We start from the raw sequence: 70533 nt of genomic DNA on the forward strand, positions 1-70533 counted from the left end.
ACTGCTTGGAGGGTGGCGAAGAGGTTTTTCGCAGAGTTCTTCGGTTTCCTCTTCGATAACATATCGGTGTGTTATCTTGTGTTTGCATCCTTTTTCCCTACTCTTTTATATTCCATTATACTGCTGTGTTGCTTAGATTATGGATTAGAGTAGCTTATTTGTTTATCCGCTCGCATTTACACTATTCCGCACTTAGTATTAAGTTAGTGTAAAATCTATCGAGCCGTAATTTTTGTTTGGGGGTCTAAACAGCTCTTATGTTTTTAATACATTTTCGAGCTTTCAATTGATATCAGAGTGGGTACACTCGCTATAGTTTAAATACCTGAGTGTGATCCTTGGCTCCTTTTGAGATGGATAGGTCTCAATCTCTCAATGTTCCACCTTTCTTTGATGGTAACAATTATGCTTTCTGGAAAGTCAGAATGAGAGCATTTTTATGCTCTATTGATGATACCGTTTGGGATGCAGTTGAAGTTGGCTGGATTAGGCCAGAGGCTCCTAAATCCACTTGGGATAAGGCAGCTTTTGCGGCAGCCAGTGCTAATAGTAAAGCTTTAAATGCTATTTTCTGTGGTGTGTCTCAAGATGAATTCCACAGGATCTCTCACATGACAGTAGCCAAAGAAGCTTGGGAGATTTTGGAAACTACTTATGAGGGTACAAAGAAAGTTAAGGACACAAAACTTCTGATGCTTACCACCAAATTTGAAGAGCTCAAGATGGGGGATGATGAACCATTTGATTCATTTTATGGGAAGCTCAACGAAATTGTAATTGCTAAACTCAATCTTGGTGAGAAGATTGAAGATACTAAGGTGGTGAGAAAAATACTAAGGTCCTTACCTGAAAGTTTTAGAGCAAAAGTTACAGCCATAGAAGAAAGCAAAGACTTGGATGAGATTAAAATCCAAGAGCTGATAACGTCTCTCCAAACATATGAGCTGGGACTTCCTTCTCATAAGTTGAGTAAATCCCTCGCACTTAAAACCATCGCCGAAAGAATGGATGATTCTTCTGAAGAAGATGGTGTGGAGAAAAAGGTTGTATTTCTTGCGAAAAACTTTCAAAAATTCCTGAGATTGAAGAACAATGGAAGACAATTCAGTAGAGGGAAGTACTCATCCTCAAAAAGTGATAGAAAAGAGCATAAGAAGAAAGAAGAGAAGGAGTCTCATTTGCCCCAAGGCATTGTGTGCTATGAGTGCAATGGCCATGGACATCTAAAGAAGGAGTGTCCCAATTTTCTGAGAGGAAAAGGCAAGGCTTATGCCACAACGCTCAGTGATTCAGACTCTTCTAATTCTGACTCGGAAGAGAGCTGTGGCGGAGAGGGAAACTGCTCCGCCTTTATGGCCATTGAACATGTTGAATCCTCCGAGGACTTGCATAAACTTGTACAAGAACTTGGAGAGCGCAGCGATGAAGAATCCATGGGGATTGTGGAAGAATCAAATCCTGAAGAGGATGAGGATACAACTGGTCTTCAAGAGAATTACACCTTACTCCTTGAGAAGTCAGGAGAGTATGCAAGGGTGGCGAAGGCGGCTGTGAGGAAAATGAAGAAAGCAGAGGAAGATTACCGGAATCTCTTGGTTAGACATAAGGAGGCCAAATGCGAAATAGAAAAGTTGAATGGTGAACTATCTGAAGCATATACGAAAGTGAGATTTCTTGAACAAGAGGTAGTGCAAGCACATGCCAAGATAGAAAGGGTCTCTTCCAAGAAGCTGGAAGATGCCATTTCATCTCAAAAACACTTCTCAGATAAGTCCGATTTGGGTTATACCGGAGGGAATAGTTCATCGGCCAATGTCACCAAAGAAGTGAAATTTGTAAAGGCCAAAGAGACGGTTGTGGAAAAGCCTATTCCTGAGAAAGTTAAGGCTGAGAATAAGAAGAAGGTGGGTGATCAACGGGTGTTTAATAGGTCTCGTAATCAATCAGAAGCCAGATTTGAAGCTAGAGGAAGATCTCTTCCAAGATCACAACGGGTTCCTAGAACGAATCATGTTTGTCACCATTGCAGACTGTAAGGACATACTAGACCCAACTGTTATAAGCTAAGAGCATTGAACAATGCAAGCACTCCTCGATCACGAGGAAGAAGAAATGACAAGAGGTCTTGGGGTGGTGAGCAACCAAGAAGTCAAAATGGTGATCCTGGAATGATGGACGTAATGAAGATGATTGGCGCCTTCACAAATTGCTTGGAAAGCTTCACAAGAAGGTTTGAAAGTCCTAACTCTCGTACTCAATCCGTCAAGGATAACACCCCAAACGCACGTGACGTGTGGGTGACGAAGGGTACTCATGCATAAGCATTACAGTTTTAGCATGTTTCTTTTACTTGTTTTGGTTTGAACTAGTTTTTGTTGATCTTACTTTTCTTGTTCTGTTTTGGGTGTGTTCAAAAATTTCAAAAACCCATAAAAATTTGAAAAATCTCAAAAAGTTTGATCGCTTGTTTTGTGTATGTCACATGTGAGTTTGGCCTAGTACATTCGTACTAATGGCGTAGTGCATTTACGATCTTGGCTTGTTATGTATGCATTCATTTCTATGTGGAAGAAATCTTGAAAACTATGTGTGACTGTTGTAAATAGATCTTCAAGCTTGTCATGAATGATTGGTCAATAGTCTTGTTGGTCTTGATACTTGCATAGACTTGTGTCTATATCTCTTCCCATTTTATTTTTATGTTTTTGCAAAAAGAGCTCACCAAATGTAAATCTCCAAATGAAAAGAGATATTGAGCTGCAAAAGCCTGTCGCATATACTAGTATTCGACTAGGAAAAAGGGAAAGCGACTCTTTTAATGTAAATTGTATGGTGCTCAAAAAGCCAAAGGCTAATCATCAATGTTGAAATATCAAAAATTTCAAGCACCAATCTCAAAAAGAGATGTATTGTCCAAAAATGGATCAATTGTTATGCTTTATGCAGAAGCCAAATGAAAAGCTTCTAAGATATGTAATTATTCTCTTGTGGGAGGTCTATAATGGAGATAGTCCACCTGATTTCGTATCAGTTGTGTATGACTCGATTGAATTGATCATTGAAGTTTTACTCTGGTCTAAGGACTATTTCACATTTGATACTCACACACAACACACAAGACTTTGATTCAATTAATGCTTATCTCATTTGTGTGATTGTATATTTCCAAATGTGATGTGTATGCCCAAGTACTTGTTGATCAAACCCAAAAATATTTTTGAGTGTTTTATATGTTTTTGAAAGTGATTTTATACTTTAGTGTGTTTAGTTTTTGGTCAAAATGCATTTTTGTGTTTTTCATCAAAATCTGGTTTAGAGGTGTTCTCGCAAAAAGCTCACGACTTAGAGCTTCCCGCGAAATGAGCTTGAGGGAATTAATTTTTTCATAGAAACTCTCGTGACTGTCTCGCGACTGTTTCGCGACCAACAGCTTCTCGCGAAAGGCTGTTTGGCAAAAACTGGATTTTTCCAAAATTCAGACAGAAGGTATCGTGATTGTCTCGCGACTTAAAGCTTCTCGCGAAGATGTTTGTGCTTCAGTGGCCATTCTCGCGACTGGCTTGCTACTATCTCGCTACTCTCTAACCTACGAAAAATGCATGTTTTCAGTTTTTATGTAGCAGATGTGACAGTTTTTCAAAACATACTCATTTCCCTTGCTCAACCTTTCTCGAACCCTTTTCAACCCAAATTCAATTTCTTTCTCATCATTTTCAAGAAAAATCTCTGCAAAATCCTTTCAAGGTATGTGTTTCTAACATTGTTTTCATCTTTTATTTTCGGATTATGCAAAATCTGTGCTTAGGGTTTTGAAAATTGGGGATTTTCGAAATTATGAGTGTTTTTCTATGTTTTGTGAAAAATTTTCAAATCTTTTGATTGGGCTGAGTCCCATTTGGTGTTTGTGCATCTGTGTTGGCCCCTTGTAGCGTTTTAACATGTATTGAGGCAAGATTTCACCATGTTCATGCATTATTCATATTAGATTTACTGTTTTGCATGCTTGGTGTTTGACAAAATGTCCAAGGGACATTTTTGTGTTAAATTGGATCCAAGTGAATTCCAATTTATGGGTTTACACTTGTTTGACCTTGTCTAGCTTGTTTTGGTCAATGTTCATGTGTTTCACACAATTTGCCCATGTTGCACACACCTAGGCACCCCTCATGCATCAGCACATGCACACACATGCACAATTACTTGTTTTCATGCATTGTGTTTATGTTTATTGTTTTCTGTGTTCAAGCAGGTTGTTTTGAGTTGGTTATGCTCTGTCTTAGGTTACTTTACCTTTGTTTTGAACTAGTGTGTATCTAATCATGTTTTTGTGTTTTTGCACATGTTTTCTTTCTGCTCTGTGTAATTTTGCAGATGTCTCCCACCAAGTATGCAGCTAAGAAGAAATCATCCTCAAAGCGTGCACGCACTGATTCTGAGCATTTCAAGTCAACAGAAGCTGATATGAAGTACAATGACTATTATAAGCACAGAACAATCATCATGGAAAGGGTGGTTCAATTGCAATCTCTGGAGGGCACCTTCATACCTGATATTTACAAAGAAAGGACGTGGACCAAGCTGTTGACCCCAAGTGGGGTGGTCTACTCAGAAATAATCAGAGAATTCTTCTCAAACGCTACTGCAGAAGATGATCACATCAACTGCTGGGTGAGAAGGAAAGAGTTTGTCATTACTAAGGATAGCATTCAAGACTTTCTTGAAGTTCGTCCTCCATCTCAGCCCATCACTACCCAATATGAGGAGAAATTGGGTTCTATTACAGAGATGGTGAGGATACTTGATGGGACACTGAATAAAAATGCCATGAGCACAATACCATTTTCACCAGAGATGAGGACTTAAGCCTATGTGATGATTCACAACCTGTACCCAGTGACAAACTTAACTACACTGTCTGCTCCGAGGACCTTCTTCCTATATGATCTCTTCACTCACAAAGAGATTGATATCTGTGGGCACATCTTCCATTTATTGAAGAAGAGCATTTGTAAGCAGAACTCCAGGACTATCATGCCCTTTCCCACTCTCATTATGGGCCTTATTGCAAAGGAGAGGCTCAAACTTCCAAGTGGCCTTACTATGGTTCAGAGGGACTATTCCATTGGTGCTCATACCTTGACTAGGAGCACAGCCCACATCAGAGGCTCCAGGACTGGTGTGCATATCATACCACAACCACGTGTTGAGCAAGATGAGGGTGGAGATATAGAGGAGGAGATTGATAGATTCACTTCTGCTCTAACCTAATCTACTCGATGTACCTAAGCCCTCCAAGCTCCTACTCCAACAAGGCTTCTCGAAACCGTGTCTTGTCTAGCACCCCGGATCCCACAACAAGCTCTATGTTGCATCTGCCATTCCAGGCTTCTTCCAATGCTTCCCAGCAGCACCAAAACATCACTCAACACTCTCAAGGGATGTGGTAAGTGTTTAGGCTATCAACCTCTCAATGGTATGGAAATGGAGAGGAAAGGGTTGAGGAGGTACCACAAGCAAGTGTATAGAGAAAGGTGGGGATGACAATCTCTAATTCCCAATGTGTTTGGCTAGGGTTTTCTCTCTGAAGCATTCCTCAACATTTGTGGGTAACGAGGGTATATATAGGATAGGTGCAAAATGTGTGAGTTAGTCAGTACAGGCTGGCAGAACAGCTTGTCTCGCGGGTGTCTCGCGGGAAGGCCTTACCCGCGAGATACTCGCGAGAAACAGCTGTCTCCACCTAGCCTGACTCTTCGCATTCCAGCACGTGTAGGGCACATGCTTCACTTCGCGGGAAGCTAGGTCGCGACATACCCGCGAGAATCCTTCAGCCTCCAAATGCTTGAGTCTTCACACACTCTCTCTATCACACAACCCTTACAACAAATCCCACAACGAATACAGGGTATAAACGATTGATAATAATTACAATCAAATTTAGCACGGAATAAAAGCCAACAAAATACATAGTTGTAAATAACAATTTTACAATCTCCCCCTTTGGCTATTCCGTGACAAAACTCTAAAACAGATTCTAGACTTAAACGTGAGTTTGGGAACAAAGGCAAAACTCACTCACACTTAATTCTAGATTCTGATAAGCTCTTGAAACATATGAACAAGTAACTCCTGAAACACAACAACAAAATAATATCATTGTATGCAGAAAATTTGAAAAGCATATGGAGCAATAATAGCATGATCAAGCAAAATGAAATAGAAACACTAGATCATGGCAAGATCAAACAAGTAATCACTATACACAAGCAATTACTATGCTCATTCACACAAGGAATGAACATCCGGATATGCAAGATGATAAGCTCATTTGAAGAGTATCATTTGCAAATCCAACACTCAACCAATGCTAAATACACGAAGTATTTGCATCTAGGAACAATCCTACTAGGGCACAAGAGTGTTCAACACTCAACCAATGCATAGAATGTATATGCATCTAGGAACAATCCTACAAGGGCACAAGAGTGATGTACTGAAGTAAAATGTATGACATTAAACTTCAAGAACACAAGTATAAAGGCTGCATAAACAAAGTATTGCATATGCATGGTACAAACCATAAAAGCCTACAAATAAAGCAATGAAACAAACCCTTAAAGCTTACAAAAGCAACATGGGTACATGCAAGATATGCTACAGAGCATAGAGAATATCACAAAAGAAACTTCTGAAATTATACTTAAATAAAAACAGAGTAGTATCAAAGCTTTAAACCAAAAGCAGTAAAACAGTTATAAAAACCGAAAGACACTGAAAAGAAACTGAATTAAACCGTCTGTAAAACCAATAACCAATGTTACTATATTTCTAAGCTATGCTCCCCCTAACGCTGTGCAAGCTCTTCTCTAGCTCCCCCTCAAAAATTTCTCCCCCTTTTTGACCGGAATGGCCAAAGAAGCTAGATCTGATCTGACTCTGAATCTGAGCCATGAGTGGAAGACAAGTCCTGACCCTGCGATGCTAATGCGGTGATCTGTCCTTGAAGGTATGCGAACTAATCTGCTGTGTACTACACACGGGAGTCAAGCACTGTAGACATCTAATCCATCTTAGCAAGCAACTGATCAAGTTTGCTTAAGCCTTGTAGTGGAGCCGAAGATGATGGCTATATAGAAGGCTCTGGAGCCGAGGTGAACCTGTCAATCTCTTCCTCTGTATCTTCACCTTCATCCTGCTGAACGCGGGGCTATGGGATGGTATGCACACCAGTCTTGGAACCCTTGATGTGTGCAGTGCTCCTAGTCAGTGTATGACCACCAATGGGGTAGTCCCTCTGAACAACTGTGAGGCCACTGGGTAGCTTAAGCTTTGCCTTGGCAATCAATCCCATGATCAAGGAGGGGAACGACATCACAGTCCGTGAATTCTGCTTTGTGATGCTCTTCTTCAGGACATGCATGATATGGCCACAAATGTCAATCTCCTTATGAGTAAAGAGATCATACAGGAATCTTGTTCTCGGAGCAGATAGAGTGGTGAGATTGGTGACCGGATACAGATTGTGAATCATCACATAGTTTAGTGTCCTCATTTCTGGAGAGAACTTGATGGTGTTAATGGATGATTTCTTCGGTTCACCACCAAAGAGTGTAATCATCTCAGCAGTAGAACCTAATCTGTCCTCATATGCAACTGTGATTAGCTGAGATGGAGGACGAGTTTCCAAAAAGTCTTGGATGCTCTCTCTTGTAATCACAAACTCCTTGTGTCTTACCCAGCACTCAATACAGTCTCCGTTGACAGTGGCATTAGAGAAGAACTCTCTGATAATCTTTGAATAAACCACTCCAGTCGAGTTTAGCAGCTTGGTCCAAGTTCTATCTTTGAACACTTCAGGGATGAAAGTGTCCTCAAGAGTTTCTGGTTGAACTACTCTCTCCATGATGATCGTCCTGTTCTTATAGCAGTCATTGTACTTCATATCTACTTCCGCGGACTTGAAATGATCAGAATCAGTGCGTGCACGCTTTGAAGTAGGTTTCTTCTTAGCTGCATGCTTGGGAGACATCTGCACAATTTCACAAAACAGAAAAGAAAAACAAATTGCACAAACACAAACCACAAGACAAAACTTGATTAGATTCAAGTTAGTTCCAAATCAAAGTTAAACTAACTGAAAACAGAGCAAGGTTAACACTTAACAACATGCTTAAAGAAACAAACCTGTAAAGCATAAGCACAATGCATAAAACTAAGAGACTGTGCAAGTGTGTGTGTCTGTGTGCATGTGCTGATGAGTGTGTGTAGCAAGAGATGCATGAGGGGTGCCTAAGTGTGCCTAGTAGAGTGTCAAGAGTGTGCAACATGAGCACAATGTATGAAACACACGATCAATGACCAAACCAAGTAAAATAAGGTCAAACACGTGAAAGTTCATAGATTGAAATCACTTGATTCCAATTTGGCACAAAAATGTCACTCGGACATTTTGACAAACACCTAGCATGCACAAATGCAAATATAACATGAATAATGCATGAACATGGGAAAATCTACCCTCAATACATGATAAAATGCCACAAGGGGCCAACACAGATGCAGAAACAACAAATGGGACACAACCCAATCAAAAGATTTGAGAAATAATCACCCAATTTAGAAAACTAACCTAAATTTTCGAAAATCCCCAATTATCAAAACCCTAGCAAAAATTCTGCATAATCTAAGCAAAAACTTAAAAAGAATTGATTATAAAACATACCTTGAAGAAGAAAATGCAAAAAAAAAAAAAAAAAATGCTTGGATTGATGGGGTTTGAATGGAATAGTGATTTGGGTTGAAAAGGTTTGAGAGAGTTTATGCGAGGGAAGTGTTTGTGATTTGAAAAACTGTCACATCAGCAATATAAAACTGAAAACACGCGTTTTTCGCAGGTTAGAGAGTAGCAACACAGTCGCGAGACAACCGCGAAAATGGCCACTGAAGCATAAAATTTTTGCGAGAAGCATTAGGTCGCGAAACAGTCGAGAGACAGCGCGGTAACTTATGTCTGAAATTGGAAAAATCCAATTTTTAGCCAAAACAGCATTTCGCGAGAAGCTTTTGGTCGCGAGACAGTTGCGATACAGTCGCGAAAGTTTCTGTGTGACAGTATGAAAAAATATTTCCCTCAAGCCCTTTTCGCGGGAAGCTCTAAGTCGCGAACTTCTCGCGAAACAACCCCTGAACCAGTTTTTTGAAGAAAAACACAAAAATGCATTTTAACCAAAAACACAAGACAAGAAAGTATAAAATCACTTTCAAAAACAAATAAAACACTCAAAAATCTTTTTGGGTTTGATCAACAAGTTCATGAGCATACACATCACATTTGAACATCTACAATCACACAAATGAGATAGGCATTGATTGAATCAAAGTCTTGTGTGTTGTGTGTGAGTATCAAATGTGAAATAGTCCTTAGACCAGAGCGAAGCTTCAATGATCAATTCAAATGAGTCATACACAACTGATACGAAATCAAGTGGACTATCTCCATTATAGAAATGAGTATATATGACCTCCCGCACATTGAATACATAACTTCAGAAGCTTTTTATTTGGCTTCTGCAAAAAGCATAACAATTGGTCCATTTTATCTTTTGATTGGACAAGAAAAACAACATCTCATTTAGAGATTGGTGCTTGAAATTTATGATATTTCAACATTGATGATTAGCTTTTGGCTTTTTGAGCACCATACAAAAACACATTAAGAAGAGTCGCTTTCCCTTTTTCCTAGTCGAATACTAGTGTGTGCGACAGGCTTTTGCAGCTTAATATCTCTTTTCATTTGGAGATTTACATTTGATGATCTTTTTTTGCAAAAACATAAAAATAAAGTGGGAAGAGATATAGACACAAGTCTATGCAAGTATCAAGACCAACAAGACTATTGACCAATCATTCATGACAAGCTTGAAGATCTATTTACAACAGTCACACATAGTGTTCAAAATTTCCTCCACACAGAAAAGAGTGCATACATAACAAGCCAATATCGTAAATGCACTACGCCATAAGTACGAAGGTACTAGGCCAAACTCACATGTGACATGCACAAAACACGTGATCAAACTTTTGAGATTTTTCAATTTTTATGGGTTTTTGAATTTTTGAACACACCCAAAACAAAACAAGAAAAGAAAGCTCAACAGAAACAGCTGGTACAAACCAACCAGACAAAATAACAAAAAAAAAATGCATGAAAGGATGTAACAACAAATGTCCCTAAACATTGAAAGAATTTATGCATGGACAATTTATAATGCTTATGCATGAGTATCCCTCTTCACCCACACATCACGTGCGTTTGGGGTGATATCCTTGACGGATTGGGTATGAGAATTTGGACTGTCAAACCTTCTGGTGAAACTCTCCAAGCAAGTGGTGAAGGCACCGATCATTTTCATCACGTCCATCATACCGGGATCACGATTTTGACTTCTCGGTTACTCACCACCCCAAGACCTCATTTCATTTCTCCTTCCTCGTGACCGAGGTGCGCTTGCATTATTGTCTGATCTTAGCTTTTGACAGTTGGGTCTGGTATGTCCTTGCAGTCCGCAGTAATGACACACATAATCCGTTCTAGGACCCCGTTGTGATCTTCAGAGAGATCTTCCTCTGGTTTCATGTGTAACCACAGATTGATTTCGGGGCTTATTCACCATTCGTTGCTCAACCACATTCTTCTTCTTTACATCCTCAACTTTCTCAAGAATGGGCTCTTCTACAAACGTCTCGTTTGCCTTCACAAACTTTACTTCTTTGGTGACTTTGGCTGATGAGCAGCTTCCTCCGGTGTATCCCAACCCGGACTTGTCTGAAGAAGGTTTTTAAGATGATATAACATCTTCTAGCTTCTGAGAGGAGACTCTCTCTATCTTAGCATGAGCTTGCACAACCTCTTGCTCAAGAAACCTCACCTTCATATAGGCTTCAGACAGCTTGCCATTTAGTGCCTCAATCTCACACTTGGCCTCTTTATATCTGATCAAGAGACTTCTGTAATCTTCCTCAGCTTTCTTCATTTTTCTTACAGCTGCCTTGGCTACTCTGGAATACTCTCCCGACTTCTCAAGTAGTAAGGAATAATTTTCTTGAAGATTAGCTGTATTCTCTTCTTCTTCAGCATCTAATTCTTCCACAATCTCAATAGACTCTGAATCAGAATGCTCACCAAGCTCCTTCACAAGTGCACCCAAATCATCCGATGACTCCACATAAGCAATGGTCATGAAGGCGGAGTAGTTTCCCTCTCCGTCACAACTCTCTTCCGAGGCAGAATCAGAAGAGTCTGAATCACTGAGCGTCATGGCATAAGCCTTGCCTTTTTCCCCTCAGAAAATTTGGACACTCCTTCTTTAGATGTCCATGGCCATTGCACTCATAGCATACAATGTCTGAAGAAGGTTAAGACTCCCTCCCTTCCTTCCTCGTAAACTCTTTCCTATCACCTTTTGAAGATGAAAATTTTCCTCTGTTGAATGGTTTTTCACTGTTCTTTATCTTCAAAAATTTTCGGAAGTTTTTCGCAAGGTATACTACTTCCTTCTCCACTTCATCTTCTTCGGAAGGATCATCCATTCTTTCGGTGATGGTTTTAAGGGCAAGCGATTTACTCGTCTTGTGGGAAGGCAATCCAAGCTCATACGTTTGGAGTGATCCAATGAGCTCTTGGATCTTAATTTCATTCAAATCCTTGTTTTCCTCTATGGCTGTGACTTTTACCCGAAAGCTCTCCGGTAAAGACCTCAAAATTTTTCTCACCACCTTAGTGTCTTCAATCTTCTCCCCAAGATTAAATTTAGCAATTACAATTTCATTAAGCTTCCCATAGAATGAATCAAATGGTTCATCATCCCCCATCTTGAGCTCTCCAAATTTGGTGGTAAGCATCTGAAGCTTTGTGTCCTTAACTTTCTTTGTACCCTCATATGTTGTCTCCAAAATCTTCCAAGCTTCCTTGGCTACCGTCATATGAGAGATCCTGTGGAATTCATCAGGAGACACACCACAGAAAATAGCATTTAAAGCTCTACTATTAGCATTGGCGGCTACGAGAGTTGCCTTATCCCAAGTGGACTTAGGATCCTGTGGCTTAGTCCACCCTATCTCAAACGCATCCCACACGGTATCATCCATAGAACATAAAAATGCTCTCATTCTGACTTTCCAGAATGCATAATTGTTCCCATAAAAAAATGGTGGAACATTGAGCGATTGAGACCGGTCCATCTCAAATAGGGTCAAGGATCACACTTAGGTATTTAAACCACAGCAAGTGTACCCACTCTGATACCAATTGAAAGCTCGAAAATGTGTTGAAAACACAAGAGCTTTTTAGACCCCCCAATTAAAATTACGGCTCGATAGATTTTACACAACTTTAATACAAAGTGCGGAATATTGTAAAAGCGAGCGGATGAACAAGTAAGCTACTCTAATCCATAAACTAAGCAACACAGCAGTATAATGGAATTAAACAAGCGTAGGGAAGAAGGATGCAAACACAGAAAACACCGAGACGTGTTCTCAAAGAGGAAACCGAAGAACTCGGTGAAAAACCTCTCCACCGCCCTCCAAGCAGAAATTGATCCACTAGACAATCAGTTGGGATACATGGGTTAGCAAGAGACCCTCCAAGTCTAATCTACCCGATGTACCTAAGCCCTCCAAGCTCCTACTCCAACAAGGCTTCTCGGAACCGTGTCTTGTCTAGCACTCCGGATCCCGCAACAAGCTCCATGTTGCATCTGCCATTCCAGGCTTCTTCCAATGCTTCCCAGTAGCACCAAAACGTCACTCAACACTCTCAAGGGATGTGGTAAGTGTTTGGGCTATCAACCTCTCAATGGTATGGAAATGGAGAGGGAAGGGTTGAGGAGATACCACAAGCAAGTGTATAGAGAAAGGTGAGGATGACAATCTCTAATTCCCAATGTGTTTGGCTAGGGTTTTCTCTCTAAAGCATTCCTCAACATTTGTGGGTAATGAGGGTATATATAGGATAGGTGCAAAATGTGTGAGTCAGTCAATACAGGCTGGCAGAACAGCTTGTCTCGCGGGTGTCTCGCGGGAAGGCCTTACCCGCGAGATACTCGCGAGAGACAGCTGTCTCCACTTGGCCTGACTCTTCACATTCCAGCACGTGCAAGACACATGCTTCACTTCGCGGGAAGCTAGGTCGCGACATACCCGCGAGAATCCTTCAGCCTCCAAATGCTTGAGTCTTCACACACTCTCTCTATCACACAACCCTTACAACAAATCCCACAACGAATACAGGGTATAAACGATTGATAATAATTACAATCAAATTTGGTACGGAATAAAAGCCAACAAAATACATAGTTGTAAATAACAACTTTACATAATTGATAGAAAACATGTTTTGGGTGTGTTTAGACTTCAGAGTTTCAAATTTTATGAGAGATTTATATTATTATTATTATTATAATTTCTTATTTTGGTATAATAGCCAAGAGCTTTATAGCTCTACTTACTGATATCTTTTTGTGTTTCCGATAAAAATATTTAGTATTCAAATTTCTCATTACTTGTTGTAACTATCCAATTAGCAAAAACCTATTAAGTATAATATAATTAAGATTAGAAAATTTCTAATAGGTTAATGATTGAAAACATTTAGATAAACAATCATTCTATGCATAAAAAATATAACGAAGTAACCAATCAAACATTAAATTATTTTATAAATTATATATCTTTATCAAATTAAGAATGATTTATTATATTTTATATGTCATGTAGAATGTATCAAAAATATTTGAGATGAGTTATTATAATTTACAAGATATTTAAAAAAAAAAAAAATTGGGAGGGTTTAGGACAAAACCTTTGGTCCCAATGTGGCTCTGTAGTAGTAGATGTGTGTATTAAGGATGTTTTTGTTTGTCACGTCACATCACATCAGTTTAATGAAGACACGTGAGCAATGAAATGTGTGTATTTCTTTTAGGTGGACCTTATGTTACTCGTACATGCATGCACCCATGCGTGTACTAAAGATGCTTTGGTTTGCTTTTTTAAAATTGATGAAAGCTACCTTCACATGATGTTAGGTACGTAAGCAAAAAGAGTAGAGTAGAAGATGCTTTGTGAAGAGGGTAAAAATATGGATGACGGATCCATTTTAATAAAGCTTAACAGCTCTAGATTAGTGAATTGATGGTGGACGGATCCAAAGTGCACAGACACAAGGTGGACAGGTCCAGAAGGCCACGTGGCATCCACCTAATTTAAGTAGTTTCCAAGGAATCTTAAATGGAAGCAACTTGCACCTCATGGTTAATCCTAACTTATAGAGTCTCAATATGAATGGAATTCTAACATAAGGAAGATTTCGGAATATACGCTCACTAATGATGATCTTCCCTATAAGGAAATGCCTTCTTACGCAAGAAACGGAAGTCGGTTCTACACTACTATAAAAACCCCAAGACCCCTACAAACTAAGGTACGCATAATTTACCCCAGCTCTAGCACTCTAGAGTTGTGAAAAAGTTCTCTAACTTAACCTTCGGAGGGTCTTTGGTCGGTACCACACCGGTACTCTCTTAGGGTTTTTCTTTGTTGTTGTTTCGCAAGTCTTGTTTCAAGCACGTGAGCATCGTGTGGCTTATTGACGATTTTTGTCATCATCAGTTGGCACTGTCTGTGGGGACGCATTGTGATTTGTAAGCCATACTATCGCCTCTTGGACAAAAAAGTTGCATGGTGTTCACTCGCTGGATGGCAACCACCAATGATGTTCAAGGAGACGAACCACGCACGACTTCCATCGATAGACAGGTTCAAACTCTCACTACCGTCGTGGAATGCCTCACCAAAAAAAACCACGACTTGGAAGAACAGTTGTGCCAAAAGAATGTAGACCTTAATACTTAGGAGGAAGACCAAGAAGGCACCAGCGCTAAGCAAAGGAACCGTGAGGGGCCGGAAGGAAGCAACACCCCAAGTAGGCCAGAACGACAAGACACAAGCTAGCCCTCCATCACTGATACGGTCCTATCTTACATAGTTGCCAAGATGCAGATGATGAAGGAACAAATGGACCTTATAATGAACGCCCTCAGAGGACAGGTGTCTAGCGACCTCAATGACTTGGTCTATCAAACGGACTCGCCATTCACAGCATCCGTCACTTCATTCCCCTTCCCACCGAAGTTTCGAATGCCGTAGGTAGAGAATTACAACGGATTTAAGGACCCCTTAGATCACCTAGAATCTTTCAAGACCCTGATGCATCTACAAGGAGTACCAGACGAGATCATGTACAGGGCCTTCCCCACCATGCTAAAGGGATCCGCAAGGATCTGGTTCAGTAGGCTGACGCCCAACTCCATTGGCACCTTCAAAGAATTAAGTGCCCAATTCACCTCACACTTCACCGGGGGACACAGATATAAGAAGTCCACCGCATGCCTGATGAACATTAAGCAGCGGGAGGACGAGATGCTGAGGTCCTACATCACCCGCTTTAACAAAGAGGCTCTTTTGATTGACAAAGCTGACGATAAGATACTCATGGTTGCCTTCACAAACGGACTATGAAAGGGTAAGTTCCTATTTTCCTTATACAAGAACGACCCAAAAACTATGTCAGATGTGCTATACAGGGCAACCAAATACATGAATGCAGAAGATGCATTACTGGCCTGGGAAGAGAGGCCTAAGAAGAGGGAAAGATAGGAAGACGTACGACAGGATAAGGGGCCAAAGATGGCTAGGACCGGAGAACGCTAGGAGGACAGGCGCCCGAAGCCCCCCACGGGAAAATTCACAAGTTTCAGTCTGCTGATTGCCCCGATTGACCAAGTCTTAATGCAAATTAAGGACAAAGGAGCCTTGACCTTTCCCGACAAGCTGAAGGGAGATCCTAATAAGAGGTCTAGAGACAAGTACTGCCACTTCCAATGTGATCACGGCCATGACACAACTGAATTCTACGACTTGAAGTAGCAGATTGAAGCCTTTATCCGACAAGGGAAGCTGCAAAGGTTCGTCAGCAAGGAGAGGACGAACCCACCCCAAGTGCAGGCTCCCCGACGGGAGAGTGGGCATCCCAGACTACCCATAGAAGATATAAGAATGATTGTAGGGGGCATGATGGTTACTGGGTCGTTTAGAAAAGCCCGAAAGACTTACCTCAGGATGGTTTAGAACGTCCAGCTGATAGGATCAGTATCGAAGATGGCGCAGATAGACAACCCCGTTATCGAGTTCTCGGAAGAAGATGTCCAACGTCTCTACCCTCCCCATGACGATGCACTGGTCGTCAGCATACGAGTAGAAGATTATAACATGCACTAGGTTTTAGTCGACAATGGCAGCTCGGCTGACATCCTTTACTACCCAGCATTCCAACAGATGAGGATTGATAAAGAGCGACTAGTTCCAACAAATGCTCCACTCGTCGATTTTGGAGGAACAAGGGTGTTCTCTCTCGATGCCGTCACCTTATCCGTAACGGTGGGCGACTACCCCCAACAGATCACTAAGGACGTAAAATTCCTTGTGGTCGACTGCTCCTCTACTTACAATGCCATCCTTGGACGACCTACCCTCAATTTATGGAAGGCTATAACTTCGACCTATCACCTAATGATCAAGTTCCCAATAGACTATGGGGTAGAGGAGCTGCGTGGAAATCAGGTGGCTGCGCGCGAATGCTACATAGCAATGATGGAGATGGACGACCACCTCCAGGCCATGAACATTAAAGAACACCGAACGGTGACGGAGCCCGTGGAAAGGCTCGAAGAGATACTTCTCGACGACTCGAAGAATGATCGAACAACAAGGATTGGTACCTTCGCTGGCCCTACAGTCCGCTAAGCACTAACAGCGTTTCTCAAAGATAACCAGGATGTCTTTGCTTGGAGCCATGAAGACATGCTGGGAATAGACCCTTCGGTCATGGTGCACAGACTAAACTCCTTTACACCTGTCTGTCAGAAGAAGTGGGAATTTGCCCTTGAACGAGATCGAGCTATAGCGGAAGAAGTCCACAAACTGCAAGAGGCGAACTTCATTAGGGAAGTTTACTACCCGGACTAGCTGGTAAACGTGGTAATGGTTAAGAAAGCAAGTGGGAAATGGAGGATGTGTGTAGACTTCACCGACCTAAACAAGGCATGCCCCAAAGATAGTTACCCCCTCTCGCGAGTAGATGTTTTGGTAGACTCTATGGCTTAACATTAGTTACTAAGCTTCATGGACGCTTTTTTGGGCTACAACCAGATCAGGAGAAGACTTTGTTCATTACCAGCTAGGGTCTCTTTTGTTATAAAGTCATGCCATTTGGCCAAAAAAATGCGGGTGCAACGTATCAGAGGCTTATGAACAAGATGTTCACATAGCAGATTGAGAGAAATGTCCAAGTCTACGTTGACGATATGCTGGTGAAAAGCCGAAGGGAGGAAGATCACTTGGACGACCTCTGAGAAACATTTGATACCCTTCGTGCCTATAAAATGAAGCTCAATCCAGACAAGTGTGCCTTCGAGGTAATGACGGGAAAGTTCCTGGGATTCATGGTGTTTTAGAGGGGCATCAAGGCTAATCCAGAAAAAATTCAGGCCATAATAGAGATGGAACCCCCGAAGAATGTGAGAGAAGTACAAAACCTAAATGGCAAGATAGCAGTACTGAATAGGGTCGTGTCAAGGGCAACGAACAAGTGTTTGCCTTTCTTCCGCACGTTGAAGAAATCCTTTGAATGGATGACTGAGTGTCAGCAGGCATTCGAGGACCTGAAGACTTACCTCTCATCCCTTCCGTTCCTAAGTCCTTCCTAGCTCGGGAAAGAGCTATTCCTTTACTTAGCAGTATCCTCGGCAGCTATTAGCGCAGCCTTAATCAGGGAAGAAGATAGGGTACAGAAGCCCGTGTACCACACGAGTCGGGCACTCTGGGGCACAGAGGAAAGATACTCACCAATGGAGAAACTAGCCTTCGCTTTAGTTACTGTAGCTCGTAAGCTCAAGCCATACTTCCAGGCTCACACGGTGATCATTCTAACAGATAAATCCTTACGGCGGGCAATGAATAATCCCGAAGCCGCTAGACGAATGGCATTGTGGGCAATAGAGTTGAGTAAGTTTGACATACAATACCGCCCGCACATGACCATTAAAGGATAAGTGGTCGCTGGAGTTCACTAATGTAGAAGGTTAAGGGGCAGAAGAGGTCCCACAATGGAGCATCCACACAGACGGATCCTCCAATAAGCAAGCAGGCGGAGCTAGTGTGATACTCCATAGCCCGGAAGGAGATAAGATCGAATGCATGGTCTGTCTGGATTTCCCTACGACCAATAATGAAGCAAAGTACAAAGCCTTGATAGCAGGACTGGACCTCGCCAAGGCCGCGAGAGCTAAAAATTTGGTCATCTACTGTAATTTCCAAGTAGTGACAAGTCAAGTTAACGGAGAATACGATTGCAAGAATGAATGGATGAAGAAGTACCTGGAACAGGTGAAGGATCAGATTAGCCACCTCCAAGTGAAGTTTGTTCAAATCCCGAGGGAGGAGAACGAGCACGCCAATTGACTTGCTAAGGCCGCGTCAGCAGTGCACATGGTCATCCACAGCCAGGTACTGCCCTTCGTTCAAATTTCACCACTAATAGATAGCATTAGTGTGGAGGAGGTAGGATCAGAAAACCATTGGACAACACCAATAACTTCCTACCTGAAGGATGGAGTGCTGCCAGACGGTAAGGAGGCTACCAGAAAATTGAAGGTTCAAGCTGCCTGCTTCGTCCTGACTAAATGGAAACAACTTGCGCCTCACAGTTAACCCTAGCTTATAGAGTCTCAATATGAATGGAATTCTAACGTAAGGAGGATTCTAGAATATATGCTCATTAATGATGATCTTCCCTATAAGGAAACGTCTTCCTACGTAAGAAACGAAGGTCGATTCTACACTACTATAAAAACTCTAAGACCCCCAGCATAATTTACCCCAGCTCTAGCACTCTAGAGTTATGAAAAAGTTCTCTAACTTAACCTTTGGAGGGTCTTTGGCTGGTACCACATCGGTACTCTCTTAGGGTTTTTTTTTGTTGTTGTTTCGCAGGTCTTGTTTCGAGCACATGAGCATCGTGAGGCTTATTGACGATTTTCGTCATCATCGCCATTAGCCCTTTTTTACCCTTCCTCCTCTTCTTGATGTAATGCATAACCTCAAAAGCTACCAGGACATTGTCTGTGATCTACCTTCTTGGTACAAATGCGCTTTGAGCATCACTAACAACTTCTGGGAGGACTCCTTTCAACCTGTTGGCAAAGTACTTTGGATACAATTTTATATATCACATTACATAAGCTAATTGGGCGATATTCTGTGATTTTTTGGGGCATTTTACTTTGGGAATCAGGCAGATGTATGTATCATTTAGTCCATTTGGCATAATACCTGTTCTAAGTATATGAAGAACACACTTAACTACCTGAGGACCCACCACATCCCAATACCTTTGATAAAATATAGGGGACATACCATCCGGGATTGGAGATTTTTTTGGATGCATTTGCATGAGGGCTCACCACACTTCCTCTTCTTTGAATTCCTTTAGGAGTTTGGCATTCATTTCTTCTTAAACTCTACTGCCCACTGCCCCTATACTAGCTTCAAATTTTGTTGGAAAGGTTGTATTATAAATCTCTGTGAAATACTTCAAGATAATGTCTTCAACCTCGTCTCTGCCTTCTCTCCACCTGCCATCCAAGTCACTAATTCCCTCAATTATGTTTTTCCTTTGTCTGTTATTGGCTGTAGCATGAAAAAACTTTGTATTCCAGTCCCCACATTTGATCCATAGAGCCCTTGATCTTTGATTTCACATCATTTCCTCCCTAAGCATCACTTCATTTATTTCCCTTTTCAAACCTTGTATTTCCTCCGCCAATTCATGTAGCAAATTCATCGCTTCCAATTACTGTAGGCGACTTTGTTCCTGCTTCAAAACTTTGTTTACATTTCCAAACTCTTTACGATTCCAAGTCTGAAGTTGGGCTTGGCAACTTTTTAATCTTTCCTGAATCGACAGCTCTGGGTTATTATTCAATGGATCCCATGCCATTTCTATCACTTCTCTACAGCCTTCCTCCCTGATCCACATCTCTTCAAACATAAATCTCTTCTTGACTACCTTTTTCGCCCCCCTCATTCTAAGAGACAAAGACAGTAAACAATGATCAGAAGCCGCCATTGCTCTGTGAAACACCTTTGCTTTAGGGAATAGATTTCTCCACTCCTCATTTGCTACCATCCTATCTAACCTAGCAAGAGTTCATTGTTCCCTAATTTTGCCATTACACCAAGTAAACCACTGCCCCACAAAGCCCATGTCAATCAAACCACAATTACCCAAACACTCTCTAAATCCTTCCATTTGCCTAGCATCTTTTTCCAACCATCCTAATTTTTCATCAGAATTGAGTATCTCATTAAAGTCCCCAAACACAACCCATGGCAAGTGACACTGTCTTTTTAAAGATTCAAGTAAATTCCAGGACATTGGTCTCACACTTGCATCGGGGTGTCCATAGAACCCCGTTGATCGCCACAGCTGTGCTCCCTTCCCTTCGCACACTACAACATCAATATGCGTGTTTGAGCAACTCTTGAAGTGTACATCAACTCCTTCCTTCCAAAGCATAGCCAAACCCCCACTTCGACCATCACACGACACCATTATTCCCTGTGTTAAACTGAGCTTTCTCTGTAGCCCCTTGATTCTGTTCTGATTGGCTTTGGTCTCCGCTAGAAAGACCAACATCAGATCGCATTCTTTCACCTCATCGGTGAGAGCACGAACCGCCGAAGTTGATCCCATTCCTTGGCAATTCCACGCTAAAATGGTCATTGGGCTCGACGGTGTTGCCTCACAGCAACTGCCACACTGCCATCCTTGACAATTCCTTTCCTTGCATTTTCCTTACCCTACACCTCGCCCTTCTTGCACATAGCTTCTTTGATGTTCTGGTCAAGTTTGTTAAGTGGAGTTGGACCCTCTCTTTTCCTCGAAAATAGGCCTGTCTCTTCTCTATTTTCATTACCTGGGCGAGCCCGAGCCCTCCTCTTCCAATGGCCACTATTTGGGCCTAGCTTATCCGTAACCCAACCCACTTCCAATTCATAAGTCATGGCCGTTGGGCCTTCCCCATTCTCTACTAAGTCCAGGCCCTCTTGACAGTCACGTGTTGGGGCTTTTGGCGTTGATGTGAATTCAAATTTTGGGATTCCTTCTTGTTGTGTCCTTGTCACCTCTTGCACGCTTCCCCCATTCCCGCACATAATTTTCTCCCTTTCCCAGTTTTCTTTCCCCAAATTAGCCAAAGCTTCTTTTGGGTTTCACTGAGGTTGTTGACCATACCATTTTCCTGATTATCCTCTATGTTCATCTCTCTCACATCAACCTACAGCGTTTGCTGCCCCAATGTGCTACCCCTAAGGCATAACAATTCAGTCATTTGTTCATCACGCACCACCACCCCACTCGGCTCTACTTGGTCTTTCAACCCCCCCTCCCATGTCATCCTTTGTTCTGTTTCTTGCTTCGCCACCCTATTTCTTCTTTGCGAAGCCATACTCCTATCCTATCCTTCTTACTGGGTCCCCTCTCAGCCAAGCCCCATATTGGAGATCTCCCCTCTCATCAGACTTGTCATCTCCTAAGCTTTCTGGGCAATCCTTCAAGTCATGTTCTAACAGTCCACACCTATAGCAAAAATTCAGAAGGCGCTCATATTTGAAGTGCACCCACCTTGCTTCCCCCTCCTCAATATTAATCTTTCTACCTCTAATTAGCTTCCGTGTGACATCTATTCTATCACGGACTCGAAGACATTTTCCCCACTGCACTCCGGTGTCTACCGCATCTAAATCAATAACCTTCCCCAGACTAGCACCAATGGCCCTCCCCATTTTCCTTGTTTGACTCTTAAGGGGTAGATTGTATATTTGCACCCAGAATGGCGACCATTTTAGCACAATGTCCTTTATTCGGTTTCCATAGCATCCTTATATTTTTCCTCAGTGCATCTAACATAATACCTCTTCTTGACAGCACCTTTATAACTAGGCAATTCTTTCCTCTCTCATTCGCTGCTCTCGTACACTCACCCCCTAGCGAAATGCTCACCTCTTCCTCTTCAGTAACTTTAAGTTTCCGCCATAGCGTTTCAAGCTCCTCTGCCATTATTTTCCTATCTACGTCCTTGACCTCACCACCAGAAAATCCCCTTTATAAGCCCCTTTATAAGTTAAAGTTTTTAATTCAACCACCAACAAAAAGCTCCACTTATTTTGATCCGGTGGTGTAACTATCAAAATATTTTTTTCTTTTAAAATGTTTGAGTCGTGGATTTCAAACTTGGATTTGAGAGCATTTCAATTACTCTTTTAAGCTATTTATTTAAGCATTTAATTGTTTTTATACTATTTTTTTTAACACATCAACTGCTGGAGGTGTGAGATTCGAACCTTAAATATATCTATTGAAAATATTAAAATGTGTTAATTGAGCTATAAGGCTATTAGCTAAATAGTTTTAATTTGATTGATTTTGTTAGGTTCTAAAGATTTAGGAATTTATGTATTTAGAACTCTAATTTGTATTGTTGGCAAACCATGATCAAAACAGGTTGTTTAGTCTTGTTTAGGCTTGCTCAAAGTATGTTTATTTGTAAAACTGGAATCGAGTGAGTGCAGATTTATTGGACTAAATCTGTAAGGCTTGATCGATCGAAAATTAGACTCGATCGATCGAACCACGTACAGATTTATTTTTCTGCAGAGTTCCAGTTCAGCCCAAACTCTATTTAAACGTCTTGGGGTTCAAGTAAAACACTTCTATATATAAGGAAAACCCTAGAACGTTTTTGGGACTTCTGAGAGAGAGATTAGAGTGCCTCTTGTGCCTCCTTTTATTTTTAGGGTTTTGTACCCAAACCTCTCTAAGTCTTTGTTGCTCATATTTGCGGTTTATGTGAATCTCTTGTGAGATCCTTGAGGAGCTTTCCTTCACATAAACTTAGGGTTTTTAAGGTAGAGATTATTTCAACATCTTGATGATCAACAAGGTTGCTACCATTGGAAATTAAAAGAAAAGCAAGCGGGGAGCTTGTAGCTGATTGAAGAATTCAAGAAAGAAGTAGTCCGTGGATTCGGAGCCTGCGCGTGGTCGTGTCAGGAAGTTTTACTGGTGGGTAGCATTAGGAAGTCGAGCGGGGAGCTTGTAGTCCTTCTGTAAGAACTTCAATTCTTTCATAGTGAATTCTGTTATGCCTTGAGGATCGGTGGGTCAAATCCTCCCCAGGTTTTTACCGAGTGGTTTCCTGGGTGATCATATCTTGTGTTATTTATTTTCCGCTGCTTTATATCTTGATATGATTTTTGATTGTTTAACCTAGAATTGCTTAATTTGACTAAGTAACAACTTGGCTAATTAATCTAGGCTACGCAATCTGTGTGTTTAAGGGTCTAAATTTCCAACAAGTGGTATCAGAGCGGGTAGCTCTTCTTGTTGAGATTTTTGATCTAAGAGCTGATCCTTGACCCCTGTTGTCATGGATAATTTGAAGTGTCTTTCTGATCATATTTCTGCTCATGCTTCTGCTGATTTTATTGATGCCTGTGATGTTTTGAATAAAAAGGACACTATTGTTTCTGTTGATTTTTTTGATGCTTTTGAAACTCTTCGTAAGGAATTATCTAAATCTTTGAAAATTTCTAAGAAATTCAAGGAAGAGTTAAAATTGGCTAATCTTGAAAAAGAGGATTTGATTGTGAGATTAGATGAGTCTAATAAAAAGAATGAATTTTTGAGAAATCAAATTTCCTCTCAAGATGAGAAGATGAAAAGTTTGGAACAAAAGTTAGCTGAGGCTGAAGCTAAATTGGAAAATTTGTCTAATACCAAACTTGTTGATGATAACAGAAGTGTTTCTGTTTCTCTTAAGCCTAAAACTGAGAAAGTTTATATCCCTCCTTTTAAGAGGAATAATAAAGAGAAGGCTTATTTTGCTAGGTTAGACAAAGGTAAAAGTTCTGATGTAGACGCTGAAGTTTCTAAACCTAAGTCTAATCCTACTGTTAGAGAGCATAATAAATCTGTTTTTGTGCCTACTTGTCACCTTTGTGGTGTTGTTGGTCATATTAGACCAAATTGTTCTTTGTTGAGGCAAAAACCAAAATCTGAGAATAGATTTGCTATTAGGAATACTGATGTTCCTAAATTTGTTCCTGTTTGTCACTTTTGTGGTGTCTCCGGTCACATTCGTCCTAATTGTCATAAATTAAAATTTAAGCATTCTATGTTTCAATTTAGGATATGTGATGATATTTCTCCTGCCATAGGTTCAAATAAATTATTTCATATGCTTTTGAAAAATTTGAGCTTGTTGGTTTGTGAAAGGAATTTGCAGGATTTCAGTCTCTCTCAAAAGATTGGTGTAATTCCTCAAATGCACTCTACTTCTCATGGATTTTCACCTACAAAGCCGAATACTCGTGCTAAATGGGTGAGAAAAGATTCTCCAAGGTGAGTGTTGCTAACTTGTCCTTGATTTAATTCTTTCAATTATTTGTGGACATGTTTTGTTTTTTGTTTTTGGTTGTTTTGTTTTTTAGGTTTTTTTTTAAAAAAAAAAAAAATCCAAAAACATTGAAAAATTTCAAAAAGACAAAAATATTTTATTTTGTGTCTAGTTTTTCTTTTTGAGGATTACATGAATTGTTATATCTCTCTTGATTTAGAACATGCCTGACATTGTGGAGAAACTTGAATAGTTTGTGCTAAGCTATTTTTGATTTTGAATGAGTATGTACTAGTTTGTACATGTACTCAAGGGTTAATTAAGAAATTGATATTTCTTGTTTGTGTACCCTTTATAGCTTAGTTTTGCACTGTCATGCATTGCATTTGCATTGTTCATTTAGCATAATATGTGCTTTTTGTTTTTGGTTATAAAGTTTGTTAAAACCAAAAAGATTTTTGTGTTTTGTATTATATATCTTGGATTTATAATCAAGGATTGGCCATATTATCTTTACATAACATGTTTATGTACCTTGTTTAGCTTTGATAAGCTTATTTATTGCACTTTACTAGTTGAAGTTTTGTAGTGCATGTTGTGTGGGAAAGATGTGTATGGTTTTTAATCTCCTTGTCTTAATCATGAAGTCATATGTTATTTGACTGTCGGACTTGATCCTTTTGAGAAAGGCATAAATAACCATCTCACCACTGTTCACTAGCCAATCATGAACACCTTAGTGCATATCATAAGATTCTGTGCTCGAGAAAGTGTAGCACATGCACAAAAAGAACATAAGGTGTAGCCTCAAATTAATTTAAAACTGGTGTGTACTATTAGGCTTGATGCCAATTCACTTAATTCAAACCGGTGTGTACTATTAGGCTGAATGCCATCTCATACAAATAAGAGGCAAAAATGCAAGAAACTTACATGATTGCAAGCTTTTGTTCTAGGAGATGTGGGAGTTATATGATGTAACTCTTTAGGTGATAGTCTCTTTTAAATTCTATGTGATGAATTTTGTAGACTTTGTGATTGATTGCTATTCACATATCACCTCACATGCATCTCAAGCTTTTGCTAGTTGCACACACTACACAAGTTACTCTTTGTTAAACTTGGTACATTATATTGTGTGTGATTTTGTTGTGGCCATCCAAGATTAAAAGTTCCTTGATTTTAATGCAAAATGTGTTTCAAGTTTGAAAAATTTGAAAATATCTTGAGATTTGTGCAGAACATATTTGTTGCTTAAGAAAATTTCAATGGGAGAATGATTGAAATTTTTTTTGAGAAAATTGGGTTCAAAATTTGGGTTTTGAAAAAGCATTCCATCTCATACTCATGCATTTTGCTTTCTTGTTTAATGCTTTGAGGAGTTGTTTTTCAAAATTAGGTTTGTGTTTTCAAAACTGTGATTTTTCTCAAAATTTAGTGAGTCTCTGCCCAATTCGATCGATCCAGTGTGTTTTTCGATCAATCGAAAAAGTGCTTTAATTTGTTTAAAAATGACTGTTTCATTCGATCGATCGAATGTATTTTTCGATCAATCGAAAGTCGCGAATCAGGTTTTTAAAAAGGGTTTGTTCTTGATCCGAATTGGGGCTTTTGTGAAATTGAGTTGAATTTGATGAAATTGGCTTGTTGTATTGATGAAATTAAGCATTATACTCTGTGAGTTGTGTTATGTGATGCTCAATTCATCAATTTGTTTAAAAATTCAACAAGTGATTTTCAAATTTTTGGGTTTTTGTTAGAAACTCTATGCTCAAACCAATTTTGTCAATTTAATCTCAATTGAACTTAATCGCTCACTGCATTAGTACATGCATCATGGCATTGTAATTGTTTCATGCATCATATAGAATTTTATTCTATTGATTTTTGTGCTAACTTGCAGTCTCCCTTGGTTTGTGTTTAGGATTCACATGCATTGCATTGATTTCTGTATCCATTTTGCAGTTTTGCAGTCATATCTCTCATTGTTTCATACATAGCATGCATACACTTTGCTAAATTGGGTACTCAACTTGATCTAAAAATTGATTGATTAATTTTTGACTTACGTACTTTCTAGTATATGCTATTTTTATGTATGAATTGTAGAAAATATTTTTCTTAAGAGATATGATAGATAATCAATGTGCAAATATTTTCTCTACTCATGCAACTGTTTATGGGTCACATAGTGCCATGTTTGCATTTTATTGAAAGAGAGAATATTTTTCTTCATGTGTATCCTCACCTTAGTTTTTAACTATTGGTTTGTGAGTTTTTCACTTTGGTCCTGCTGGTGAGGATGTACCTGATCCTGTTGGTGATGCTGCTGCTGCTGCTGATTTCCCCCCCCTCCTTTATTTTTCCCCAAAACTGTTTTTCCCACAACTTGTTTTGTTTTTCCTATTTTTATAGGGGGAGAAAAGTTTTTTTTACCTGTGTTATTCATAGGGGGAGCTGTCTCTATTTTCTATAGAGTTGAATTGTTTTGTGTTCCCCTTGATTCTCTATTTTCTCTTATCCTTTATTGCGTATGTTGACTGTTTACTCTTTGTACGAGTTGTCTTTGTCAATACGTGACAAAAAGGGGAGAAATTATTGATTTATGGGAATCATGTTTGTCCTGTTTAGGGGGAGTTGAAATTATTTTTAAAAGGGAAGAAAATAAAAACTTTTTGTTGTATCTAACTTAGGGGGAGAGTTAGTTTACTTATGTTTTTATTTCTGTTTCTTGTTCACTGCTCATTGATTTATATTTATGAGTTCTTCATGATATATGTCTTTGTTTTGTGTTTTGTGAAGTCAAGAATTTAATTTTGGTTTACTTGTATTTTTTCCACACATGCGTTTATGCGTTTGTTGAGTGTTTCAGGAAATATACAGGTTGATTCAATTGAGCTGCTGTCTACACTTGCAACTGATGGATAGTAGTTAAGATTGGATTTGTTGTTATGAGCATTATTTTTGTAATGGGCTTTTACTTTGTAAACTTTGAGCTTTTAGTTTGTGTTTTGTCACGGATTGCCAAAGGGGGAGATTGTTAGGTTCTAAAGATTTAGGAATTTATGTATTTAGAACTCTAATTTGTATTGTTGGCAAACCATGATCAAAACAGGTTGTTTAGTCTTGTTTAGGCTTGCTCAAAGTATGTTTATTTGTAAAACTGGAATCGAGTGAGTGCAGATTTATTGGACTAAATCTGTAAGGCTCGATCGATCGAAAATTAGACTCGATCGATCGAACCACGTACAGATTTATTTTTCTGCAGAGTTCCAGTTCAGCCCAAACTCTATTTAAACGTCTTGGGGTTCAAGTAAAACACTTCTATATATAAGGAAAACCCTAGAACGTTTTTGGGACTTCTGAGAGAGAGATTAGAGTGCCTCTTGTGCCTCCTTTTATTTTTAGGGTTTTGTACCCAAACCTCTCTAAGTCTTTGTTGCTCATATTTGCGGTTTATGTGAATCTCTTGTGAGATCCTTGAGGAGTTTCCTTCACATAAACTTAGGGTTTTTAAGGTAGAGATTATTTCAACATCTTGATGATCAACAAGGTTGCTACCATTGGAGATTAAAAGAAAAGCAAGCGGGGAGCTTGTAGCTGATTGAAGAATTCAAGAAAGAAGTAGTCCGTGGATTCGGAGCCTGCGCGTGGTCGTGTCAGGAAGTTTTACTGGTGGGTAGCATTAGGAAGTCGAGCGGGGAGCTTGTAGTCCTTCTGTAAGAACTTCAATTCTTTCATAGTGAATTCTGTTATGCCTTGAGGATCGGTGGGTCAAATCCTCCCCAGGTTTTTACCGAGTGGTTTCCTGGGTGATCATATCTTGTGTTATTTATTTTCCGCTGCTTTATATCTTGATATGATTATTTGATTGCTTTAACCTAGAATTGCATAATTTGACTAAGTAACAACTTGGCTAATTAATCTAGGCTACGCAATCTGTGTGTTTAAGGGGTCTAAATTTCCAACAGATTTGATTGTTCTTTGTTTAATTTTGACTGTTTAGTTACAAATTTTGAATTCATAAGAGCATGTAACTGAATGATTCAACGCTATAATTTTGAGTGCTCCGCACTTAAAAGTTAAAACAAGAGAGGAAAAAACTGGATAAGAACATTAAAGAGTAAAAAGATTTCCCTAGTAACCTTATCAGAAAACATTAAAAATATTATATTAAATAAAACAGCAATACTTTTGAAAGAGTGAGAAATAATATACCGATTAAATTAGATTACCTGATCTAATGCTTATATAGTGATATTTAACCATATGAGTAATTTAAGCTAGTGAAACATTATTATTAAAAACAAAAACAAAAACAAAAGCAAAAACAAAAAAACTAGTGTAAGTGTGAATTAATTAAAAGATCTTGTTTTCTTGAAAGCAAATTCTGTGTCAATGAATTTGAACTAGAACTATCAAATCCCAATTAAAAATCTAAAAATGTAATAATAGTTAATACACCTTATATTCATTGCTAGACCAGTTTGATACAAGATAGGAAAATTAAGTCAAGTTAATGGCTTTAAAGAGCCTCTTGAATGGGTCAAGTCCTTTAATTTGTTTTCGCTGTTGGTTAGAGCATTAGTATCAAGTGTACTAAATGCTAAATATTTATTATTTGACACACTTAATATAGAAACACCTACAATACATGTCTCAAACGCTAAAAAAAAAAATTTAGTATTCATCTACAGTCCGTTCTAATAATAGAACGGTACTAACAAATGTGTAAAAAAATTTCCCTTTTTTTTATTCAACTCTCCTCTCTCATCTCACATATCTCTTAATCTCTCTCTCTCGTCTGCCTCACTCTCTCCTCATTCTCATTGTTAGCCATCTCTCACTCTCTTTCTCTATCACCCTCACTTTACATCGTTGACCTCGAGTTTGTAACGGTGGGGGCGGGCTGTGGGTGGTGGTGGTAGTAGTGATGAGTTGGTGTCATGGGTTTTTTATTTTGAATTTTATTTTGTATTTGTTGGTTTTTTTTAATATTTTTATATATTATTTTAATGTATTGAAGTGAAAAATAGAAAATGTGATGTATGGTGAATTGTAAAATGATGTGTTAAAATAATAAAGTAACTTTTTGACATGTTTTTTTTTTTTTTTTTGGAGAAACAAACACACACACGCACACAAGGGAGAGGGAAAGGGGTTTTAACATAAAGGCACATCACAACTCCACTCAAAAGTCATGGTAACTTTTTGACATATTAAAATAACATATTTTTAGAAGAGCTGGTGCTGATGATCTAAAGGGAAGAAACACAATAATACTTATTTCCTTTCATTTTAGTCCAAATTTACATTTAACGTAACGTTTGGTCTGGAAAATCCAATCAATGTCTGAAAAAGAAAGAACAATATTTATGTGTAGTTTGGAGACTTGAGTCAAGTCAATGGCAGAAACGAAATTATAAATCAAAGGCAAAGGCGAAGCATACGTAGGGTCATTCATTGGCAGAAAGTGAATAGAAAAAAAAAACATTATTAATTCCTAAATAAAATATAAATTTATGAGCAATTTAATTTTGGTCCATAATATTTAATTTTTTTTTCATTTTCTCTAAAAAATAAAAACGGTCATTTTTTAATGTATATCATAGCTAAGATTATTTGTTTCTCTTATATATCAAACTTCATTTAAAAAAAAAAAAAGTATTTCTTTTCATATTTTTATAATTTCTATTAGATATTCAATTTTTTTTTTGGTTTAAAAAGAAAGAAGTAATTTTATTAAATAAAAATAGCCAAATGGGCTAATATTACGACATTAAGATGTGATTGAACATCCTTCATCCAAGACAAAAAACCAGTAACACATCTAGCATGTTTTGTTTTAGAGATTCAAACCTACAAAAAAGAAAACAATAAAGAAGTAAGAGTTTTAATCAAGGAAAAAAAAAACTTTACCTGCAATTATGTTTCGAATTGAGAAAAAAAAAATCTCTAATATTTTGATTTATTTTCTTCATGTAAATTTGTGTATAAGTAATAAAATATAAGAATATTTACATAAACTCTGAAGCTTGATATTGTTTTCAAGTTAACTTTAAAGTACATAGTACATATACGTTTATATATATATATATATATATTCAAATGTTGCACTTTGACCATTTTATGAACAATATTAATCAATATATCTAAATTGGCATGGGTTGCACTTGAGGTTATCCTAATTATTAAAAAGAAGTGAAAATTTGGCTAAAAATAGGCTAATTTTTCGGCTAATTTTACTCTATTCCCCTCAATTCAAACATGTCCTTATTTATATGTAAAAGCCCTCGAACATATGAGCACAATATGACAGATTATATATATATATATATATATATATATTAAAACATCACCTAGAATTAAATTATTTAGATTTTGTTTTATAGATGTAAGGTTGAATTTATTCAATCATTTTGTTGGCTTTATTATGTGCCAAATTTGCTTGTAATTCAGCATTTAGAAACCTTGTATTTAGGTGGGAATCATGTAAGGGTAGTGTGTGAGAGAGTGTGAAGAAAAGTTCAAGAGTGTGCACTCAAGAAAAGCCTCACGACTAGATCTCGCAACTAGCAAGTCGCCAAAAGTGGCACACATGTGAAGCATGCAGGAGAGCTGAAGAGTCACACTAACTATTGCACTACAGGACAAAACTTCTAGTCTGGCCAGACAGTTATCTTGTGACTCAAACTCGCAACTCGTTCCAATTGCGAGCTCGAGTCGCCAGAACACCTTGTTTGTTACAAAACTGACTCTTCGCATTCCATACACACCCTACTATAAATAACCTTATACCCACGTATTGTAGAGAGCTTCTAGAGAGAATTTTGATAGAGAAACCCTAGAGAAAAACAAGATTGACTCATCCACAATCTTAATCGTTTGATTCTCCAAATTCCTCTACTCTCACCTTCTCCATTGATACATCCTTGAGAGGTACATTAGCCAAATCCTTATCTCACCATACCCATATCTGTGAGAAGGTCTTTTTGTGCTTGGAAAGCAGTTCAGAAGGGACCAATTCATTTTGGTTGATGCAATGGGCGATTGCAGGATCCGGTAAGCTAAAGAAAACAAGGTTCGGTGTAACCCTGGTGGAGCAAGAAGCTTGGAGGGCTTTGGTGCACTAGGTAGATTAAGCTTGGAGGGTCTTTTGCTATTCATGTATCCCAACTATATTTTCTAGTGGATTATTGACCTTTTGAAAGGCGGCGGAGGGGTTTTACAACGAGAACTTCGATTTCCTCTTCGATAACACATCGCTGTATTGTCTTTGTGTTTGCATCTCTCTTCCCTTAATCTTTGCTTTTTAATTACTACTGTGGTTGTGATTAATTTTGGTTTAGATTGTTTTACCAATTCTGTTTAAGCTTATTTTCATATTCCGCACATACATTGTTAGTTTATAAGCTTGTGTTGGTAATTTGTAAATTGGGGATCTAAACTTTCATAGGTGTTTTACACACTATTTGAATTTTCATTTGGTATCAGAGCAGGTACACTTTTGTGGTTTAAATACCTAAGTGTGATCATTGACCCCTTGTGTTTATTTGCGATGGATAGTGCTTTGTATGCCTCTATGCATGTTTTGGATGTAGATGAATGTAACATGCCACATGTTTGTGAAAATGCCTCAATGAGTGATAATCCTCATGATTGTGATGCTATGTTACATGAATCTTTGGATGTTGTTGATATTCTTAACATCAAATTCTTGAAGAAAAAGGCTAAGAAGTTTATTAAGGATTTGAGCAAGTTATTTTGTGAAAATGATGATTTGATTGTTAAGCTCAATGAATCCAACAAATTGGTTGAGAAATATAAGAAACTTGCTAAAAATTCTCTTGAAAAGCTAAAAGAGTTTGAATGTTTAAATATGGACTTGGATGCTAAACTTGTTTTGTCTAACAAACTTGTTAATAAGCTAAAATGTGAAAATGAATCTCTTAAGATGCATGCCAAGTGTTTGATTGCTGAACCTATTGCTAAAAAAAATGAACATATTTGTTGCAATCATGTTGTGGTACCCGATTCTGTGCATATTATGTGTTTTACCTTTTTTTTTTTGAGAAAATTATGTGTTCTACCTCAAAGGACAAATCGGTGTACATTCCTCCACATAATAGAAATCAAAAGGTGGAGAGAAAGGCTGTTAAGTCAAAGCCTCCGTTTAGATCTCAACCTAAGGTTTTGGATGGATTTAAGTTTGTTCTAACTTGCCACCACTGTGGTGTGATTGTTCATATAAGACCTCAATGTCATAAATTGAAGAGAAAACAAAACCATGTTGCTAGATCCCTTCCCAAAAAGCCTAGTGGACCTAAACACATTGTTTGTCACCATTGTGGTACTTTTGGTCATCTGAGACCTCATTGATCTAAGTTTCATACTCTTAAAACAATCAAAAGAAAAGAGAAACTTGAGCTTCTTGGAAGTGCTTAAAAGAGTAAACCGGATTTGAGTGAAAATAGCATGTTGCTAAAGAAAGTGTTTAATGCTTTTAACTCCTTGACTATGTGCATCTCTGGTTCTTATTTTTCCAACCTTCGTTTCAGGTTTCATGAGACACTCATTCCAAACAATCGTTCTGTTTGGATGAGAAAGGGTTCCTATGGTTGAGTTTTTGCTCTTTTGATTCTTGATCTAATTCTTTCGATCTTTGTAGGACCTTTCATACATTGAATGTCATATTTTAATGCATTTTATGCATCTTGCATTTCTTTTTATCCATTGTTTCTGTTTTGATCTTACTTTTATGTTTTAATTTTGTGTGAGTAATAATCCAAAACCACATAAAAAGTAAAAAATTCAAAAAGTTTGATTGTATATGTTTTAGCATATATCACATGTGAGTTTGGTCTTGTACCTTCGTACAAATGGCTTAGTGCATTTATGAGCTTAGCTTGTTCTGTATGCACATCTATCTTTGTGAGAAAAATCTTGACATCTATGTGTGATTGTTGTAAATCGATCTTCAAGCTTGTCATGAATGATTAGTCAATAGTCATGTTGGTTTTGATACATACGTAGACTTGTGCCTATATATCTTCCCACTTTCTTTTTTTTTTGGCTTAAAGAACTCAACAAATGTAAATCGCAAAATGAAAAGAGATAATGAGCTACAAAACTGTCGCACATACTAGTATTTGACTAGAAAAAAGGGAAAGATGCCCCAAAAAGCCAAAGGCTTGTTCATCAAATTAAAATATCAAACATTTCAGGCATCGATCTCAAAAAGAGATGCAAAGATAAAAAATGATCAAATGTTATGAATTGTAAAGAAGCCAAATGAAAAGCTTCAAATATATATTATCATTTTCTTGTGGGAGGTCATATATGTTCAATTCTATAATTGAGATAGATCACTTGACTTAGTACTAGTTGTGTATGACTTGATTGAATTGATCATTGAAGCTTCATTCTAAAATAAGGACTATTTCACATTTGATACACACACACAACACACATGCCTAATGTTCAATTAATGTCTTATTCATTTGTTCGATTATACTTGTTTAAATGTGATGTGTGTGTGCTCAACTATATATAGATCAATCCAAAATTTTTTTTGATCATTTTATATGTTTTTGGAAGTGATTTTTATCATTCTTTGTGTTCATGTTTAGTGCTTACTTTGATTTTTATTGCTTAAACATGTTCTATGTTGAAAAACAGGTATCAAAATTTTTGGCTACTTATTCTGCCTACTCTCGCGAGTAGCGAGTTTTGGCTACTCATTTTGGTGACTAGCATAGTCGCAAGTTTCAGTCGCGAGTTTACACAAAATGGTTTCACGTCTCACTCGCGACTCATCTTCACTTAAACCCCTATTTCAATATTTTTACATCAAAACCTAATCAATTTGAATGGTTTTTCATTCCATTAACATCTCTAAGGTAATTTTAAACTCTCTTCATTGATTTGGATCCTTAGATTATATTTTGAAGAGTTTTGTGCTCTTAGTTGAGATTTTCATCATAGGGGTTGGAAAAACTTAATTTTTGTCAAATTTTTGTATGAGATTGGTTTCTTTTAATGATTTGCTTTGGATGTTGACCCCTTGTGGCAAAAAGAGCGTGTATTAAAGGTAGATTTCATGATGTTCATGCATTGTTTCACATTGTTGTTCATAGTATGCACGCTAGGTGTTTGATAAAATGCCTCTTAGGCATTTTCTCACTTGTTTGGACTCCGATGAGTATCAAACTTTGGGGTTTCTCATATTTCCTCATTAGGAACATGTTTGGATCATTGGTTGTGTATTTAACACACCTTGCCCCACATGTGCTTTTTCCATGTTTTGTTCATGCATTGCACATAGCCACCTCTTGCACACATCTTTGCTACCCTTGTCATGCATTGGTCTATATCTTGTTTCTTCATCCTAGTATGTCATATTTGCCTTATGCTTTGTAGCATTTTGTTTTGTCTTAGATTTGAGCTTCATTTTCTCATTCATCTCGCACCCCTCATGCATCATTATCATTACCTTCATCTCTTGCCCTCATTTCTCCTTGACCCTTTGTCTATTCGTGACAAAAGGAGGGAGAGTATACTCTAGAGAGTATACCAGAGAGTTTTGTCATTTTTATATGACTCTCATGCACATCCTTAGGGGGAGAAATTCTATCCCATGCACATTCGTAGGGGGAATGATATTCCATAGGGGAGATGCATATACAAAGTGAGAGCAGACATTGTGATAATAAGAAAACTTTGTTGTGTTTGTACTTCTTTTTGTTTGTTTTCTTGTTTGTTTTATGGTGTTTTGAGTTATGTTTAGTATCTATGCTTTGTTGTTCTCATTGCATCGTGTTTGTTGTGTTGAACATGCATATATCCTGATGCTATTGTGTTTCATTGAATGCATGTTCGGATGATTATTTGCTTGCTATGTGATCATTGTAGTCATCTCTTTATGACTGTTTTGGTGTATGGTCAAGTTGCTTATATGTTTTACATCATGTTTACTTAATCGTAATTTACTTGTCCTTTTATTACTTACTTTACCTTGAAGGTTTAATGTGTTTTATGCAAGTGTTTCAGGTTACAAATATGTATGTTCCAAGTTCATCACAACTCCTATGATTCATGATACGGGGAGTGATATGATAGGGGGAGAAAGAGAGAAAGAGTTCATAGTTCATGATTATGTTTAGCTGTTTAAACTATATTTATTTTGTACCCATGCTTATGTAGCTTAGTACTTGTTGTTAAATGTTATGCATTTCTTTAAGTACATCACTCTTATGTCCTATGTTGGATTTTATATCCTTAATACAATTACCTTATGTTGTTGTATTGGTTGAGTGTTGGACATGCAAATGATTCTTTGCATTGAGCTTATTAGTTTGCATGTCTGGATGTTCATTCCTTGTGTGAATAATCATTGTGGTCACTATTTATAGTGATTGTTCGTTTTTGTTCAAGCCATGTCTTATTGTTTCATTCCTTTTTGCTTGATCGCAAAGTGCTTGTTCCATATGTATTTCAAGTTTTCTATTTACAATGATCATACTGTGTTGTTGTTTTCAGGATATACTTGTCTGTGTGATTCAAGAGCTTCACAGATTCTAGAGTTAGGTGTGAGTAAGTTTTGTTTAACTATTCCCAACTCACATGTTATGTCTAGTTTTTGTTTTAGGGTTTTGTCACAGAATAGCCAAAGGGGGAGATTCTAAAGTTGAATTTATTCAATCATTTTGTTAGCTTTATTTTCTTCCAAATTTGCTTGTAATTCAACATTTAGAAATCCTGTATTTAAGTGGGAATCATGTAAGGGTAGTGTGTGAAAGAATTTGAAGAAAAGTTCAAGAGTGTGCACTTAAGAAGAGCCTTGCAATTGGCTTGCGACTGACGAGTTGCCAAAAGTGGCACATGTGTGAAGCATGCAGGGGAGTTGAAGAGTCTTGCTAGCTGTTGCACTACAGGACAAAACTTCAAATCTGGCCAGGCAGTTAGCTTGTGACTCGTTCCAGTCGCGAGCTTGAGTTGCCAGAACGCCTTGTTTATTACAAAACTGACTCTTCGCATTCCATACACAACCTACTATAAATACCCTTATACCCACGTATTGTAGAGAGCTTCTAGAGAGAATTTTGAGAAAGAAACCCCAGAGAAAAATAAGATTGACTCATCCACAATCTTCATCGTTTGATTCTCTAAATTCCTCTACTCTCACCCTCTCCATTGATACATCCTTGAGAGGTACATTAGCCAAATCCTTATCTTACCATACCAATATCTATGAGAAGGTATTTTGGTGCTTGGGAAGCAGTTCAGAAGGGACAAATTCATTTTGGTTGATGCAATGGGCAATTGCGAGATCCGGTAAGCTAGAGAAGACAAGGTTCAGCGTAACCCTATTAGAGCAAAAAGCTTAGAGGGTTTAGGTGCACTGGGTAGATTAGGCTTGGAGGGTCTTCTGTTATTCATGTATCCTAACTTTATTCTTTAGTGGATTATTGACCGCTTGGAGGGCAAAGGAGAGGTTTTATGCCGAGGACTTCAGTTTTCTCTTCGATAACACATCACTATGTTGTCTTTTTGTTTGCATCTCTCTTCCCTTAATCTTTGCCTTTTAATTACTTCTGTGGTTGTGATTAATTTCGGTTTAGATTGTTTTACCAATTCTGTTTAAGCTTATTTTCATATTCACACATACATTGTTTCTTTATAAGCTTGCGTTGGTAATTTGTAAATTAAGGGTCTAAACATTCATAGGTATTTTACACACTATTTGAACTTTCAATAGACATAATCATAGTTGTTTCATATAAATGCAAAAACATATTTTGAATACATTACATAGTTGCATGGTAGCTAGTGGACATTATTGAACAGTTAAGTTTGTGAAACCAACTGGGCACTGGACGATGAGCCTCCACACTATCTATCAACTCTAGGAATACTTTAATGAAAGGGGCTTTAAAGGTTCGACTGTGGGTGTCCTGTCACCATGGAAACAGAGGAAGGAACAATGATTGAGTAAAGATTACTTGTGTTCGAGGATGAAAACTGAACACAAGCGAGAACCATATTTAGGCACTTCTTCTTCGAAAAATTCTTGGGTGAGATGGGCTTATATGCCCTATGTCTCACTGACATATGGGACCCACGCGCGTGGGTTCCACATGCGCGTGGGTCCCACATGTTAGTGAGACATAGGTACAGATTTATTCTGTCTTATTTTGAACTGTTAAGAGCATTCACATCAGCCCATTTAAAGTCTTCTAAAATACATATATAGTGCAAATTTTACACATTTTAAGTAAAAAAATACCCACATTAGTGGGTGTAAAAATATGTAAAGCTGGCCATATTTTTCCATGAGCTACAGTACCCGTGTAAATATACACGGGTACTGTAGCTCATGTAAACATTAAAATAATATTTTCAGTCCACACGGGTACAATATAAAAAACTTCTTTTTCTTTTTCGCTCTTTTTTTTCTCTCTCCTCTCACTGAGCACACCAACGCAGGTCTCAGCTTCTCTCTCCCTGTTTCATTCCTCTCTTCCTCTCATCTTCTTTCTTCATCTACTTCTACTTAGCTTTTGCTCATTCTCTATTGACAGACTCATCTTCTCTATTTGATTGGTTTGGGGGTTTTGCAGGGTGGATCAATTGACAGACTCATCTTCTCCATTGACAGACTTTGGGGCTAATTTCTCTAAAAAGGTATGGGTTTTTCTCATTGAGATTTTAGGGTTTTTTTGCTTTTTGGTTTCAAGCAAGATTCTTGGGAGTTTCTCTAAACTTTTTTTTAGGGTTTCTTGTTTCAAATTTTTCTGGTTTGGGGTTTTTTTTTAGGGATTCTTCGGAGCACACCCGAAGGTTTATTTTTGGAATTTATTAGTATTTCAGATTTTGTGTGTATTTATATTTGATTATTTTAGAGTTCAGGTAAGGATTAAATTTTGTCTTTTGATAGGGATTAGTTTCCCCGTGTGTAGGGAGTGTTTGAAGAATTTGAATTGATTGAACAGGGTATATAATTAGTTTCTCCCTTGTTTTGGGACTGATTAGTTTCTCCCCTATTTTCGGACTGATTGAACAGGGTATATACTTTGTGTCTTATGAACTTAATGCTGTATATGTGTGCTGTGACCCCTTGCATTCTGTACAAATCATTAGTACTTGTGCAGCAATGATACTTGCAGAAGTGTATTAAGTGGAGACATTATATCTTAACTATTGTTTGGTACTTCTTCTGTTTTACGTACACATTTATTTTCTGTTTGTTTAATAACAAGCATTCTTAATTAATCTCAGTTTATTTGGGACTAATGCATAGTTGAATTGAGTTTAATGAAAAAAAATTCTTTTGTTATTTTTACAAACTTTCTTTCTTTTCGCAGAATGTTAGAAAATATTTTGGATATCAGTGGTTTTTTTTGCAGCTGGATATGGATTATTCATACTTTAGCACTGTCAAGTTGGAGGTGTTCTATGAAGTTATTTTTTGCCATAAGACCCAACTTGAATTGTCTTTGCTTCCATTAATGTTAAGTCTTTTTCCCAACTTGTTTTTCGTATACAGAAAATTTTGGGTGTTCGAGTTCCATAATTAGTGACTTCCAATGGGTATTGGATTGTTTTTGCAGCCTACTCTAAGTAAGAATATCATGGAGAGAATTGCGGACATAAAAATATTGGAATTAGAGAGAACCATCTAGGTATATTAATGAATTGACTAGCAGCCTATATCCCTTTTTTTTTTTTTTTTTTTATAAGTAACTCGTAGCCTGTATCCCTTTGTTGAATTGTTTCACGTAATATTGTAATGGGTCAATTGCCTAACTGATTTAGGAGTCCTTTAGTTGGGACCCAGATTAGTTCTTAAAGTTCATATTGTGGTCCTTGACTTAAAGACCTAGACAGACTTTACATTTGTCTTCATTGTTTAGCACCTAGTCGGTTTGGTTTAATTATTAGCTAATATTTTAGTTTTATGCAGATCTATTCTCAGATTTGTTTTTAGAATTTAATTTTGTTGCATGCATGCAGCTATTTTGGGGTCTACTTATGATGTTTTTACTTGTTTGATTTAGGGGAAGGTGATAATAAAAGACTAACTACAAAAACCCATCCAACTGTACTGTACATAAAGAGATATTCATCATCAAGAAAAATTAAATTGATAAAGCAACCCATTTATGTACATCACACAGTTATCCGAAATAAAAGAGAATTTCATAACCCATTAATTCCATGCTAGTTAGCTATTTTTTTTTTTTTTGGTAATGCTGAGTGTTTTTACTATGTGCCAATATTGTTTATTTAATGTGTGATGAATTTTTTTTGAGGAATGCCTTTTCTTTTTTGTTTTCAATTTTGTTGCTTATTAGTGCTGCTTCTAAATTACTTTGGTGTTTGTTAGGTGATGAACTCACAAAATCAAAATCCCTTCTTCCTTGACATTTTAGAGGACAATGAACAAGGTTTTGAGTCTTTTGACAGTAGCATTTTGATGTCCACTCCACATTCAGACGTGAATGTCCGTCAATCTCCACCCCAAGTTGAAATGGGACAATCTATACCCCCCATTGCAAAAAAGGGAACTACTAAGAGACGTCAACAGGGAATCAACTTCACTGTAGATGAAGACATTAAGCTAGTGTCGGCATGGCTCAATGTTAGCTTAGATGCCGTGACATCAACAGACCAAAAACACGCAACATTTTGGGAGAGAATTTGGTCCACCTTCCACAATGACAAGAAATTTAACCGCACCAGGGATTCTTTAAATAGTCGGTGGCAAACAATTCAAAAGGAGACCAACAAGTTTTGTGGATGCTTGGCCCAAATTGAGAACCAGAATGAAAGTAGTAAAACTGAGCATGACAAGGTATTTCGATGAAACATCTAATATTTATTGTACATCAATACACTTATAGTTTTATGATTCTCATTATTTACTTTTGTAGATTGAAGATGCAAAAGCTATGTATCTAAATAGTTGCAAAACTGCATTTCAATTGGAACATTGTTGGAGAATTTTGAGGAATGAAGCTAAGTGGTTGATTGTAAGAGAGAATTTGAAGGCCCGCAAAAGACAACCAGCCACACAATCTTCTCATACTTTTGCAAGCTCAATAAATCTAGATGAAGATAATGATGAGACGAACACTAGCGAAACCTTGGAGAGACCCATAGGCAAAAAGGCCAAAAAGGAGAAATTAAAGAAAAGAAAGAATTGTGATGACGTGGTCCCAATACTTTCCTCCCAATTGGACGAAATCAAGGAAGAAAAGAGGAGAATGTATGAGGAGAAAAAGGAAAGTATGCGCATTGCATTAGAAGAACGAAGAGAGTTAATGCACGTTGCATCCGAAGAACGAAAAGAGTTGATTCGTATCAAGGAAGAGAAGAATGAAGTAGAAAAAAGGAAAATGGAAGATGAAATTATGATGAAAGATACAAGAACCATGGATCCTGAGCAAAAAGAATATATTCGTCTACGTCGCTTGGAAATCTTGGAGAGGTTAAAGTCTAAATATCCATCATAATTTGAATGTTATTATTAACAATATCTAATCAAGTAATTTTTTTTATAGTGCAAAGATACCTAGCACATAGTTGACATAGATGATTTTTTGTAGTCTTTACTTGTGCAAGGGAACAGATGCAATGTTGTAAATTTTGTATTGTGCACGGACAATAGCACTTGATTATTGAATTTAATTTGTGATTATGTTCTTGTCATTCTATTTTGGGTGAAGCAATGTCTCTGTTGTGCAGTGGCTGTACTTGCTAATTTTTCTGCATAATTACTGATTTTTCTGCATAATTACAAGTGGCTGTACTTGCTGATTTTTCTGCATAATTATTTGTTTATGCAAAAACTGTTTTATTTTTCTGCATAATGTTATGGTGTCACTTGTTGCAGCTGCATGCCTGCATTTACTGCTGCTGCTGCTTGTTTAGCTCTAGGCAACTTACTTGTCTACTACTGCTGCTTGTTTAGCTCTAGGCAACTTACTTGTCTACTGCTGCTGCTTGTTTAGCTCTAGGCAACTTATAGTGTTATTTTTCTGCATAATGTTATTTTTCTGCAGAAATTGTTTTATTTTTCTGCACAATGTTATTTTTCTGCGTAATGTTATTTTTCTGCAGAAACTGTTTTATTTTTCTGCATATTTCTTGCTTCTGCAGTATAGGTTCGACTCCTCTAATTGTGGTCCGACTCCTCTGCAGTAAAGATAGAAGAATTAAAAAGGATTACTATAACTGTGTTGTGTTTTAAATTATAGAATTATGAATGGACTTTTACCAAATGAATTATTAGGTATAGAATGTTAATGTATGGTATAACTATGCTATGTTTGCAGTTGTCTTTTGATTGTCATGCCACATTTAACTTTATTGACATAAATATAAAAGTATAAAGAGTAAAACAAAACATTTTAAAGAATAGTGAAATAGACCATTTTGAAATATAAAGTAAATATTGAGGATTAAATAACAATGAAGGTTCACATTAAATAAAAGTAGTAATACTTAGAAATTTAGAATTCCAAATTCCTACGACTGGCCTTGTAGTTGCCATAGATGCTCGACAAGATCCGCTTGAAGTTGAGAATGAATTCCTCTATCTCTAATGGAATTATGACGTTCAATGAACTGCATAAGGTTACAAGTGGGATTATGTGACACTGGTTCAGGTCCATTATTATCGATTTGATCATAATCAAAGTTATTTTCTCCAAGGTAAGTATGTCGCTCATCTTCAACGATCATATTATGCAATATTATACATGCCATCATAATGTCCTTAAGCGTTTCAAGGTGGAAAAAACGTGCAGGCCCACGCACAATTGCAAATCTGAAGTACTCCAAAAGCACGTTCGACATCCTTCCTAGCCGCCTCTTGTGCGGAAGCAAAATGTTGTCTTTTACGGTCTTGTGGTGCTGGAATTGTTTTGACAAATGTTGCCCATGATGGATATATACCATCTGCAAGATAGTACCCCATTGAATAGTCATTACCATTTATCGAGTAATTAACCGGAGGAGCACGCCCTTCAGCAAGCTCAGAAAATACAGAAGACCGCTCTATGACATTGATGTCATTGTGAGACCCTGGTAACCCAAAAAATGCATGCCATATCCAAAGGTCATACGACGCCACGATTTCCAAAATTATCGTTGGATCATGGGTATGACCAATATATTGACCTTTCCACTTACTTGGACAATTCTTCCATTTCCAATGCATGCAGTCGATGCTCCCCAGCATTCCTGGAAATCCACGGTGTTGGCCAACCACTAACAACCTTGCAATGTCATTGTTGTTTGGTGACCTCAAGTACTCTTCAGAAAAGATTGAAACTACCGCTTTAACAAATTTTTTTAAGCTTTTTATTGTAGTGCTTTCTCCAATCCTCAAGTATTCATCCATGAAATCAGCCGACACTCCATAAGCAAGCATTTTGATTGCGGCGGTCATCTTTTGAAGGGAAGACAACCCGAGTGTGTTAGCCGCATTTCTTTTTTGAACAAAGTATGGTTCAATAGCTTCAACTCTTGAATGGATACGTAGCCTCCTTCGAAATACATTAGGAGGATACACTGGTGTTTCAGCAAAATAATCATGGAAAAGCCTGTTATGACCTTGCAAAGGATTACGCCAGATAAACCTGCGAGGTTGAGCCGAACGACGTCATGATGTTGATGCTCCTTCATTGTTTAATTCTTCTATGGCAATAGCTAGAGTAAGTTCCAACTCATCATCATCAGAAGATGAGTCAAATGGAGGCTCATCATTTGGAAAAATAAAATCAATGTCATTATGGAAATCCATTAAGAGAGAACAAAAACCGAATGGAAGAGATAATTTTGTAGAAGTGGATGGAAATTAGAGAGAAAATGGTCATATTTATAGAGTAAGAATGTGACTTGAGTTTGAATTTCAAAATTTTGACCTTTAGGTTTGAATTTACCATTGGGTTTAAAGTTAAAAAATATGACATTTAGGTTTGAATTTATCATTGGATTTAAAGTTAAAAAAAATATGACTTTTAGGTTTGAATTTACCATTGGGTTTAAAGTTAAAAAATATGACCTTTAGGTTTGAATTTACCATTGGGTTTAAAGTTAAAAAAAATATGACATTTAGGTTTGAATTTACCAAGTTAAAAAAAAAAAAAAAATGACTTTTAGGTTTGAATTTACCATTGGGTTTAAAGTTAAAAAAAATGACCTTTAGGTTTGAATTTACCATTGGATTTAAAGTTAAAATAATATGACATTTAGGTTTGAATTTACCATTGGGTTTAAAGTTAAAAAATATGACCTTCACGTTTGAATTTACCATTGGGTTTAAAGTTAAAAAAAAAAAAATGACATTTAGGTTTGAATTTACCAAGTTAAAAAAAAAATATGAATTTTAGGTTTGAATTTACCATTGGGTTTAAAGTTAAAAAAATATGACATTTAGGTTTGAATTTACTATTGGGTTTAAAGTTAGGTTTGAATTACCGTTTGAATTTCAAAATTATGACCGGTGGATATAACAACAAAAATTATGACCGGTGGGTAAAAAAAAAAAATGACCGTTGGTAGGAGACATCGATTCGGTCACCGATTCTAGCAATACGGTGGTTGGAGACATCAATTTGACGGTGGTAGTTGGAGCAACTATTACAACAATCGGCCCATCGGTGATGGCGGTACAATGGTCGGAGACACCAATCCGGTGGGCGGTCACCAAAAGCCACTATTTTGGTAGTTTGGGCATCAGCGGCGTTCGTCAACGCCACTATTTTAATAATCCACCCACCGGTGGGTCACTATTTGGCGGTACGGTGGGCGGCGAGACCAATCCGGCGGCGTTCGCCGAAGCCACTATTTTGGCGGTTCGGCCATCGGACCTCCACCACGAGCGGCTCCATTGGCTGAGCCACCGGTGTTGGTAGTTTACTTAAAATATAAGTTTAAATTAAAAAAAAGTATGACCATTAGAGAAATAATAATAAAATGGAGTATAATGAATATTTTATTGAAATATCTTATAAAATAAATGAACTGATGTGGGTGTTTTGTAAAAATGGATGTGTAAAATAGAAAAAGTAGGTTTTTATTGTAAAAATGAATGTGTAAAATACACATACTGATGTGAATGCTCTAAGTTGGGTAAAAAAAAAGGGCATGTGATGGAGGTGGAGGTTGGCTATTATGGTAAAATCAGAACCAAAGGCATGTGGATGAAGCTCTGAAGTTAGTAGTGGAGTTGGTGCAAACAACCTATACACTTACTATGGAATACATGGAAGCTTAGAGAAATAATCAGTCTAGATAGGCTGTTGAAGAATGTACATGGCCTCCTATAAGTTCATGTTACAAGGGGGCAAAATGGGCAACTACCCTTTTCGCGCAAATTATACAGCCTTCTACCCCCTTTCCCAAACTAATTAGGGAAATGCCCCTCTTTTGTAACATAATTTTCTAAAAATCGAGTTTCAACTTAAAACTCGATTTTTGGACAATCGAGTTATAACAAACTGAAAATTTAAAAAAAAAAAAAAAAAAATGCTGGAACTCGAGCTCCATGAACTCGAGTTCTATGCAATTTTTTAAAGCCCTATAGTGACGTTTTAAAGCCTTATAGTGGCATTTTAACATGCAAGTTTTTTTTTCTAATTTTGATCGCTCCATTAGAGAGCCCTATAGTGGCGTTTTAAATACCTATAGTGGCGTTTTTTATGGAACGTAAGTTCCATGAACGCAAGTTCCATGCAAATTTTTTGTTTTGTTTTGTTTTGTTTTTTTTTTTTTTTTTTTTTTTTAAAAAAAAATGTTCATATGTTGAATGATATCTTGAATAATCACTAACTATATATAGTATATTATTATGCCATCTCTTATTTATAAGCATTTCATTTAATTATATAACTTATTTCCAACTAAAATAAAATGAAATGAAGATTTGAAATATTATTCTAAACTACCATAATAAATTTCAATATAAACTAAAATTAATAAATTTTTCTTTTTAAAATCTTATTTTCAATAGTTTTCCTGTGCATCGCATGAGTTTGCGACTAGTAAGAAACAAAAGTATAACTTGTAGAGTGGATTATATTCACTTCGGATAAATATCAAATTCACCGAGTTATGGTAGCATGTCATGAAGAAACTTTTATGGGTAGCGTCATAAACTCATAATGAGCTAGCGACTGGATATGCAACGTTCGGGAAGTTGTCAAATCTATCACATGCACACACACACAAAAACAAAAAAAAAAAAAAAAAAAAAAAAAAAAAAAAAAAAAAAAAAAAAAAAAAAAAAAAAAAAAAAAAAAACAAAAACAAAACAAAGAAGAAACAATTAAAGAAAATAACCACAATTTTCATCATATTATAGTACTAAGAATTTGAATTTATGTATTTTTAAACAAAATTTATTTTAAAACTAACACAACAATTTAATAAAATGATCTTAAACTTGCGTGTTTGGTAACTTTTGAAGTGAAATAAATGGTATTATAAGTAGGCTCTGGTTATATGGATTTCCTTAGGACATTTGTTAATGCACAATTTTAGATGGTGTCAGTGGCGGCTTTAAGAATTTTTCTTAGAGTGTTCTTTAAGAAACATAAATTATACAATCTAATAAAAAGAGAAATTCATATATTGACAACAACAACAATAAAAAAAATATGCAAATACATAAAGTTATAATTGCCTTCTACGAGTTTTCATATTTTGAAATCATTGCATGATAGTCTCATTATCAATGCTACAAGTTACTTCTCTTTCAATGTACACAACCAAGCAATCATTCATCCCTGAATGTAGAACAAATTATGGAGCAAAATTTAATTTTATTGGCATTAAAAAAAAAAAAAAAAACTGAGGGTATTCCCAAATTTTTCTTGAAGGGTAAACAAATAAAAATTTTAAATTATTATATATAAAAAAAAAATTTCAGGTCAGGGTGGTCCTGGGACCACCCTAGCCTTAAGGTGGTGCTGCCCTGGGTGGTGTGAGGTTTCATTGAGTATCAATAGTCATCACCAACATATTGTATTTAAGATTGTTAAATTATACCCACAAGCAAAAGAAACATAAAACAGAATATATAAAAAATAATACTTGAATCCAAGGAGAATCCCTATAATCAACCAGAAAAGAGAGAGAAAACCCTTTGAAAAGTTGTTTAAGCCATTAATGTCGGTGTGATTTGAAGCCTAAAATTGAATTAATCCAAACTAGCAAGTGTATCAAAAAAGAAATAATTTAATTTAATTATTTGTAAAAATATTATGTTAAATAGTGTATGCGTTATTAAATTTTTTTTTCTTTTGATAAGTTTTATGTAATGAAACTTATAACATATTACGCATATATATAAAAACCAAAATTATAATATTTAAACCGATATTTAATAANTTTTTTTTTTTTTTTTTTTTTTTTTTTTTTTTTTTTTTTTTTTTTTTTTTTTTTTTTTTTTTTTAAGTTTAGTTTTAGCTATAGCTGTTCATGGAGGCTTATATTGGTGTTTTTTATGGAACTCGAGTTCCATGCAATTTTTTTTTTTTTTTTTTTTTTTTTTAAGTTTGATCGCCCCATACTCAATTTTCTACAAATCGAGTTTTACATTGAAACCCGATTTTGAGAAAATCGATTTACAAAAGAGGGGCATTTTCCTAATTAGTTTGAAAAAGGGGGCAGAAGGCTGTATAATTTGCGTGAAAAGGGCAGTTGCCGATTTGACCTTGTTACAAGGTAAATTTTGCAATCAAGAAATTGCAGAACAATAGATGGTGTGGCTTGAAGGTACAATGATAGTGGAAGTCAATGTATAGAAGCTTTATGTGCAAGAATAGTAGAAGGAAATGATAAATTGAAGTGCAGGCTTTAAGATTACAATGAGCTAGCAGTTTGGTGTGGATTTGGGGCTTCAAGCAATTGAGGTAGAATGTGAATTTAAAAGTCCAGTAGATGAAGTAAAGTTAGCTGGACCTACCAATTTGAGCATTGGCCACATCCGTCCTTCATGATGTTAGATTGCTTGGTTCTTCTATTAGGAATATATTTCTCTCTTATGGCTTTCTTGAACAAATGGACCAATAGAGAAGATAGCATGTGAAGCAAAGAACTGGCTAGCTTTGCTAGACGATAATGTATTGGATGGAGGAGCATCCCCCATGTATTAAGACTTTACTAAACAGTGGTGTACCTGCCCAAATGTATTTGTAGCATTTTTACTCCAAAAAATTTTAAATCAGATTTTTTCTACTAAAAGTTGTACTATTACCCCAGTCCATAAAAATCACTACTAATGTTTTTTTTGAGACCTCACTACTCATGTTTTAGTTTTAAAGTTGTAATATCTATTGGACAATATAGATATTTTGTGTTTCAATGTATTAATATTTTTCTTTTTTTTTTAAAAAAATTGTCATATTTGAATGATATAAATATTTAAATTACATTATTATAATATTGTTTTATATAAATAGAAAAGACTTTATCAAAATTATTATTATTTTTATATAAAAATACTATCAGTTGACTAATTTGAACATATACAATAATATCTTTTTTTTAAAAATGTATACCCCATTTCTAAATATACCTATAATGCCTATATTATTGAAATTTTAAACTAATCTTTTGAATATTTAACATTTTTATTTTTTAGGCCCCATAACTCTAATTAATAATACCTATTTTCTTTTATTTTTAGCCCATAATTAAAAAATTGTCTCAAATAGAATAAAATTTAATAATTTTCAAACCAAAAATTAAGGAAAAGTATAATAATTTTGAGCCCAAAACTAAAAAATAATCAATTTAAAGCTCAATTAGTCCAAAATGGACCAAATGGGCCAAAGGGGACTGAATGGACTAAAGGGGACCAAAATGGACCCAATAGATAGAATTGGACTTAATCGACCGCATTGAACTGAAGGGACTGAAGTGGACTAAGATCGACCAAAGTGGATAGAATTGGACTTAGGGGACTGAAGTGGACCGAATTGGACGAAATGGACCAAAGTGAAAGGAATGGACTAAATTGGAGCTAAGTCAACTGAATGGACAAAAGTGGACCGAATATATATATATATATATATTGTAAAACTTATATGTAGCAAAATTTGTACTAACTACAATATCACTAAAAAAATTAAATGAAAACATTCATAAGCATTATTTAAAAGATCTTATTGTTTGATTAATATTAATTTAGAAAAAGCTTAAATGACTTCATGTACTAATATATTTTGACAAAATAATTAAGTTAACTTATTTAATTATTTACTAATAGATTTTAGGATTGAAGTGGACCGAGTGAACTAGAATAGATTGAAATTGACCAAAATGCTATACTAATGTGGCTCAACAAGAGCCTAACAATTATAAATGCTACAGCAACTATGCTTCAAATTTTAGATATTAATGTTATATAAACTAGCATGTAACCCATGTAAATGCATATGCATTTAAAATTAAACACAATTTTTATTATAATGAAATAAATAATTAGTCAAATTATTAAAAAAAATAGCATGTAACACATGCATATGTATGTAACACATTTAAAATTAAACACAATTTTTATCATAAAAATATAAATAATTAGCCAATTTTTTTATAGAGAAAGTAAATGTAATTAGTCACATATTAAAATTCTTAACTAAATTTAATACTACTTATGATCATTGTTTTTTCTAATTTTTAATAAGATAGAATGTGTGGTGATCTTTGTTGTGTGGTGATTTTTATTGAGTATATGTGATTACTTTTTCTATTTATTTTATTTTTATAGTTCATTAATATTATATTCTTAGCATTTTGCACTCATTAAGTCGCTTGACATAAAGATTAAAAAACTTATGTAGAAATATGGCACAAACTTAAATGGATAATTATGATGTGGTTCCCACATAGATTTAGACACAGAACGAAACTGGATTCTAATTTCAAATTCTAATTGAACTTTATGTGAGATGAAATGCTACATATATATATATATATATATATGTAGCATTTCATCTATCAGCTAAAGCTAAATTAAAAATGGTTCAAACACAGCCAATAGAAATACCATTGAGCAATTTGATCAGCGTCTATGTTATCCAATAAACAATCTACACCTCATCTCATTTACAAATGTCTCAATTAAGCAACCCAAATGTGTATAAATGGGGCAAATTATGTAATGGATGATAAAGTTTATAAAAGCAAGTTCAAAGTAGAATGGAGAACAACCATCTTCAGCTCCTACATGGTTTTTCAAATTCACAATATTATAAACCGGGTTAAATATGTAATTTTGCTCAACTTTTATGTCTCTCTCCTCCAAAAACACAAAAATCATAAAAATACAATATCAAATAAGATAAAAAATAATCCAACGAAATACTTGCATCATGGGATTTCAAACTATAAGTAGGCAACTTAAATTTCGATCAAACCTTAGGTGGATAAAGTGTCAAATTTCAAACCATAGATAGATAACTTAAATTTTGGCTAAACCACGGGTGGGGTAAGTTGTAATTTGCCTTTATTTTTTAACACATGCAAACATATTACTTTAGTGCGTAAATATAAAGAAGACAGTAATATGACCATCCAAGAAAACCAATGAAACCAATCGTTTTATGATAAAAACCTGGGGAGGATTTAACCTAGCAATCCTCAACATAAACAAATCCACTATGATAGATCGGAAGATTATAATAGATTTAAACCCTAAATCTAAAGTTACCTCATGTAGAACTTACTAACACGACTACGTGCAACTCTAAATCCACGGACTCTTTTATCTTAGATTTGATGAACACAAACTCCCCATTTGTGACTTTAAGATCTCACTCAAAGGTTTCAAATCACCATTAGTAGTAAATCTTTATGCAGTAGCTTGTTTCCACCAGTTCTTGATTGTAGATCTCTTGATCCAGCAGATGCTTGTTGAGTTAGAAAGTACAAAATCTCTTAAATCTCACAAGAGTAACTTACAAGACTTCCAAGGGCTTCTAAAACGTGATTAGGGTTTTCCTTTTATACCTTAAAGTGTTGGATTGAAACCCTAGACATTTTCGTGGGCTTTGGGTCTGATTTAAATTTTGTAGAAATAACTTATTTGCAATTTTCGATCAGTTGAATCTAATTTTCGATCAATCAAGCTTCATTGAACTTGAACTCTTCTTTCTACAACTTGAATGTTTTGAATCTTAATTTGTACAATCTTGAGCAATGTCTAACACCTAATCTAGACATGTTTTTGTTCTTGGTTTGCCAACATACACAAAATAAGAATCTAAACATTTAATCCTAAATATTTAGAACTTAACAAAAACCATACTTGAACAAGGGGCATGTGCTTTGGCTGAAGACATAATTTTTCTAATCCTTAGGTTGTTTTAACACATCAAAGTGAAACAAAACAAAACAAAACAAAATATACTATCAATTTCATAAATTTGTAATGAATAAATTAAATGAGACAACAATTAGGAAGAAAACATGAAGAAAAAACTTAACGAGCTTTCAAACTCACAGTCCATTATTCTTAAGCACAGATATAAAGTTTGCCACAATTTAAGTTCCCAAACATTGAGAAAGCAACCATAGCTAATTATACAAACGCACAAATAACTTACGTAGAGTAATGGCAATAGAAAAATAACAAGAATAGATGCAATCCTCAATCAAATTGTAACACCACAGTTGCCAACGAGGGTTGATATAAAGAACAGAAACAACTCCCAAGAAGAATATGATGCAAGTTACCGAAAAGCTAGTGAAGAAGACTGCTTGATCTACTTTGTGCCATTTCTCATCACTTACATCTGAGGATTGTGTTGGCATTGGAGGTGAATCTTTTGTAGTGGTGCAGTTTTTCTCCAGTGGCAGTCCACAAAGAAATGAATTTCCTTTGTAGCTGCTTGCATCAAAAGTTCCAAACTGTGCTTTCCTATCTGGGGTCCTACCAGATAAGTTGTTATAAGCAACACTGAACACTGCAAGAAAGGTAAGCTCAATCAATTCTTGAGGGATTTTGCCGCTCAAACTATTGTGAGAAAGATCCAAGCTCTCTAATTCAGTCAAGTTTGACAATGTCTTTGGAATGGAACCTGTCAATTGATTATGAGACAAGTTTAGAGCATGAATACCTTGTAGCTTTCCAAGTTCAATTGGGATTTCACCTGTTAGGTTGTTACAAGATAAATCCAAACCTGACATGTAATCAAGAATGCTACCCTTGTAAGAGCTAAGCCTATATTTGGTAACAAAATTAACTTCGACTGTTAAGTGTCCAGTATTTCCGTTAGCTAATACTCCATTGACAATAGAGACATACAGCCTATTTGAATAATAAACAAAACCAAAAGACTGAGTGTTGTTAGCAACGAAGTGTTGGAAGCAGTGAGGTATTGTTCCAGATAAGAAGTTTCTGGACAGATCAATTAAGCTTATTTCGATCAGTTGACATAACTGAGTTGGAATAGTGCCACTCAAACGGTTTCCTCTTAGCAATAAAATTCTTAAGTTGAAAGCGTTGCTGATTACACTGGGAATGCTTCCTGACAACCTATTGCCACTGATATCCAATATCAAAAGCTCAGAAATATTGAGAAAAGCCTTTGGTATTGATCCTGAAAATCTGTTCTCTTCCAAATGTAAATATTGTAAACTACTGCTGGACCATGATGGTAAAGATCCCCAAAGAAAGTTATGAGAAAGGTCCAAAAACTTGAACTCAATTTTTTCACATGGAATTTGACCTGTAAAATAATTATTTTGCAATAGGATACCGTCAGCTTCATCAAGACTTGTTCTGTTGCATATCCAAATAGGAATCTTACCTGACATATTGTTATTGCTAGCATCCAAAAGAGAAAGATGTTTTGATGATAATTCATTTGATATAATTCCAGTGAACCAATTATCACTTATTCTCAAAACCTCTAACATAGTCGAGTTAAAATCACTAGACAACAAATGGCCATCAAAATTATTATTAGATAATGCCAGCTCTATTAGCTCTAAGCAACCTGCAAGTAATTCCTTTGGTACTTCTCCAAAGAAGTTGTTGAAGGACACATCGAATCCACGCAAGATACTCATATTACCAATTGAGGATGGGAGAGGACCATTTAAATTATTATTGGATAACTTTAGATACCATGTCTTTGGTAAGACATTCCCTATATTTCCTTGAAGCTGCCCATTGAGCTGATTGTTTGACACATCCATCCAGTAAGTAAAGTTAAGACATTGTGGCAAATGAAAATTACCCGAGAAGGAGTTGTCCTTAAGAGTAGAATATTCGAGCCTCGTATTATTTCCAAATAACCAATTGGGGAACGGCCCTTTCAACATATTTTGAGAGAGATCAAGTACTCTCAAGCTATGCTGGTGAAAAAGAAATTTGGGAATTTGATTGGAGAGCTTATTCAGACTACAGTTAGATATCACAAGGAACTCCAACTGAAATAAAGGTACCCAGTCTGAATTTTCTGTTTCTATCTCCGCCTTCTTGTCCTGACATATAAATTGAAAAAATTCAAGCTTGGAATGATTAGCAAATGAGTCGAATGAGAAACCCTCAAAAATGTTATGACTGAGATCAACATGCTTAAGGAATGTAAGGCCAGCTATCAAAGATGAAATGTTTCCCCTGAACTGGTTCCCAGAGAGATCTAATAGTTGAAGAGATGTCAAATTGTATAGGCAAGAAGGTAAGGTCCCTTCAAATGAATTCCAACTAAGATCTAACTCTTCAAGTTTCTGCAGTTTACACAAACCTGCAAAAGAACCAAACTTTTACAATCTTCAACGTAATTATATCTTACTGGTAAGAATACATAGGGCCCAATCTTGCAATATTTTAGTATTTTTTATTTTATTTTATGAATATATTTAATTCAAATTTTGATTAAATACATACCTTCAGCGGGTAAAGAGCCATTAAGTTTATTTCTTCCCAAAAATAAAGATTTGAGAGAAGATAATGCTCCTATTAAAGGAGGAACAATTCCCGTGAAGTCATTCATACTCATATCTAAAACCTCCAACCTATCCAAAGCTGGCAAATCTACAAAAATAAATAAATTAATTAATAAATAAGTTGGCTAAGAAAAAATCATGTGTGTTATATATATAACTCGTGTAATGTTCCGGAAAGTTTAACATAATACATTATTTTATTTTATTTTTGTGTGTGGCTAAATATGACAACTGATAATTATGGTAATTATTTATAAACTTTTATATATTGAGTTTTTGTTTCTTTTTCATAGTGCACTCTTCGCAGCTCTTTCTTATCATCTTTTTCATCTTCCTTTTATTTCCATTTTTATTTTTTACCACCGCTCTCTAACCTTCTCATCTTGCTTCTTCCCGATTCATTTTTTTTATTTATACTCATCAATTTCTGACTCAGTCCATTTCCCCACCATTAGATCCACCTATTTACCCCGGTATTTGCCATCAACAAAACCCACTCTCAATTTCGGTCCGGAATCAAGTTTTTGCCTAGATGACAAAATTCTGGTTGGAATGCAGTTAAAATTTGAACTAATTCAGAATGAGGGAGTCATTTGGTCCGGAGTCTCCGGACTACTATTGAAACAAAATAGAATTAAAAAAAAAAAAATTCTATAAGTAAAGGAACTATCCTAAGCAAGAAGAAGTGTCATAAGGATGAGGAGGAGATGAAATTCATAAAAAAATGTCCCAATTCTAAGCTGTGGCAGCCTCATGTACGCTATGACAAGCAGAACGCTAGATATTTGCCATGTGATGGGACTAGTGGGTAGATATTAATCTAATCACGGTGAGCACATTGGTAGGTAGTTAAACGGATTTTTAGTTGTCTCCAATGCACTATGGGAGCGTTTAGTTTAGTCTCCAATGCACGGGGAGCACATTATTGTAATCTTAGATTCATGCAATCACATTACCTTGATGTGACATTATCATGTTTGGTTATTAAATTACATTTCAATCATAATCCAAGAATGTAATATTCAAATAATTGATTCATAAGCATTCTTCAAAATAATTGTAATTTTTATAATAACAAATTGATTGAAAATAGCCTCGACACCAAGAAAATGCCAAAATTACCCTTAAACCAAAAAATACTCTTGGAAGACCCAGAATGACTAAATTACCCCTAAAACATTATAATAAATAAATAAATAAATAAAAACCCTCATAAAATCTAAAAAATGACCAAAATAACGACGTAGCCTTTAAAATTACCAAAAATAAAGGTTTACGTTTTCTCTTTCTTTTTCTTTTTTTTTTTTGGATAAGCAGGTGGGTGTCTGAAAGTGAGTCTTCCAGACGCACCGAGTGAAATTTTAAAGAATTAACTCTACATGTGTTAGTTTTTAAAGGGGCCTTTTTCCCTAACGTGGCAGCATCTCCTTAAAGTTTTTGCTATTATATATAGTATTAGATACCCTAAATATAATAAAAATGACCAAAATGCCTCCTAAAACCTCAAAATGACAAAAATAGTCTCGTAATCAAATGACCAAAATACCCCTGAAATCACTAAAATGATCAAAATACCCCTGAAATCTCAAAACGACCAAAACTACCTCGAAATATCTTAAATGACCAAAATAGCTCCGAAATCTCTAAAATGACCAAAATACTCCTAAAACCACTAGAATGAGCAAAAAAAATCCTGAAACCTAAAAAACGACCAAAATACCACAAAAAATATAAATGAGTAAGTGTGTGTTTGGCATGAATTATTTTTGCCAATTATTTTACTATCTAGCTTATTTTTACTACTGTCTTACTGCACTTTTTGGTGCTTTAATGGAGGATCTTCAGTAAGCTAGATTAAGAAAAGACTCAGGGAAGTTGGTTGTTAGTTGAAACTTGGAGGGCTTAAGCACACAGGGAGAAATAGGTTTGGAGGGTTTATGTTCATCCATGTACTACAACTATTCATTCTAGTTGAGATTTCTAACGGGTGATTGGGGGAGAGGTAGGCTTGGAGGGTTTATGTTCATCCATGTACTACAACTATTCATTCTAGTTGATATTTCTAACAGGTGATTGGGGGAGAGGTTTTTACGCCTGGTGCTCGGGTTTTCCTCTTCCTAAACATGTTTTGGTTTTTAGTGTGGTTTGCTTGCTTTTCCCTCTATTTCCATTACACTACTATATTGTCTTGCTTTGTGTAGTGTAGCTTGTTTTGTTTGAAAATTGGTTAAGTCATTTATAATTGGACTAATATGTTTAGTTTAGGTTAAAATTAATTAAGCCGTAAAAAGCTTGCTTTAGGATTCTAAATACTTGCTAGGGTTATATAGCATCTTTCAGTTTGCCTATACATACACCTAGGCATTCATTCCGATATTACACATAATTTTTCTCTCTACAAACTCTATCCTATAGTATGTGATTCACACCCTTGTTACAGGACAACTATCCACAAAAAGGACAAACTAAAAAAAGAAGTAAATAAAATAAATAAATTGGCAAGGAACCATTGAAAGCCTCTAAAATTTAGGACCTCCTAGCTTCTTTGATTTGCAAAATCTGCAGCAATAAGTATATAACATGAATCTGAATTTGGTAAGAATAGGATGTAAAACTCATGTTTTATACCATCTAATAAGAGATTTTCACATCAACATTTTACTTAAAATTCAATATATCCTACCACACCTAATAAAACCTCAATAAACTCTTAATTTGGTTGGATTTATATACAGGTATTAAAATTGATTGGGTGCAGTTATGCTTATTTTTAAATATGTGATAAGATGATGTGACATGTTGAGATTAGAATGGTGAGTTTTACACTATATTCTTACCAAATTTAATCTTTCTTTTTTTTTGAGAAACAATTACCGAATTTAATCTCATATAACATATTTAGAAGAAACATAGAATTTTGTATTGCAACGTCAAATATTAAAATAATACCCAAAAAAAAAAAGTAGAGCTCTCAAGTCCGTGCGAAGACGAAGAAAGACATGGCAATTGTTAACTTCTTCCCAAGCAAGTCCATGCGACGTGTGTGCAGCCCATATGTGCTTATTTTTGGAAGACCAAACAACTTTAACTTTTAGTGGTCCCCAAGACCACTCTTCTCAATTTTTTTTGAAATATAATATTTTCCTCATTTCTTCTTTCATTTTCTACTTCATTTTCATTTACACTTAAAGTGCTGCGTTAGATCTTAATAAACGTTATATAGACTTAAGATTTTTATTATATATTTTATTTTTTTAAGAGTTGAGTTTATTATTATTATTTTTTTTTTAAAAGGGGATTTGCATGTCCCACGGTACATTTGAGTAAACCCATAGGTATCACCAGCCCGAATCGAAGCCCGAAGACCCTGAACTCACACACCCCAGGTTCTATTGGTTTCTAGGACTTACCAGAAATTTTATTAATTATTTATTGTGATTGTAAGAACCCAAAGAATTTTGCTTTACCTTGGTCATAAAGTGGGCCCTTCATAAAATTCGAATCCAATTTCAGAGACTTAAGCGCCGATAGTGCACCCAACGATCTTATTATCCCTTCGTTGAAGCCATTTTCCCCTAAGTCTAGGTGCTCCAGCTTTCTTAGCTTCGACAAACTTTTGAAATCTGAATGTTGACCATAAATCAGTTCAAGGTATATTCAACAATAATTGCTCCAAACATGAGAGCCTTTTAAATGGGACTATTGTACTTTTGAGAAATAAGGTAATAATACAGGTAATGGAGATGCATGATTAAACTGCGTATTGACCATAAAGCATTCAATTTAATTACATCATTGCTTTGTAAATATCAACTAGTAACGTTGGTTAAATCAAAATCGAATCTTCTCTTTCTCTGTACCTTGAACTGTTAGGGAGCCAGTGAGGGAATTGTATCTTAAATCCAACATCTCCAAGTCTTCGAAAACCGAAAGTTCTTAAAAAAAAAAGAAAATGATGTGAAAAGTAGCAATTGTTTAGAAACTTCGAAGATATTATGGAGAATGGGCATACCTTTGGCAGGAAAGGATCCTTTGACTTCATTGTAAGAAAGATTCAGAGCTTTGAGTGACGTAAGTAACCTCAATGATGGTATGATACTTCGATTGAAAAGGTTAAAATCAAGATTTAACCTCTCTAGCTTGTTCAATCTCAATAAAATCTGGGAACCTATGATAAGATAGCAAGAAATTGAAATAACTATAGATAAAATATGCCACCACCTCAAAATATAGCATGTACAGCATTTACAAGTTGGCACAATAAACTACTAATTTTATATGAAAGATAATCTCTAATCAAAATATATGATGTACAAAAGATCAACAAAATGCAAAGTAAATAAGGGGATAAAGCATTTGGGTACTAAAGAAAAATTAGAAAACTAAAATAGAAGTATATGTTGAACACACAGTTCAAAAAGTGCATTATTGGAACTACCTTGACAAGACATAAAATTCCTTAGACAACACTGCACTACTGATACCAAATAGGAATTAAATTTTGGAATTAATAGTGAATTTCCTTTAGCTACATGCCTTAAATATAACTCTATTAGAATCACTAAAGAATTGTCATGTATTATTTTCTCAAAAATAATATATCTGAGTGAGGCTTTAAAAAAAAAAAAAAAATCGTATAATCTATTTGTAACGCAATTATTTTATATGAGATACTACAATTTTTAAAATTTCCTTATAAACGATTAATTTTTAGAGAACAAAATCTTTAAAAAATTTAATTTTAGTTATCAACATAGTTTCTTCCCTGATGGTGATAGCACGAGATATAATATAGTGCAATAAGATTGTTAACAACTTTTCGGGAAAACAAAAAACTCTAAGATGACAAGTTGTTTAGTGCATTAATAACCAACACTCCAAAAGCTCAAATTGGAAGTCTGGAGTTAACCTTAGCATGCCCTCTTGTTCTTAGGTTAGTGGACGAAATAGTTATTTAAAATGAAAAAAAAAAAAAAAAAAAAAAAAAAAAAAAAAAACCTCAAACCTCAAGCAATCTTGTTAATTAGCAAAGTACTATATAATTTGCTTTTCCTATGAAGAATATATATATATATATAACACATATATTTATAAACACTGCCACCCATAGGCTACCAAACAACTCATTGCTGATATTAAGAAACGAATAAAAAGATCCATTAAAAAAATTAAAAATTAATTTAAAAAGAATAAAAGAAAAGGAGGAGGCTAGATTAACATACCTTCATTATTCTCAATCCAACCATTAATCCCATTAAAGTATAAATTAAGACTTCGGAGCTCCTTGAAAGTCTCAAATAGAGAAACGTTTAGAAACCAGGGTTCATGCGAGTAAAGAATAACATAGTAATACTCCTCAAGTCAATGGCTGTGGGAAAAGGTGGGTTGGCTAAAGCCTATTTTAATTTTTTAACAAACAAATGATATATTTTCGGTATTAATTAATATCAATATATCTTTTTGAAATTACCATTATAATTTCATAAATTACTAAAACAAATATTAATATATATTTTTTACTCATATCTACAGTACCATACCAATATATATTTTAGCAAAATAAAAAGAAATTTTGAAATGATTTATCGTTTACGTTTACCGAAAAAAAAAAGAAAAAAAGTTTGAAATGGTGTATAGAGTACCACCCACACCCAGTCAACTAGTGTAAAGTCTGTAATCCATAAATCTTTAATTATAAATCTCCACACGTTTTGCTTTCAAGTCTTGTCACTTTGCTGCGTCCTGACTGACTGCTAGTTTCTAGTTTCTACTTTCACGGGAGTGCACCCAAAAAAAAAAAAAAAACTTTGGAGTTTAGGGAAACACACACAAAGAAATAACAAGATAAAGAGGAAAACTAAAAAAAAAAAAAAGATAAAAGAGGCCGTATGAACAGAGGCTAACGAAATGAAGAAAAAGAAGAAGAAATGCAAAGTGGATACAACACAAAGAAGAGGAGAGACCGATTTAAGAGAGTGGAGATGAATCTTGAAATTTACAGTTTTCTGAGTTTTTTTTTTTCTTCAGTAACGATCTATTTGTTGGCCGAAACTGATATTACCATAGGATAAATTGCAGTCATTACAGATAATAAGAAACAGAAAGATGATATATATTAACATTACCTTTATGCTCAATCCAACCACCAATTGCATTAAAAGATAAATCAAGACTTCTTAACTCCTTGAAACTCTCGAATAAAGAAACATTTAGAAACCAGACCATATATTCGAAAAAGCCAAGTGGATCCATTTCAGTATGGAATTCCCAGTCCCAGATATTGTGGAGAGAGAGATGGGTCACGTGACCGGTGGTGGAGTTGCAGGTGACTCTCTCCCACTCACAACACTCACTCTTGTGGTCATCCACCCATGAAGGGAGAAGAGGATCTCTGATGGTCTTACTGGGGGTGGACCTCACAAACTCCTCCTTGATTTCTAACAGACCCATCCTCTCTTCATCAAAGCAACCTCTGTGACCATGAAGATGAACTAGAACTATCAAACCCCACAGTAAGCACTTCACCAAGGACCGTCCCATTGTGAATATCTAGAAATACTCCTCTAATTTTTTGCTAGACTAGTTTATATATTAGTTAGGAGAATCAAGTCAAGTCAATGGCTGTGGAATAAAATGGAGAACGAAGGTTCATTATGGGTTGGCGAATAAAGGTGGGCGGTGGCATTTTAGTTTAAGTATTCGGATAGCAATTTGTTTTGGAGCATTTTAATCTTTTCTTTTCTCTTTTCAATTGTCAATAGCCTTGAAGTTGAACTGAAATTTTTTGGTATTTTTAAAAAACACATTTAGTGCTTAAAATTCAAATCCACTCTCCTTCACTTTTTGAATTATAAATTAAAAAAAAAAAATACTCGTAAATATATATATATATATATATGGCTAATATAAGAAAAAACAAAATTAGCTTCAAACTGCATTGGAGTCATCTTTAAAAAAACAATCACAAAAATGGACTTAGCGTTAAAGGCTGTATTTTAACGATGTCGTGATATGGAATAATGCATTAAAGGTAACTAAGAGAAGGTCTTAATTTCAACATTCACATGGGCTGATGGCTTTAATTTCAACTTGATGGAGACATGCCGTGCAGGGTACCCCAGATCGCATTTCCAAATTCCATGTCTCGAGTAATAATTAGAATATTAGATGAACATGCTGTCCTGGTTAAGAAATGAATATTGAGAAGTGAGAAAAGATAAAAATTTGTGGAATGCACAGATTTTCTGTAATTCTAATATATTTTACTTTATATATAGTATTTTACTTTTTTTTTTTTTTTTCTTTAGAGTTTCAACCTATAGCGTCCGCTTCTGATAATTGCTCTATCATTAGACCAAAACACCAATCGATTTTTGTGTAATTGGAGATTGAATCCCAGATTTCTTTTTCAATCATCAGAAATTTTACCAGTTGAGCTAACTAGAACTCACCATATTTCATATAGTGTTCTATTTGAAATATTGATTTGTACAATTTAAAGTGCTTTTATATGCTGACGGAGCTACCATTTGATTTTAGCAAGGGATAAATTTTTCAAAAATATATGTGTGCACTCTAACACTAACACACACACACACACACACACACATATGGGTAAAATTCTTTGACATCCCCTAAATCGTACTAGTTATACTTACACTCCCTGAACTTTTATTTTAACCAACTTAGTAAATAAATTTTAATAATATAACAGATAGATTTCCTTAACCTTAATTTTAGCCAATTTAGTACATAAACTTTGGTACTCTAACAAATAGACCCCCCTCCCCCCTAAAATTTTATGCAGTTGCAATAGGAGTCCTTTGTTGAGGGCCATTTTTTGAGAAGTCATAAAGAAGGAAAGAAGCCCAGCAACACAGACCAAAAAGAAGTGGGCAAAAAGATAGAAAACAAGAAACATTAAGTCCAAGCGGCAGGAATAATGGATCACAGGTCCATAGAATAAATAAATGGGCCTTGAGGCAGCAAATGGGCTCCAAAGAGCCCGAAAAGAGAGAAATAGCAAATAGCAAATCCATGGACAGTGTATGATGTGAAAAAGTAAGAATGAGCTACGACAGGCTCAAAGCAATGCAAACAAAGAGAGTAGGGAATTGATGGTAGGCCCACAAACCCCAAGAATGAGTATGAAGTAATTGGACCGGAGAAGCCCAATGAAGTTAGTAAAAGCCCATGGGAACACAAAGATAGGAAAAGGGCTGAGGAAGCTTAAGACAAGCAAATGGCCGAGGATGCCTAAGGGAAAACAAAAGGGACACAGTAGCCCATAAGTAAGAAAACTCATGGTTATGCTAAGCGATTGGGGAAAGAATAAACGTCAAGTCTAAAAAGGCCCAGCAGGATCAAGTCATTACAACAGGAATGACAGAGTAGTATGGCAGGACATAATGGCAATCAAGAAATAGGTTGAAAGAAATATAAAACCCAGTATCAAATAAGGCTCAGCTCTAAGAGGAGCAGGGAATCATGAAACAATCCACATAAAAGGTCGAAGAAGGGGCGGCAGATTGTGTAAACAAGCCTCCAGACGCAAACGCATGAGCAGCAGACAGATTTTGGACAAACATGAAAGGGAGGCACGCGCAAGGCCCAGACACCACTAGCCTATACCTAGCCAATATGGGACATTGTGGGGTCAAGGGTCAGAGGTAAGAGGGTATGGTTTGGCGGTGGGGAGAGGGGAAAAGACCTATTATGCGGTTCCTGCCCAAGATCTTTTAGGGGGTACGTCCTGTTGGGATGACAGACCACCTAAAAGAGGAAAGGTTGAGTAGGACCCGCCAGGTGCATGCCATGAGGGATAGAGAGAGAGAGCACTCACACCGTGGTAGAAAATGGTGCCACGGCAGGCTAATAAATAAAACAACCTTCCTTTGTCTGGAAGTGGAGAGTGGCGCACAGACGAACCAGTGGTGGTTGGCAAGTACACCCAAACCAAACAAAGGTAGTTAAGGGGCAAAGTAGTAAAATCTGGTCACGGCAGGCACTATAAGAAGACCTTTGCCATGCCCAGAAAAAGGGATCGAAAAATAGGGGAAGATCACGAAGTAAAAAAAAAAAAGAAAGAAAGTAAAAAACAAAGGAAAGAAAAAGATAAGAGAGAAAACAGAAAACGAAGAGAGTGAATACAGTAGGCATGCACTAGTAGGTCAATTCCTCTCTCTCCCTCTCAAAATCCTGCTCTCTTCCAAAATGTAAAAAGGATTCCTTCAGGCATTAACCATTCAGGTCCGGTTCCCTCAAAGCCATTAATCCCCACGACTGAATCTTTCCTGGGAGATTAGTTGCATTGAGAGGAGGCATTCTTCCCTCTTTGGTTTTGCTTCTACAGACCAAACTTGACTTGATTTATGTTTCTTTTTGATTAACTCATATTATTATTCACTCTTTTATCTTCCTTGTAAAAGTTATTGTTATCATTGTGATTATGCTTCATAAATTGGGATTATTTGGTCATTTTTCTATTAAAAAGTCAGAGGACTCTATTTTTGTTGTTATTATTATATCTGTCTGCCATAACTCATCTGAAACAGCTCTGTCTGCCATAAGTACACTCCTAGTAGACGAGGCATAGTTTGTGCACAAGCCGGCCCAAATTGAGTTACAGTTGGACTGGTCTCAACTCTCTTACTCAAAATACTCAGGCCTACTACCGCAGGTGGCAGCCCAGCCCAACGCACAACAAAAAAAAGTCCCCTACATCCTTCATTTTCATTTCTTTTTTAATGATTTGGTGCAAAAAGAAGTTCAACTGGCAAGCAAAAATAGGTAAGGAGGTCTTATTGCTATTATATCAAAGTTTATATACTAAATTGGCAAAAAAAAAAAAAAAAAAGTTAATGGGTCTATTTGCTACAGTATTGAAGTTTATGTACTATAAAATAATATTAAATTCATGAGTCATATATTTTTTGTAAGAAAACTCAAAAATATATAATATCTATCATTTTTTCTAATCGTTAAGGTTTTTTTTTTTTTTTTTAATTGTTTCTTACATGACAAATAAACTGATTTTAGATATTTCCTTTTTCAGATTCAAATTTCCACTTATAAATAAAAACAACTTTTAGTAGTTACAGAGATGCAAAATACAATTTATGTAAATTTCTATTATTATGTAACTATCCACAAATTTTATAAAGGAGAATAAATTATTACATAATTTTGAAATCTTTTTTTTTTTTTTTCATTTTACTTTTCAATGATAACAATAATGATTTTTATTAGCCTTTAAACAACAATAATATTTCTTTCAACTTTTGAAATGAATTTCACTTATAAAAGAGATAATAGTGTATTGATTATAATTATCATATAAAAAAATATATCACCAAAAATTCAAAAAAAGAGATAATAGTGTATTGATCATAGTTATAAGCATCAATTTCCAGAAATGGCGTATTAATAATGTCCTGGTGAATTCCATATTGGTAAGGCATTATGTCAATGGACAGTCCACCATCATAAAAATGAACATGTGAAGCGGTGGAATAGGCGATTTGAGCAACAAATTCTAGCCTTGTATTGTTGCCTATAATAATATTTACCTTGTCCTGTGGCCGCTGGTAAAGGTGGCAACCTCAGAAATTCTACTGTCTCTTTCATTTTAAGTCCAATTCACTCCTAATTAACCTCAGAAATCCAATCAATGTAGGAAGAATATTATGGGGAGTAAGCTGTAAAGGTGGTACTTTGGAGGATTGTGAGTCAAGTCAATGGCGGAAAGAAAATTACACTAATTCAAGGCCAAACAACAATAACATTAGGACAAACAACCACAAAAGAACAAAATATTCAACAAAAAGGTCATTCAAAAGCAGTTAAGTATAGATACTAATTATTGTGATTGGAAAAGATAATTATTATCCCATCATATAGTTGGTATAAGTTCAGAAAAACTTCCATAATAACTACATTATATCTAAAATTAAAAGAGAGAAATTTATAAAATGCAACCTAATATATATATATTCTATGCTTAATTAAAAAAATATTTTTTTTTCCTGTGAAAAATAAGATTAAAAAGTAATGTACACTAATAAAGCATAATCTATGCACAACCAGTGTACACTAATAAAGCATATATAATTTGTTTTGAGTATTTAAATTTTTTGATGGAGTATTTAAAATTTTTTTTTTCTAAATGTCAAGAACATTTTAGTTCAACAAGCACTTTCTAATGACACTTTTTGGTGTTTCTAAAAGAGATGTTCAAGAGTTCAAATTCTCCGTCCCAATTATCAAATTTTTTTTTATATAAAATAAAAATGATTTAAATTTATTTTTCTTTTTTATTTAAACAAGAAGAATTTAGATTTTATGTATAAAAAAAACTGCAATGATAAGGAGAAAGAGTCCTTATTATAATTTTTAAGTGTTGTTTTTTTTCTTAATTTTTAGGGTGAACGAATTGCTAGATGATATAGCATGGTCACGCTATGAATTCTCAATCCATTCTCCTTGTACCAATAATATCTGAAAAATTATATATAAAAACATGTGCCTCACATAGTTTCGCATCACAATGGAATACTTGCATACTAGAGAACGAATGCGCGTGAAGAGTTAAAAGGTAAACGCAAGACTGGGCTCAGCATTTGACACATGAATTTAAAGTTGTTAGGACTCTAATGAGTCTAATTCCACATTGACATGATTAGAGCTATATCGTTTGCATATATTATATTATTGCCTTGCGGAAAACAACCAATGCATTATTAAAAGTAACTAAGAAAATTTCTAAATTTCCACGTTCACATGAATTAGTATAATTTCAACTTTGAAGGAGACGTGCCCTTTTGCATACTCCAAATTGCATTTTCAAGTCTCTAAGTAATAATTTAATGAACAAGGATTATTGAATCTCAACAAAAATGAATGAGAAGTGAAGTAAAGTAAATAAATATATAAAAAAACAAATTCAAAAAAATTTAGATGAACAACTCTCATATGAACAAGAAATTCATTAAAAATAAAATAAAAATTTCTACTTTTGAACAAGTTAAAAGAATAGATTTTAAATAATAAAAAATTAATTAATTAAATTTAAATATATAAAAGGCCTCAATCTAAACATCCCTTAAAGCCTCAAAATTCCTTGGGCCGCTTCTTAGTGGGAAAGTGGTGGAAAAGCTTCATGGAAAACAAAGCTTTGTACTCCTACCATAGAAGTATAATATTGAATCTAGTTACTGGTGGAAAAGTGGTTAACAATGTAAATGTTTTCTTTATGTTGTTAGATTATAAACAAACATAATATAAATTTTAGGATCTTGAATTATCATAATTTCGCAACTACACAAATTAATTATAAAGTTTACCTTGATCCATTGTTGAAATTTTCTTAAGATCAAGTCTTAGTATAAAAGGCACTTAATTCTAATAGATTTTTTTTTTTTTTTTTTTGGAGAAACCTCCCAACTCAGGAAGGGAGAAACAATACTACTGCAAATCTTTTACAACAAAGCTGAAAATGTTTGGAGGCACTTCCTCCATCCAAACTCTTAAAGGAAATGAAAACCTAGCATTCCTAGCTAAAGCATGGGCTACATTATTGCCCTGCTGCCTTACATGGATGATAGAGGAGGACTGAAAGTCCCACCTTATAGACATAAAGTCTTTTACTAAGTGACCTGTCAACGCATTTGATACTAACCCCGACTGCAAGCATTTCACCACTAACTCCACATCCCCTTCAAAACAGACCCAGCTAAAACCAAATTCCCTTGCAAACAAAGCCGCTCTTCGTGCCGCCAACATCTCTAGGACCTCCACTGTTACTGGCAGCCTAACCTTTTCTGACAAAGCCGCCAGGAGCTGCCCTTCATTGTCGCGGATCACCACACCGATACCGGCTTCTTGCTCCTCCTCGAATACCGCCCCGTCAAAATTAGCTTTAATGGAATTCTCTGCTGGAGGCTGCCACCGCACCAGGCCAACTTGTTTCTCTGTAATCCATCCCTGTTTTCCTTGCTGAAACTCGGCCAACAGGGATGAGGCTGACTGAGCAATCTTCGAACATGGCTAGGTAGTTTCATTTATGCGCAACTTGTTTCTCCGTAGCCAAATAAGCCACACCACCATCACAAACACTTCCATGTTTTTACATTCAGCCTTCATAATGTTCACGAGGTCACACATGTTCGCAACGTTCAGGTACTTGTTCCTCACATCAGCACAGGATTGCTCCCACACCTCACAGACCTGCACACAGTCCCAAATAGCATGGACCTCATCTTCATTCAAGCATTTGCACTGGTCACACACAGAGGTATCTACCATTTTTCTTTTTTTCAGATTTACCTTTGTTGGAAGGGCTCTTGAGCATGCCCGCCAAGTGAACACCTTCACCTTGTTAGGAACCTTCAAGCGCCAAATGAACTTCCAGAATCTTTTTACCCCATTAGAATCGGAACTAGAAGGCAGTGAGCTCAATTCGTTTTCGCACAGTAGCTGGTATCCCATTTTGACTGAGTATGAACCCGACCTGCACCTTGGCCATGATAAACAGTCATCTTGGTCTATAACACACAAAGGGATGCTCTTAATTCTTTGGGCTTTAAAAGGCAGGAAGAGGGCATCCACAAGCTGCTCATTCCAACCTCCTCCCTCCGGCTCTAGCAGATTTGCAACAACCCAATTTGACGCCTCCTCAATTTTTGGTGAAACAACACAAGCCGAGGCCTCCCTAGGCAGCCACCTATCATTGTAGATATTGATCTTTGTTCCATTCCTAACTCGCCATAGCAAGCCCAATTGGACAAGCTTACTCGTCTTTACAATGCTTTGCCACGCATACGACCCCGAAACTACCTTTGCATCGAAAATTGACCCACTTGGGAAGTACTTGGCACTAAAGACCTGGTAAAAGAGGGAAGAGTGATCTACTAATAGTCTCCACACTTGCTTTGCGAGCATAGCCTCATTAAATTTTTCCAAATTCATGAAGCCCATACCTCCTAACGCCTTTGGTTTGCACAAAGTTTCCTAATTCTTCCAATGAATCTTACGTTGGTTTTTCTCTCTTGACACTTTTTTCTCTTTAACTATTAAGTATATATGATAGGGTATCTGAATGTTTCTTTTATAGGTAGAGACTAGAGAGAGAGGACCAAATTCCTTGGAGTTACTTAGGAAATTTACTTCTCTATTAACCAATATTTTAAGGACATGTAACATTTTATTAAACCATAACATATATGAAGTTAATAAATGGATACGTTATCAAATTGGATAATTTATTCTTACAAATAAAAGTTACGAGAGACAAAGGTGGTAGGTAGGACTTCATTCGGAGTTTAAAATTGAGTCAAGCCTATGCCGAAAAAGTAAAAAGAACAATGTATGGAGAAAGAATGGAAGTATGGTAGGTTTTTTTTTTGAAAGTTTTTTTTTTTTTTTTTTTTTGAAAGTAAGTTGGAGTACTACTTTCCTTCCATTTTAATTTAGTTTACTCTTACGTTTGAGTAACGTTTGCGTTTGTTTTATCGTCTTCCTTCCAAATTTTGTGTGTGTGTGTGGGTGGGTAGGAGTATAATATTAAGTCTTGTCAATGGTGGAGAGGAGGTTAACTAACTTTACATTTATCTATAGTACTTTCAGCAAAAAAATTTCAGTTTCAATAAAATAAGTGAATCCTAAACAGACCCTGAATGACGTTTACATCGTTTGCGTTTGGATTTGATTTAAAAGCAAGAGATTCGAAGAATAATTATTAGTTTAAAACTTTAAATTGTTTCCTATAAATTAATTTAATAATATATGATAATGTGAGCTTTGAAAAATTTTATCAAATAAAAACACTTGTGATCCATGTAATGAATTTAAAATGACATTTTTATAATCCTAATGATTTCATGTTCACATGATAATATTATTTTTTAAATCTATGATGGAGACATGCCGTTTAGCGTACTCCAAATTGTATTTTCAAGTCTCAGTTAATAATTCAATGAACAAGGACTATTGAATCTCAACAAACATGAATGAGAAATGAACAAGGATTATCATAATTTCTTTCTTCTACTCAAAAGCTTTACTTCGATTGATATTCTATCATTGTCTAAATCATTTAAAGCTCTTTGATTTCTTCAAAACTAACCCATCATCTGCACAGTATTAGTAAGGTTGTTTCAGCTCATCAACCTCCATGACCAGTTTTATACGAAGTTTGCGTCAACTCATCAATCGTTGAAACACAATAGAAAAGAGCACCATGTTTATGTGCTATACTGATGGAGCCTCAACAAAACAAAGAGGTCTCCTAGTATTCTTCTTTGTCTCTTATCTCTTTTTGAATCTTGGAATTCTCCCTCAGAGAAGAGGAGGTAGGGATCAAACCCAGAACCTCTTATTCTGGTACTATTTTAAATTACTGATTGTCCCAAAATGTTAAGTTATTAAAATATAAAAAATTTAATCATTTAACCACATATTTTTAACATGAAATAGAAAACCTTAGACTTGATGAAACTAATAGAGCAGGACCTTCTTTGTTGCCACTGGCATATATCTTTCACAAACTACGTATTGGACGATGAGCCCCCACCTAATCTATCAACTCCAACAAATGTTTCTTAGTCAATGCAAAATCCACAATTCCACGAGCTTCATTTGCTACAGAACTCAACGGTTTTCCGATAATCTCATTTACCTTCTTGCTACCAAAAGGAATGGACAAACATTTACAGTAGCTTCGACTAGAAAGTTATTGAATATACTCCTAGATAAGAAAATTATTGATTACTCTTAGAATATAACACGTGTACTATTCCATATTAGTTAAATAAACTATTTAATAAGAAAATGACATTAGTTTAAAATGTCATACCATTTAAAAAATTAAAATCATCAAGTGTTCTCATAATGCAGATATGTGGTACTCATCCCTTCTCTTACATAAAAGGTAGACTCCAATATGTGTTAAATTAATGAAACTCATTATTATGTGAGAGGAGAAGGTATTTCACAATTCACATCATTACCATTTGTTTTTTGAAACTTGTAGTATTATATTAGTTTGTAAACTTTATATAGTAAATTTTGTAATATGTTTAAGATTAATTAATTATTTAGATGAACAAAAATATAATAATAATAACGTAAAATATATATATATATATATAAAATTAAAAAATTATTGAATATTGAGTGAAGCCTATGCCGAAAAAGTGAAAAGAACAATGTATGGAGAAAGAATGGAAGTATGGTAGGATTGGAGAACTACGTACTTTCCTTCCATTTTAATTTTTAGTTTACTCTTACGTTTGAGTAACGTTTGCGTTTGGATTTTTTTTTGGGTAGGAGTATAAATATTAAGTCTAGTCAATGGTGGAAAAGAGGTTAACAAAGGTAGTAGGTAGAAAGAACAATGTCTGGAGTTTAATATTGAGTCAAGCCATGCCGAAAAAGTAAAAAGAACAGTGTCTGGAGAAAGAATGGAAGTATGGTTGGGTTGGAGTACTACTTTCCATCCATTTTAATTTAGTTTACTCTTACTTCTGAGTGACCTTTACGTTTGCGTTTGGATTTGATTTAAAAGCAAGAGATTCGAAGAATAATTATTAGTTTAAAACTTTAAATTGTTCCCTATAAATTAATTTAATAATATATGATAATGTGATCTTTGAAAAATTTTCTCAAATAAAAACACTTGTGATCCATATGATGAATTTAAAATCACATTTTTATAAACCTAATGATTTCAAGTTCACATGATAATATTAATTTTTTAAACTATGATGGAGACATGCCGTTTAGCGTCCTCCAAATTGTATTTTCAAGTATCAGTTAATAATTCAATGAACAAGGATTATTGAATCTCAACAAACATGAATGAGAAGTGAAGTGAAATATATTTGGAATTTATAATTGCTGACATGGTCTAATTTCAAATGCTTATGAAGAACTAGCCCTCATCACATGTGCTTAGTGTGTGCCATGAAGCTTTTTTTTTTTTTTTTTTTTTTTT

The 70533-nt window shown here is 35.7% G+C and overlaps 2 protein-coding genes across 2 annotated transcripts; both read right to left on the bottom strand.

Annotated features, from left to right (window-relative positions):
• Nucleotides 1–42104: 42104 nt before the first annotated feature.
• LOC112038367 (uncharacterized) lies at nucleotides 42105–43029 on the bottom strand. Its single transcript, XM_065779370.1, has 2 exons — nucleotides 42396–43029; nucleotides 42105–42307 (listed from the first exon to the last, which is right to left on the bottom strand). The coding sequence occupies exons 1-2, from the start codon at nucleotides 43027–43029 to the stop codon at nucleotides 42105–42107; spliced, it is 837 nt and encodes a 278-aa protein (XP_065635442.1).
• An 8070-nt stretch (nucleotides 43030–51099) lies between these two features.
• LOC112018061 (receptor-like protein 13) lies at nucleotides 51100–60333 on the bottom strand. The gene is made up of 6 exons (XM_065779353.1): nucleotides 59669–60333; nucleotides 57556–57711; nucleotides 57404–57478; nucleotides 57011–57166; nucleotides 53485–53631; nucleotides 51100–53341 (listed from the first exon to the last, which is right to left on the bottom strand). Exons 1-6 carry the CDS (start codon nucleotides 60081–60083, stop codon nucleotides 51165–51167), a joined length of 3126 nt encoding a protein of 1041 aa, XP_065635425.1. The 5' UTR covers nucleotides 60084–60333; the 3' UTR covers nucleotides 51100–51164.
• Between the last annotated feature and the right edge of the window lie 10200 nt (nucleotides 60334–70533).

This window comes from Quercus suber, unplaced genomic scaffold (genome assembly GCF_002906115.3).
Source record: "Quercus suber isolate HL8 unplaced genomic scaffold, Cork oak 2.0 scaffold_206, whole genome shotgun sequence".
Taxonomy (NCBI): Eukaryota; Viridiplantae; Streptophyta; class Magnoliopsida; order Fagales; family Fagaceae; genus Quercus; species Quercus suber.

Bases quoted from the DNA above. Each gene is read 5' to 3' on its own strand.
- LOC112038367 (XM_065779370.1), bottom strand. From the start codon at position 43,029: ATGACCGCCGCAATCAAAATGCTTGCTTATGGAGTGTCGGCTGATTTC. The intron at 42,308-42,395 runs GTGCGTGGGCCT...TGATCGTTGAAG, and splicing joins AGTACTTCAGATTTGCAATT to ATGAGCGACATACTTACCTT.
- LOC112018061 (XM_065779353.1), bottom strand. From the start codon at position 60,083: ATGGGACGGTCCTTGGTGAAGTGCTTACTGTGGGGTTTGATAGTTCTA. The intron at 57,712-59,668 runs GTAATGTTAATA...ATCTTATCATAG, and splicing joins TGGTTGGATTGAGCATAAAG to GTTCCCAGATTTTATTGAGA. The intron at 57,167-57,403 runs GTACAGAGAAAG...GTCAACATTCAG, and splicing joins TGGCTCCCTAACAGTTCAAG to ATTTCAAAAGTTTGTCGAAG.